Below are 60,948 nucleotides of genomic sequence, written 5' to 3'. Positions count from 1 at the left end.
ACTTTTCAGTGATACCAATTTGAAGTGTGTGCGATTTTTTGATCACTTTTTATAAAAAAATTATTGGGGAGTTGAAGTCACAAAAAATGGCGAATTGGCTGTTTATATATTTTTTCCCCATTACGCCATTTTCCATATACCATTAATATTGTCATATTTTAATAGTATAGGCATTTTTGCACATGGCGATGCCCATGATGTTTTTTTATTGGTTAAGTATTTTTATTTTAAGGAAACGCGGTGATTTGGACATTTATATATATATATATATATAAATATATATATTTTTTTTCTATTTGTAAAATCTTTTTAACTTTTTTTAAGTCACCCTAGGTGACTATAACTGGCAATCATTAGATTGCCCATTGTGTTCATTGATGGCTATATAGCCATGATTGAACACTTCATTTTAAATATAGCAATACAATGCTGCCACCTGGTGGCCTGTATTGTTATATTCCTCTAATAGACTCCGAATCCTGCTTGAGGCTTCCGTCTATTAGATCAATGTAACAGGTTCCCTGATCTCAGTCGCGGAACGCTGTTACCGGAGCAGAAGCGCGTGGTTTCTGCTTCCGAACTGCTCAGATGCCATAGGCACATTTAACCACGGCATCTGAAGGGGAAAATGTATGCGATCAGCCTTATGGCTGATCACATACATGTGCCGCGGGTCTCTGCAGAAACCCGGCAGCTATGGCGCCCGCTGCATGTGCTCGCCGGCGCCATATTTAAAGACCGGACTTCTGCTGTACATGTACGGCGGAGGTCCTGAAGGGGTTACAAAACAAAAATGGGTTAATATTTGCCTAGATTCTAGATTACATTGACGTATATATGGGGATTTCCAAGATCCGTGAAATTATGCACGAGTCAGAATATTCAGTAACCTTTAATAATTATAATAATAATATTAATTATACATCAGAAGCCAAAAAATGAAAAGAAAAAGCTTCACCACCAAAAGGTAGACACGGGACACGTATGTGGAAGAGAAAAGGTGGGAGTGAAAGTAAAGGCTGGGGTGTCTCAGGTGAGAGGCTAGTAGTCATGAGGACAAGTAGAGACGTGTGGGATGAAGAAGTGGAGTTGAATGGTGTGAAGCACAGAGGTGGGACATACACTGAAGCACTGTGACTAGGAAAGAGCATGTACCAAAAAGTCATCATATCACAAAGCACACAGCAGAAGAGAGGGGTAAAAAAACTGCCATATTTTTTTTTTCCGGAGATAAGTGCCCGGTTGTCCTTTGGGCAATGGATGGAGACGGGAACGCGGTAAACTGAAAGCACTCACCCATAAAATACACACACAGCGCTGGGGGTAAGTAGCACCTCCGCCCCTACTCTCTAATCGAATGGTAATATTATACTGACTGCGTCCTACCTTCAGGTTTGGGGCGAATGTCTTACGTATGTAACGTGTGCAGACCCTAGAAGCCATGTCCATACAGAACTATGAATGCCACCTAACACACAAGAGAATTATTCAGAATAGGATCTGCTGGGTAAGAACCTGGCTATATATATATATATAGGAATCTATAGGGGATCTGTTGTGATCTGTTGCGTGTTCAAGTGATCCATCATACAGAGTAGTGTATGACGTTGCATAATTAAGGGGTATCTAAGGTATATCATAATTTGGTCCTATAGGAGTCTGAGGTGTCTTAAGTAATGGAGGGGGGGTCATTCATTGACATTGGATGATTGACGCAAGGTTCTCCAGGCCCCCGTGAGGTCACTCATATCAGACGTGCTGGTCCGGTCCATCTCCTCCAGTCCACCCCATTTACTCTGCTCTTCCCTAGCGGTGCCCTTAGAAGAGAAGCAGTTTTCGTTTGAGCTCATTTCTTCTCCACAGTGGCATCTTTACAAATTCATCCAATGCCATGCCGAAGAGTCGCTGAAATTCCTCAGGGGAGAGGTACTTCTGGAGAGGGAGCAATTCAAAAGTGGTGTTAGCATCCTCCAGATGAGCCGGCACTATGATGTCCATGTATGTTCCAGAGGAGGAACTCCTATATATGTCCTTACCTCTAGCTGAGTCTTATCGACCCCAGGAGGCAGTTTCTGGCGCCCCCTGTTGGTGACTATTAACATTTCATAAGGAAAGACCTGAAAAAGAATTTTAAAGACCCATTTTTTTCTTAAAAAGTAAAGCAGCACATGGAAGGATTCAATCATGTATCAGAAGAATTGGTGGTGGGAAATGTCATCATATACAGCAGCAAGTGGTCTCACCTTTCCCATAGATACAGTCAGCACCAGAAGACATCCCTTGAGTTTAAGGCTAGGTCTACACGACGACATTTGTCGCGCGACAGATAGGGTGCAACATTTGTCGCGCAACATTTTGTTGCACCAATGTCACGCCACAATTTTTATAATGGCAGTCTATGGTGTCGCACTGCGACATGCTGCGACTGCGACACAACAGTCGCAGAAAAAATCCATCTCGAATGGATTTTCTGCGACTGTTGCGTCGCAGTCGCAGCATGTTGCAGTGCGACACCATAAACTGCAATTATAAACATTGTCACGCGACATTGGTGCAACAAAATGTTGCGCGACAAATGTCGTCGTCTAGACCTAGCCTTAGGGATTTGTCAGACTCCTGATATTGATGATAGGTCATGAATACCCAACCAGTAGGGGTCTGACACTCCACTTCCCCACCCATTAGATGTTTCCTGCAGCAGAATTAGCACTCTGAACAGAGCCAAGAGCTCCATTTAAAGTGCTGGGTAACATTCACTTCCATGGGAGTGGAGCTGAGTGACCCTTTAGGGCTCATTCACACGGGCACTATCCGTACGGCTGCCGTGACAGATCCAGACCCGTTCTTGAATGGGTCCATGATCCGTCTATCTTTTTGTGCTACAGAGGCACAGAGAGAAACCCTATAAAAGCAGTATGTAGTGCTTCCGTGCCTCTGTTCCGCACCGACCTTCCGGACTGCGGACCAACTCAAGTGAATGCGGTGAGCTCATGGCCGGGCAACAGCCATGTACATGAAGCCTTAGCGTACTTTCACACTAGCGTTATTCTTTTCCGATATTGAGTTCCGTCCTAGGGGCTCAATACCGGAAAAAAACTGATTAGTTTTATCCTAATGCATTCTGAATGGAGAGCATTCTGTTCGGGATGTCTTCAGTTCAGTCTTTTCACGGTATTTGGACGGAGAAAAAAACGCAGCATGCTGCATTTTTCTCTCCGTCCAAAATTCCAGAACACTTGCTGGAATCCCGGATCTGGCATTAATTTCCATTGAAATGTATTAGTGCTAGATCTGGCATTAAAATTGCCGCATTGACAGATCCGGTCTGCGCATGTGCAAACCTTTAAAAAAGAAAAAAAAATACCGGATCCATTTTTCCGGATAACACCAGAAAGACGGATCCGGTATCTCAATGCATTTGACAGCCGGATCCGAATGCAAATGTGATCCGTTTGCATACGGATTACCGGATCCGGCAGACAGTTTCGGCGACGGAACTGCCTGCCCGAATCCTTCAACGCAAGTGTGAAAGTACCCATAGGCAGCAGGAACAGCTTGACTGCTCCTCAGATAGGTGCATAGCCCTCAATGAGGTCTTTCAACTCTATGGGGAATATTATGTGGCAAGAATATATTTAAGAAATAGAATACCCAAGTAAAAAGATAAAAAAATAAATAAAATACAAATTAAATCAAAAGGAAAAAGTGCAAAATAAAAAAAAATGTCAGTGTCCCCCAGAGGTCTTTTAATAAGCTCTTGTGGGACATTATGTAGAAAAAAAAAATATAAATACGAAATACAAATAAAATAAAAAATACTATGATATTTAATGGTGCACCAGCCCCTCATCATTTTGTGTGACACTCGTAGTTTATAAAGGCTTCGTCCTGATATTTCATCAGTTATGATCAGTCACTATTTCGCACCTTCTGCTCCAGCATGCTGGGGAGGGAGTTCCCTCGGTCCATCCTGATCCTCTGCCCTTCACCGTTCTGTAGGACACAGAAGACATTTCTGGTTGTACCGAGTCATGATGCTGTGAATCCATCTTCCCCCATCCCTTCCCTATGAATGCTTACCTGAAACCCTGCAAAACAGATAAGTACTGGTTAGCAAAAATATGTCATAACCGCTAATATTTGTCATTTATCTTTTTGCAAATAATAACAAAGGTGCAAACTAAGCAAAGCCGCCATCTCCTGGTGTAAGCACTAAAGACCGCCATATTGAGAACTGGAGGAAATAACCGGGGCAAGAATAGGACAAGTTCTATTTTTTTTTTTTTTTTTGCAGTACCAGAAAGAAATGAATGGGTCAGCTTCCGATCCGCAAAAAATGAGGATCGGATATGGACTAACTACGGTCGTGTGCATGAGGCCTAAGACTGTGTATATCATCCTTAAAATCTAATCATTTTGAATCAAAGAAATAAACTCTAGAGGCAAGTAATTGGCTCCAAATGTTTTCCCTTCCCTTGGACCTTTGGGCCCACTATGGTACTGGAGCCTGGGCCCACAGAACGATCCTCTGGTGGGCCAATCCGGATAAATCTGTGGCAAATCCACAACACGTACAGATTTTGACAAGTTGTAACAATTCTGTGCCTAAAGGTCCCATATGTGCAACAATCTTATACACCACAGACTGGCAGATGATCGTTAACGAGTGTTCGTAGTTGTGATCGGCAGCAGTATTACACTGCCAGCATAATCGTTCGCTGAAAGATCGAGATTTGCCGGCGGCAGATTGTGCTGTCTAATCATGATCTGCAGCCAACAGCATGGAGACAAGCTATGGCTTAACGATCGCTGTTCCCCATACTGTGGAGGAGATCGCTGCATGTAATAGCCGCAGTCTCCTCCACTAGTGAGCAGTCGATTGCCGGGAAAGAACGCTTCCTTCCCGACTGCAGAATCGACTGGTGTAATACAGCCTTAAGACTGGATTTTGCTCATGCCTAACAGTTTTTGAAGTCTCTGGAGATTTTATGCCGTGCAGCATCTAGATGTCACACACCATCGCCTTCTCACCTGTACTCTCTCTCTGCCGGTCTGGGTGATGAAACTCTGCAGACTGAAGCTGAAGACAGAACACCATTAGTATTACATAGACCACTCAGTGGCTAACAGTCATCATAAATAGACAAGCATAATAATAAAATATTACATGTGCATTGTTCTATATGTGGATCCATTGTAGTAGATACGTACCCTTGATAAGCTGCTTCTTCCATATCCAGAATGGATGGCTGTGGAGACAGACCACTGACACGTCATATATGGCACAGAGGTGTCGGTTCTTCAGCTTTATTAATTGGTTTTGGAATCATGGAAGACAGGCACTAGGTTCAGAGTTAGGTGGTGCAGAGGTAGCAGTCGCAACCAGGCCCAGGTCCCTGAGGTGGCCCAAAGGCACCTCTGTCACCAGCATAATACATGACACGTAGTAGGTAGGGAGCCCTGTAAAAGTGTCCATACATATTCGAGCAAAGTCTTCCAAACTCACTAATGTCAGCAGGACCAGCAAACTATTTTAGGGTCCATTTATCAAGGGACTAGTCCTAAAAATAGTTGCAAGTCCCCTTTTTGACCGGCCTTGTTACAATATTAGGTCACGCAACTGGTGTCGAAAAGTTTGACAGTGGGGCGGAGTGACCGTGTGGCAGGGGATGTGTCGGGGCCAGCCTAAATCCACTTTAAGGGGGAGTTTGAAAAGAAAACTGTTTTTGTATGAGCATTCAGCTAACTACTATGGATGGTGTATGGCCAGCTTTAAAGATCTGGCCTAGGAGGTTCAGGTTAGGGTCATTCCAGCTGCTTGTTGCCCATTTAATGATCCCCATTGTGATACTGAGTATAATGAGAGCATCATCGTGGAATACAGTAAAGACATTGCCCTGGATGTCACTAATACATAGGTCCTACTAAGGCTCCCACTATGAGCTGCTGAAAGGACTAAACCCCGCTCTGACAGATCTACCACCAACCAAGTGAATTTCACTCATGCGGATGGGTGACGTGTAAATTCTATATGTCTCCTGCAGTTGACCATCGTGATGGACTCATTCTCAGAAGGGATTGCCTGGAGACTCTGGGGCACATTTATTAAGACCAGCGTTTTAGATGCCGGTCTTAATAACCCCTAAACCTGGCGGTGGATTCGCCGAAGTTATGTCTTACATTTAGAACATTTTCTATGCCTAAAATAGGCATAGAAAATGTTGAATAAGACGGGCCTGCCGGCCCGCCCCCTTCCCCTGCGGTATTTTTAGACCTAAGTAGGAAGGATCGGCTATCAACTTATCACCCGCACGGGAAAAGAGCGAACTCCAAATCAACAGCAAAGAAATCCCAGCGGACTACGGCTTCTTCAATTCATATGCTTGATATTTATTCCATCAATATTTACAGTAATGGACGCTTTTAGGCCCGTCCAGCCTTCATCAGCAAACTGACGAAGGCTGGACGGGCCGAAACGCGTCCAATTACTGTAAATATTGATGGAATAAATATCAAGCATATGAATTGAAGAAGCCGTGGGCTTCTGGGATTCCTTTGATATTTTTAGACCTGGCGGCGTGAAAAGTCACAGATTGCGTCGCAAAGGACCTTTGCGCCACAATCTGCACCAGAAATACACCTAATTTAGGCGTATTTTTGTTTGATAAATGACCCCCTCTTTGCCTAGTCATCTTTCAAAATTGCAGGCCTCTCCACTCCCATGCCACAACCACAATTTTAAAACCTGGCGTGAGCAGGGCGAAGTTGCAAATAAAGGCGCAACTAACCATTGCGCCACTATCTGCACCTGAAATATGCCTAATTTAGGTGTATTTCAGATTAGTAAATGACCCCCTGAATTACTTACGTGTGCAGATAGGAGTCCGGTCTGGCAAAGAACGAGTTTTTCTTCGTGGGGTTTCTACCTTCTGCATTTCTTCTTTTAGGATGATTTTTCCCAGATTAGACTGGATCTGTAAAACAAAATGTAGCCAGTGTATATTAGAAGACCTAATCTGAGTGGAGTGCATTTGTTCTTAGGGATCTATACATCAATTGTCTTTTACCTTGTTCAGTTCCACCATTTGCCGGTCTTTCAGTCCTTTCACATCCTCATTTTCTTTAATATCTTCCTCACTTCTGGATTCTCTGCGGTGGCGCCTCTCCGATTCTCAAGACAATAATGAAATTGAACATTGGACCATGTCCTGGTCTTGGGTAAATAGCCCATAAAGAACTGCTCCTCTCTCTTACCTACAACGGCCAAGGAAGGAGGACATGGCCAATAATCGGTTTCGATCTTTGCTGGCTGATTGGGGTCTGGAGGTTTTGCAGCTGGGAATTTTGAGGACTCAACTATGGGGTCATCGGACAGTCTGTGGGAGAGTGCCGATTCTGGAAGCACAGTATTAAAAGCATATGTTATCCAAGGCTGAGAGAAGAAGTGAGTGCCAGACATTTGAATGGTCAGATGGGTCTTCTCACCTCTCTGTCTATAGATTGGTGGCTTCTTGTACAGATTTGGCTCCTCCTGAGAAATCTCTGAAGAAAGAGAGTGGCACGTGGGATTACATGATGGCGTAAATCCATGGTTCTACATATTTAAAGCTTGCTTTTACCTGGGCAGTGGAAATGCTGGACTCCTCCCCTAGGAGAATTGGTTCCTCCGCGGGAGCCTTGTACAGTTGAACTGCTGACTATAGACTTGTTGTCAGCCCAGAGTGCAGAGACCTGTGTAGTAAGAAGGCAGAAGTATTACAAGTCTAAGGCCAGCCATAACAATTAGATAGCTGTCAACAGGCTAGTTTTACACCAGTGCTAAAATCTTTCAGCAGGCTGTTCTGGCAGAGGAACAACCGTGCCAGAGTTCATCGTATCCGGAAAGAGACGGAGCACCGCCAGGCTGCATTGACTAAAATTGGACTCGGTGGGGATATGGCCTGTTTCTGGCATTAGTGCTGGGATTCGGCCTGACAAAAAACAGTCCTTGCAACATTTTTTGTTCATCCAAATCCAAGCACTAATGCTGGAAACAGGCCATATCCCCGCCAGGTCCCATTATAGTCTTTGGGCTCTGGCGGGGAAAGGTAGCATACTGCTATGCTGAATGTGATGAACTCCAGAAGGATGTTCTTCTGCTGGAAGATTACATGTCTCTCAAGAGAGGGAGTACATCGCTGCCAAACACCTCTGGTGGTGGGATATCTCACATTAGAGCAAGAATCATGACTGTTGAAATCCAACATGTCCAACCCTTCTTTCTCCTGACAACAGATGATATGGGAGGCTCCATACACATTAGATTAGACGGTCAGCAGTTCCTGTAAATATCTTCAGGTTCTGCTGAATCTAATCTTCAAAATTCATAGCAGCTCACGCAATATATTGGATGCAGGATAATGAGTGCACCTTTATGCTGGTATCCCCCCAGTTAGGGGGGCATTCACATCAACGTTTCACTTTCCGTGATAGCATACCCTTCAAATGTGATTAAAACATAAAATAACTGCAATAATTGCTATAACGGAAAGGTGCACTCATTATCCTCAATCGAAAGCAATACTGCTGGCTTTCAAGCAGTCCTGCCAAAAATTCAGAAATTGCAAATATAATCAAAAAATATATTTATCAGGTAAACTGAGGACAAATCTGGGAAAAGGGGCTAAGGGAACAGGGATTTGACCAACAGCTCAATGTCAGACAATAGAATATAAAAGTAATCTTAGTCAAAATTTAAAGTGCATCTGTCAGCAGGTTTGTACCTATGACACTGTCTGACCTGTTACATGTGCGCTTGGCAGCTGAAGGCATCTGTGTTGGTCCCATCTTCCTATGTGCCCGCATTTCTGAGAAACATCATGTTTTAATATATGCAAATGAACTTCTAGGAGCAACGGAGGCGGGGCTGTTACACCTAGAGGCTCAGCTCTCTCTGTAACTGCACTTTGATGGACAGGGCTAGGCAGTGCAAAAGTGATCACGCCCGGTCCCGTCAAAGTGCAGAGGGTGCGCCAGTTAGAGAGTGCAGACCCCGCCCCCCCCCCCCCGCCGCTTGTTGCTCCTAGAGGCTCATTTGCATATATTAAAACATAATTTGTCTTAGCAATGCGGACACATATGAACACAGGAATGGGATTATCGGAATTGGTTCAATAAAGCTTGTTCCCAGTAATTTGACCAACTATCTAATAGAGGCTTTTTTATATCCTTATCCAGCTTTAAAGGGGTTCTGCACTTTCAATTAACTGATGATCTATCCTCTGGATAGATCATCAGCTTCTGATCGGCGGGGGTCCGACACCCGGGACCCCCGCCGATCAGCTGTTTGAGAAGGCAGCGGCGCTCCAGCTGACGTCACGACTTGTATCAACTAGAGTGGGCGCGGCTAAGCTCTGTTCACTTGAATAGAGCTTAGCCGCGCCCACTGTAGTTGATACAAGTCGTGAGTCAGTGGGCAGGCGGCCTGGCGGTAAACAGTGAGAAGGCCGCGGCGCTCCTGGAGCGCCGCTGCCTTCTCAAACAGCTGATCGGCGGGGGTCCCGGGTGTCGGACCCCCGCCGATCAGAAGCTGATGATCTATCCAGAGGATAGATCATCAGTTAATTGAAAGTGCAGAACCCCTTTAAGAACTTCATTGCCTACCCCCCAGTGTAACCCCTACATTGTTTAGTGGTTTACCTCAGGTGATGGAGGTGGAGATATTGACTTGGGTGACAGTGATCGCTGCAAAACAAAAGTGCGCACCACTGAATATCATGTACAAGTCTATTGAGATATATATATATAAAATGGATTATAATTTAACTTCAGTACAATGTAACAAAATAAAAGTATTATTAAAGTTTCTTAAAGGAATATTCCCATGTGGGCACTTATGGCACATCGATAGATATGCCATACATTTCTGATAGGAGCCGGTCCCAGAGGTGGGACCTGCACCTATCTAAAAAACATGGCCCTGAAGTGAATGAAGGGAACTCCGTTCATGAGTGGCTACCCCTCCATTCAGTGCTATGGGACTTCCAAAAATAGTTGAAAGTACTCTTTTAGCTATTTTAAGTCCCATAGGAGAGAATGAAGAGATCACAATGGGTCCCCATTCTTGACATTGAAGCGGATCCCTATTGGGCATCTATAGCACATCCTATCGGTATGCCATAAACATCCAGATGTGACAACCCCTTTAAAGGGGCTTCAGATCCTTAGGCAGGATTCAGACAAATGTATTAAAAACCATCCTCGTTGCAGACAATATGCAGAGAGATCTGTATGTCTGTATATCAGGTTTGGCTATTTTCTCTTGTCAAATCCCATGTCTTGTTGGAAAGTCGGATGTTGACTCATAGGGAACCACTTCCACTAGGTGGCGCTGGCGAGTTGGTTCTCTTTTTTGGGGAGATCTTCTTGAGTTCCTTTAAGAAAAGCGAAGCTACAAAGATGTACCAAAACTTGCTTTGCCACTGGTATTACAACATGAAGGACACATAGATGTCAGCAACCGTATCAGTTACATCATTTTTTCCTTTCCAGACCCAGCAGTTACCTCTCGACTCCGAAGAGTCTCCGTATTCTCCAGAAGAGTATACGTGAAATGTGGTTCATAAATCATTAGGTCTGGACGCTCGATATCCAGTATCGCTTTATCACGTGGGAGAGCAGCAAGGTCCTTGTAACCCAGGACACGACTGTCCATCCGAGCCTGAAACACATCGAAAGACAAAGGGCACTAAGAAGCCATAATCAATAGACATGATCTCATTCACTATCATGAAGGTTATTTTCTGTGTGCGTCAGGTACAAACCCTTCTCCATTTTTACCATTTATCTTCTTGTCTTCGGTCCATTAGGAGATGAAAAAATAACATTTAAGAACATGGAAACATGGACGTTTTGGAGAAACGCATGGGGCGTAACTTACAGTGATAGCAGAGGGGGAGCCTGGTACGCTGGGCCCCCTGGACGAGGTGACACTGCCAGGAGACGTAAGAGGGGCCTGTAACACACAGAACAATTATCATACAGCTGAACTGTACAGAAAGGAAATAATTAGGCCGCTGCCGTCCGTACAGTATGACGATATCTGACGTAGAAACCCATTTTCGGATAGTTCTAGTAGTCGTAACACTCATTGTATTTTGCTGTAACCCGTGTATGTTTACCTGGCCGTACACATTACACATACTTGCCAACAATCCCTAAATGTCTGGGAGGATTTCCCCCCCCCCCCCCCCCCCCCAAAAAAAAAGAAGAAGAGACCTCCTGGATGTAGTGTTGGGATGCTGCATCATCAGACAGCTCTGGTGCCTGAACATGCATTGAGGGGACGTGACACATCATGAAAAGGCGTGTGGCCTGTAAAAAAGGTGGGCTTGCTTAGCGGAAAGGGGCATGTTCCTTCCTCTCTTGTCACCAGGATGCTAAAAATTGGCAAGTATAATATTAGGGTTCAATACGCCCCGGATCAGCTGTTCTGCAGTAGCTCTGGTAAGGTAAGTCGGCACCACAACTATATAGCTCCATCCTATATGCGGTGGATGGAGCTGGTTACTGCAGCGCTGCTCCTATTGAAGTGAATGCCTTCTTGGTCTTGATCTTCTGCTTTGTCATTTGTGGGATTGACTTTTACCAGATGCAAGAAATCGACAAAATCACAGAAAAGATTTTTTACATAGGGGCATGGTAATAACTTTTTTTTTTTGGATGTTAATGGTCCCTGCTGCCATGTTAGCAGGGGCGTAGCTAAAGGCTCATGGGCCCTGGTGGAAGAGTTAGACTTGGGCCCCCCTTTCCTCAGTGCTTTGTGTGTCTTCTTATGCAGCACAAGGGTATTTGGGCCCCCTCAGGCTCCTGGGCCCGGTAGCGACTGCTACCTCTGCACCCCCTATAGCTACACCCCTGCATGTTAGTATACGAGCATGTACACACATAGATGTCCTCATGGATGTTACCTTAGGAAACCTTTCCATTCAGCTGTTGTGTTTCAGTGTTCTGTTTGTATACTGGAGATCTAGAGAGGAAAAAGGAAAGAATTCATTCAGTCGTTTGTATAATTAACCTCCGGCACTTCAGCTGTGCTGAAACTACGACTCCCAGCATGCTCGATTTATTTCTATGGAGTTTGGAGAACAGCCAAGCAAGTGCACATCTTGGGAGTCGTAGTTTAACCACAGCTGGAGTGCCGGAGCTTAGCCATCACAGGCCTAGAGTTTGATTCCGTCTGGTCGCCGGGTGTTGGACACAGAAGCCACATGGTGTGTGCCATGTCTGGTTAGATCTATTTTGGTACAACAGAAGGTACGGAAAATGCAGGAGTAATTATTTGGAGGTTACTCTGGATTTAATAGTCATAATCTACATTAATCCTTGGTTCTTAGAACAATTATTTCTAGAACACCTTAGCCGGAGTAATGATCTTCCAGATTGCGTGTCAAGAATGAGGGTGCATTACAAAATTAACAAGGGCATTACAAATTGTACACAATCATTGTCAAAGAGACAAAAGCTCATGTATCTGTAACTAGTACCTTCCTAAACCCGCCATTTCCATCTGGTGCAATAATGATTGGTCACAGCATAGGCCAAAGCCTACGACTGCATTAGAACTCACTTTCCCTAATATTCATAGCATGTTCACAGGTTCTAGTCCTGGGATTGGTATAGACCCAACATCAACAATTTTAGGCTGGTGGTATAGATCCATTTCATCATTTTAGTCTTGAGGTATGGCCCAACAACATTTCAGAGAGGTGGTGTAGACCCAGCATCATCATTTCAGTCTGGAGGTATGGACCCAACCTCATCATTTTGGGTTGGTAGTATGGATCTATCCTCATAATTTTAGTCCTGAGGTGTGGACCAAACATCAGCATTTCACAGTGGTGGTGTGGACCCAACATCAACATTTCAGGCTTGTGATGTAGACCCATCCTCATAATTTCAGGTAGACCATGTGGCCCCATCCTCATGATTTTAGGCCAGTGTTGTGGACCCAACTTCATCATTTCAGGCTGTAGTTGTAAACTTATCCTCATCATTTCAGGCTATGATGGGCACTATCCTTATCATGTCAGTATAATAAACTTTGTTTGAGTGGACTTCAACGTCAGAAGATCTCCCTCCCATTGAACCTTATTGGACCAGCATCACACATATTGTGTCTGTACAAGCGTCTGATTTGTAGCAACTGTGATTATATTTAAAAAAAAAGGATAAACTCCATGCAGCAACAAGGTGGTGCACCCTAAAAAAAAAATTCTCTAACCTACTACCTTTTAGCTTAAAGGGGTTCTGCACTTTGTTTAAACTGATGAGCTATCCTCTGGATAGATCATCAGCATCTGATCGTCGGGGGTCCGACGCCCAGGCCCCCCACCGATCACTTGTTTGAGAAGGCAGCGATGCTATAGCAGCGCCGCTGCCTTCTCACTGTTTACTGCTGGCCCAGTGACGTCACGACTAGTATCAACTTGCCTGGGTGAACGGAGCTTAGCCGCGCGCAGGCCAGTTGATACTAGTCGTGACGTCACTGGGCCGGAGGTAAACAGTGAGAAGGCCGCTGCGCTGCTATAGCGCCGCTGCCTTCTCAAACAGCTGATCGGCGGGGGTCTCGGGTGTCGAAACAAAGTGCAGAACCCCTTTAAGTGAATCCTTCTACAATGAGATGCTGGTTGACAGTGCAATTTAGACCTTGTGCGATGTCATAAGTAATTTTGATAATACTTGCGTTGTTAGACCACGTATTTGCATTAAGAAATTGCACAATATTTCCATTGTTCGGCCACCATGCCAAGTGATAGTTCTTACCAGATTGTGTATTGCTCTGCATCACGTGTCCTCTGGAGTTCTGCACTGGATCTGGTGATAAACAAAAAAAAATTCTAGTAATTAAGAATTTATCTAAATTTGAGCTATATCAGCAACTATAATGTAAAGTATTGGGGTGGCTTTATTGTTTCACCATGAGGACCCACACAAGCATATTATGGATAGATACAACCTCCATGTGATACATAGCCATAACATGGTAAACATTGAGGTCTGTGGGCCCCTACTGTACCTCTGATTTCATTCAAAATCGAGCAGGGGAAAGAAAGCTAGGGTTATGCTCATTACAGAGGTACATGGTGTACCTATTTCTACACAATATGAAGCCCCAGGGTCTGACTCTGTGTACTGTCATACAGACTGCTCCGCCAGTGTGACATCTCTGGTGGCTTCAGATCTTGTAAGTGCTTCATGAATACTGAACACCACCCTTCCCAGTTTACTTAGAAGGTCCTAAACTGGTCCTAAAAGGCCCTAAACTGTTAAGTTCACCACATATGCAGATACAGACAGCAGTCTCTTGTTTCTGCTCAAACGTGGAACATTTTTTATTACTTCTAAGTTCCTGCAGTCAGGGTCAGCCAAAAAGTGGTCAACTGGGTAAATTGCATGACAGCTGCTATCTTATGTCCTATGGACACGGAGACCAAAGTTCTGCCGTGTTTGGATAGTGCATACATGGGAGGCCTTCTACTGAGCAGCTGGGGTACAGTATGAGGACATTCACAGATTTAGGCCTCATGTACAAGGTCATATTCGATTTTCAGTCCACAAAAACTGGATCTTTGAAAAATGGATAGCTTCTGGGGGTATACTCTGTTTTGCATATCATGGCCATCAATAGAAAAAATTATTCTCATTCGCCAAAACAGGCAAGAATGGGAAATGCAATAGGATTCTCGAATGACACATGAATCTGTGAAAGTAACTGATGTATGCTGTGACATACCTTCCATGGAGGGAGACCATGTGATTGCTATGGAGCCCCCAGGAGAACTCGTTCTTCTATTCCCGACATGAAAATACTGAATTGTCATGCAGTCACCACTATGGGCATCTCAGTGTAAAGAGATTATTAAAGCTTCCGTTGCAGACAATGGTATAAATTCCTGTGCATTGAGCTCCCCCTAGTGGTGGCTGCAGGCAGTTTTGTCAAGTATATGAAGGAGGCAGTGGTTTCGAACTGTATGGGGAGATTTATCAATGTAGTTATGTCTGTTGTCTGTTATAACTACATTGGGAAATATCGTGTTCAGATCGAGCGCTATATTTATGAAGCATCTGTGCCACTTTTTCTAAAAACACAAGTCGGAAAACATGTCTGAAGCTGAGGGGGGCTTTTTTACGGCAAATTTTTAAATTAAAACTGTTTCCTCTTAACAAAAAATAAATAAATAAATTTGAAATCAGATGTTTGCCTGGGAGTGATTCATGCGTGCATACTGGGAATCTGGGGGTGGGGAGCTCATACTAAAGGTCCATTCACACGTCCGCAAGTCTTTTGCGGTCCGCAAATTGCGGATCCTCAAAACACGGACACCGGCCATGTGCGTTCCGCATTTTGCGGACTGCACATGGCCGGCACTTTAAATAGAAATGTATTTTCTTGTCCGTGTCTGCGGACAAGAATAGGACGTTCTATTTTTTTTTCCGGAACGGAAGTGCGGATACGGACAGCACACTGTGTGCTGTCCGCATCTTTTGCGGCCCCATTGAAAATGAATGGGTCCGGATCCATTCCGCAATGTTGCGGAACGGATCCCGACCAATTTTGCGGACATGTGCATAGACCCTAAGTTTGGCTACGATGCTGTATGAGATCTGTGTACGCCTATGTCTGTCTGTCCATTTTAAAAACTGACTGCACACTGAAGAAAATAGTGTCCTGTACATGAGGCTTTACATACAATGTATTGAGAAAGTCTTCAGCTCTTTCACTTTTTTTTCTTAAAAAAAAAAAAAAGTTTTCCCCATCATTCTGCACTTTATACCCCATAATGAGAACATTCTGGCCTCAATTCTAAGCGTCATGTCTAGATGAAACCAAGCACTACTCATTACCAGCCGAATACCATCCCTACAGTGAAGCATGGTGGTGGCATGATGTTGTGGTGTTTTTTTTTCAGTGGCTGGGACAGGGAGACTGGTTAGGGTTGAGGGAGAGCTAAATGGGACATAGTACAGAGATACGAAAACCTGATCCAGAGTGCTGTGGACCTCAGACTGGGCTGAAGACAAGACAATAACCCAGAGCACACAGCCCAGACAACACAGGAGCGGCTTAGGGACAACTCTGTGGATGTCCTTAAATGGTCCAGTCAGAGCCCTGACCTGAACCCAATCGAACATCTCTGAAGAGACGACCTGAAAATGATTGTCCATCAAAGGTCCTCATCCAACCTGACAGCGTTTAAGAGGATCTGCAGAGAAGAATGGAGGAAAATCCCCAAATCCAGGTGTGCAAACCTTGTGGCGTCATCCCCAAGAAGACCGGAGGCTGTAATCACTGCCAAAGGGGCTTCAGCAAAGTAAGTAAAGGGTGTGAATACTTATGTCAGTGCAAGATTTTAGCTTTTCCTTTTTAGTAAATTAGCAAAAGGTTTGGAACATTCTGCTCTCACTTTTTCATTATGGGGTATCGAATGCAGAATAACGAGGGACTTTATTTTAGCACCAGGACACAACATAACAAAATGTGAAAAAAGTGAAAGGGTCTAAAGTCTTTCCAAATGCATTTACCACAATACAACAGATTAGGCAGTTTCAGGAAATATTTTTTTAACCCCTTTATGAAGCATGGATTATACAGCATCAAAAGTTTCCAGAATGTCGGAAATTGATGAGTATTTCCAGGGTTTATCGCCCAAGTCTTGTCTTATGGTAAAGCTCACTATAGTCCTTCCTGTATATACAAACTGGTAATAGCCTTTTGTTATAATGCCGTGAATGTGAGGGGAGAGGGTGACAAGTTACAGGAGGAGACTGAGGACCGGCTGTGAGTACACACCACCTGCGCTTCGGTCTGACCTCTTGGTCTTTTTCCATGAGTTGGTCTGGCTCCCCTTCCCTTCCCATACACTCATTTCCCTTCCCAGAGCCCAGATCATTCAGGACACACTGCATTTTCTTTCACACTATATAGGACAATGAGGAGATACACTACGTGCAGAATTATTAGGCAAATGAGTATTTTGACCACATCATCCTCTTTATGCATGTTGTCTTACTCCAAGCTGTATAGGCTCGAAAGCCTACTACCAATTAAGCATATTAGGTGATGTGCATCTCTGTAATGAGAAGGGGTGTGGTCTAATGACATCAACACCCTATATCAGGTGTGCATAATTATTAGGCAACTTCCTTTCCTTTGGCAAAATGGGTCAAAAGAAGGACTTGACAGGCTCAGAAAAGTCAAAAATAGTGAGATATCTTGCAGAGGGATGCAGCACTCTTAAAATTGCAAAGCTTCTGAAGCGTGATCATCGAACAATCAAGCGTTTCATTCAAAATAGTCAACAGGGTCGCAAGAAGCGTGTGGAAAAACCAAGGCGCAAAATAACTGCCCATGAACTGAGAAAAGTCAAGCGTGCAGCTGCCAAGATGCCACTTGCCACCAGTTTGGCCATATTTCAGAGCTGCAACATCACTGGAGTGCCCAAAAGCACAAGGTGTGCAATACTCAGAGACATGGCCAAGGTAACAAAGGCTGAAAGACGACCACCACTGAACAAGACACACAAGCTGAAACGTCAAGACTGGGCCAAGAAATATCTCAAGACTGATTTTTCTAAGGTTTTATGGACTGATGAAATGAGAGTGAGTCTTGATGGGCCAGATGGCTGGATTGGTAAAGGGCAGAGAGCTCCAGTCCGACTCAGATGCCAGCAAGGTGGAGGTGGAGTACTGGTTTGGGCTGGTATCATCAAAGATGAGCTTGTGGGGCCTTTTTGGGTTGAGGATGGAGTCAAGCTCAACTCCCAGTCCTACTGCCAGTTTCTGGAAGACACCTTCTTCAAGCAGTGGTACAGGAAGAAGTCTGCAAGGTAAGAAAAACATGATTTTCATGCAGGACAATGCTCCAAGTACTCCACAACGTGGCTGGCAAGAAAGGGTATAAAAGAAGAAAATCTAATGACATGGCCTCCTTGTTCACCTGATCTGAACCCCATTGAGAACCTGTGGTCCATCATCAAATGTGAGATTCACAAGGAGGGAAAACAGTCCACCTCTCTGAACAGTGTCTGGGAGGCTGTGGTTGCTGCTGCACGCAATGTTGATGGTGAACAGATCAAAACACTGACAGAATCCATGGATGGCAGGCTTTTGAGTGTCCTTGCAAAGAAAGGTGGCTATATTGGTCACTGATTTGTTTTTGTTTTGTTTTTGAATGTCAGAAATGTATATTTGTGAATGTTGAGATGTTATATTGGTTTCACTGGTAAAAATAAATAATTGAAATGGGTATATATTTGTTTTTTGTTAAGTTGCCTAATAATTATGCACAGTAATAGTCACCTGCACACACAGATATCCCCCTAAAATAGCTAAAACTAAAAACAAACTAAAAACTACTTCCAAAAATATTCAGCTTTGATATTAATGAGTTTTTTGGGTTCATTGAGAACATGGTTGTTGTTCAATAATAAAATTAATCCTCAAAAATACAACTTGCCTAATAATTCTGCACTCCCTGTAGTTTAAAGGGAGGGACATAGAAGCAAACATACTGAAGAGGTGACATGAGCGAGACATGGTGCAGTATCCCAGAACAGGGTTACTGCAAAAGGGTAATTGCTATTGTATTTGTTAAGTGATATGTTGTGATTTTTTATTTTTTTTGTATACCCAATAGCATTTTATGGATAGTTTAGGGTTAACACCTTGGCTCATCCCCTTAAGTTGCCAGGAGATGGACCTGAGTTCACCCCCTGGTTAGTCAGTAGAGAATTTACATAGTTCTGCCTGAGGAACAGTGAGGAATTACTGTACATGTTCAAGCTTATCAGAGCTAGGCCCAAGCTCAGAGAATCTTCAAGTGGTTGTCCGCTTTTACATTATTGATGACGTATCAGGATGGGTCATCAATATCAGATTGGCGGGGGCCTGACTCCCAGCTGATCAGGGCAAGCATTGTGTTCTCTTTTTTGTTTACCTGCTTACTGTTGACATTGCAGTGGCGAGCAGGTGTAATTACAGCTCCGCCGTCCCATTCACTTTGGGAAGACTCCCCCCTGTTCACTCCCTCCTTGCATCAAATATTTCCCCCCCCAAAAAAAAACTGAATAAAAAGAGTATCCAAAATGGAATCATCAACTCATCCAACAAAAAAACAAGCCCTCACTCAGCATCTTCAGCGACGTTATAACAGCAATACACCGACTCATACAGCTCTTTAAATGCAGTGATATAAAACAAAGCAAAAATATTGCTGTGTCCGCAAGGCCCAAACACTCGCATCCTTTAGAGGTCACATGTCTGAATTCTTTTTTATTGGTTGCAAACTGCAGGGAACCTGTAAAATAATTAAAAACCTTTCTCACCTTCAACTCTGCTCTTCCCTCGGCTGCAGCAGTGACATTGTTTTGGCTGTAGCAGTGACTTCTCGCATACCGCTGCAGTCAGTTAATGGCTTCAGTGGTGTATGACACAAGAATGGTGGTTCTGGATTGGAGTTAAGTTAAAGGGAACCTGTCACCTGGATTTTGTGTATAGAGCTGAGGACGTGGGCTGCTAGATCGCTGCTAGCACATCCGCAATATCCAGTCCCCATAGCTCTCTGCTTTTATTGTGTGTCAAAAAAACTATTTAATATATATGTAAACGAGGCTACTAACATTTCCTGAGCCCAGCCACGCCCACTGTGAAGGTGCCCAGCACCGCCCCGCATCCTCCGAATCTCCTCCTTGCTCCCCGACATCACGAAGCTAGAGCGCTGTAATCTTGCGATGCGCGAGCTAGCGCATGCGCAGTGTCGGCATAGTGTTCCTTCTCTGTGCTGGCATCAGCCTCAGGGAACGAACTGCGCATGCGCTAGCTCGCGCATCGCGAGATTACGGCACTCTAGCTTCATGACGTTGGGGAGCAAGGAGGAGATTCGGAGGATGCGGGGCGGTGCAGGGCTCCCTCACAGTGGGCGCGGCTGGGCTCAGAGTCAGAGAACGCTGGACTCATCTCTCAAGCGTGGAGGAGACAGGACTCATCTAAGGTTAATTCACATATCTATAAAAAAAAATGTTTACACAATAAAAGCACACAGAGCTATGGGGACTGGGTATTGCGGATGTGCTAGCAGCGATCTAGCAACCCATGTCCTCAGCTCTATACACAAAATTCTGGTGACAGGTTCCCTTTAAATGTGTTTTTATTTTATTTTTTCAACAGGCCCCCTGCATTTTACAATAAAAAAATAATAATTTGGACAACCCTCATGGGGTTAAAAGATTTTTCTGGGAGTTCAATATTAATAGCCTATCCTCAGGATAGATCATCATATGATTGGTAAGGGTCCGACTCTCAGCACCCCTGCTGGTCAGTTATTTGAAGAAGCGGTGGTGCTACGGTCAGTGCTGCGGCCTCCTCACAACATACTAAGCACAGCGCTGCACACTGTATGGCAGCCCAAACCCATTCACTGAGCTGCAAACAGGGACATATGACACATGAATGTGACGTCACCCGAGTGCCACAGACTCTTCAAACAGCTGATCAGCAGGGGGGCTGGGAGTCGGATCCCCGCTAATGTGACATTGATGATCTATCCTGAGTTCAATCGGTACAGAACTGCTGGAAAGACACTGCAAGGATAGGGCTGTTCTATTAGGGGCCAGCTGTACCGTTCCGCAAAACACGGAATGCACACGGACATCATCCGTATTTTTTGCGGATCCGTGTTTTGTGGGCCACAAAATACATACAGTCGTGTGCATGAGCCCTTAAGAGGGAGATTTATCAAACTGGTTTAAAGTAGAACTGGCCTAGTTGCCCATAGCAACAAGATTCCATCTTTCATTTTCCAAAGGAGCTGTGAAAAATGAAAGGTGGAATCTGATTGGTTGCTATGGGCAACTAAGCCGGTTCTCCTTTACACCAGTTTGATTTATCCCCCCCTTAAGAGTAGTGCTCATCAGATGCCCTTGATTAATTTATAATCCGTAAGGGCTCATGCACACGACCGTATGTATTTTGCGGTCCGTAAAAGACAGATCCGCCAAAAATACGGATGACATCCGTGTGCATTCCGTATTTTGCGGAATGGAACAGCTGGTCCTTTATAGAACAGTACTTTCCTTGTCCATAATGCGGACAATAATAGGACATGTTCTATTTTTTTGCAGAACGGAAATACGGACATACGGAAACGGAATGCACACAGAGTAACTTCAGTTTTTTTTGCGGACCCATTGAAGTGAATGGTTCCGCATACGGGCCACAAAAAAAAAACACGGAACGGACACGGAAAGAAAATACGTTCCTGTGCATGAGCCCTAAGAGTGAGCACCTCTACATAAGCAGAAGTTTAGGCAGTTTGCTGGTCTGGAGCATTCAGCCGTGTGTAACACAATGCCACCAGTATGATAACCGGATCAATAGTTTTAATACTGCGAAGAGGGCAAAAACATGTAAACTGAGCCACAAACAAATTGCAACGCCACACTTCGGTGAGAAAGTGGTAAATACAAACTTTATTAAAAGTATTCTAGAGACCAACAAACAGCAAAAGGTTTTCTAAAACCTGTAACAGGACAATGATCCCAAGCACATCAGCAAATCTACAACAGAATGGCTGAAAAAGAACAGTCAAGTTGTTGCAGTGGCCCAGTAATAATCCAGGCCTCCAACCTAACTAAAATACTGTGGTGGGACCTTAAAGGAGTTCTCCGGGAATTATTTAAAATGGCCGTCTGCAACCTGCCTTAGAATGTGAGCAGAACTGGTTGCAACCACTTGCAGAGCTGCCTAGGGAGGTTAAGGGGCAGGGCCTCACTGCATACTACACTCATATACTATATACTGGTGAGGGTGCCCGTCAGGCTGCTCAGCCATAGCATATCATACATAGGCAGGATGACATAACCACCCACTGTAGAGCAGTGTAGTGAGGCCCCGCCCCTCACATCCCCTAGGGCCTAGGCTGTTGCAAGTGGAGGCAACCATTCTAACTCACATTCTAGGACAGGTTGCTGGTGGCCATTTTAAATCATTCCTTTAAGAGAGCTGTGCACAAACCAATGCCCAAAAATGTCAATGAACTGAAGCAACGTTGTAAAGAAGAGTAGTCCTACATTCCTCCAGAACAATGTGAGAGACTGATGAAGTCATAGGGGCACAGTTATTAAGACCAGCATTTTAAACGCCAGTCTTAATAAACCCCCATAAAGTTCAAGTCACTGCTGCTATTTATTCATGGGGTACACTTAGTTTTTCACACATGGCTTTTCCATGTCGGCTTTATTTTTATTAAATAAAAAAATACTTTGCTTTTCTCATGACTAATATATACCTCCAGTCCTTTTCTCAAGAACTAAGAAACATAATATCAGAACAACCTAAACATTATCCATTTTTTTCTTATATATCTCTTATATATATAAAAATGAGTTTCTGTCCGTCTGTCTGTCTATCTGTCTGTCTGTCTAGACGTTCTTTATGCGCGACCAAATGACTGGACCGATCGTCACCAAATTTGGCACACAGGTACATCAGGTGTCCGGAAAGGTTTTAGACTGGGTCTCAGCTCTCTAGGACATACCGTTCCTGAGATATTCCCAAAAAATGAACCCTGTTAAAGGGGCGGTCACTGTGAAAGTCACTGTTAAAGGGGCGGTCACTGTGAAAGTCACTGTTAAAGGGGCGGTCACTGTGAAAGTCACTGTTAAAGGGGCGGTCACTGTAAAAAGTCACTGTTAAAAGGGCGGTCACTGTGAAAGTCACTGTTAAAGGGCACTGTTAAAGGGGTGGGCACTGGTAAAGTCACTGTTAAAGGGGTGGCCACTAAAAAGGTCACTGTTAAATGGGTGGTCAATGATAAAGGGGCGGTCACTGTTAAAGGGGTGGGCACTGTCGAGGTCACTGTTAAAGGGGCAGGCACTGTTAAAGGAGCGGGCACTGTGAAGGTCATTGTTAAAGGGGCAGACACTGTGGAGGTCAATCTTAAGGGGGGAGGCACTGTGGAGGTCATTGTTAAAGGGGTGGGTACTGTAGAGGTCACTGTTATGGGGAAACTATCAATATCTTTTTACGACACACGGAAACATAAAATGAAATAGATGAAATATACCCGTGCGAAGCCGGGTCCTTCTGCTAGTCTCTTATATATATAAAAATGAGTTTCTGTCTGTCTGTCTAGACGTCTGTCTGGACGTTCTTTATGCGTGACCAAACGACTGGACCGATCTTTACCAAATTTGGCACACAGGTACATCAGGTGTGCGTGAAGGTTTTAGACCTCAGTTCTCAGCTCTCTAGGATGTACCGTTCCTGAGATATACGCTCTCTAGGACGTACGGTTCCTGAGATATTCCCCAAAAATTACCCAGATTAGCCAATACAAGCCTGCAAGTCTTTCTCTTACTCTTTTATGAAAATACAAAACTGTACAATTTGCAGAAATAAAACAGTACATAAAACAATACATATAAAAACAATACCCTCACTGGCCCAGCCACATTCATACTCGCATTCATACCACACTAACATACTAAACTTAATGACTAATTTATAACTATATGCCTATATACACCAGGGGAACAAAACTAAACATTACCTGGTCGCCCGGCTGTAAAAACTCCAAACAAAAAGACTTGTCATAAATGGAAAATAACAGAACATAAAAGAACATAAAGGAATATAAACAAATAAACAAATATGAACAGAAAATAAAAGTAAAGAAAATAACATAAATAAAAGGCGACCACTGTCAAGCAAAAAAACTAATAGGCGACCTTGCCACTTTTATATATATATATATATTTTTTTTTCCCGTCACCTTTTTATAGAAAAAAAAAAAAACACAATACCAAAAACTTTACCTATTCTAATCCTCTACCACACTACCTTACCCATCACCCATCACCCATCACCCAGGACTGACCTCCGCCTCATGTCTCTATCATGTCCGCATAGTCCAAGGCCAGCCCTTCCAACACCACCCACATCTAGCCCTTCTCCCCATGTCCTCCCATATCCGCATAGTCCAGGGCTAGATGCATGCCTCCCCACTCAAAGAACACATGAACACATAAACTCCCCCCTCACCCACCCAACCTAACTAATCCCAACTGTCTCTCTTCTAACAATACATAACAACCTACATGACTACATAACTATACACCCTCCCAAAGGCCCAAGTTCGGTCTTTGCAAGCCTTTTTCAAAACCTCAACTTACTACAAAACAAAAATCTAGTGTGAAAGCAATTTTCAGCCCACCAGCAGGGACAGTATGACTAGACTATGGTACGTTAAAAGCAAAGTATGGAGCCGCACTCCTCCCGGAGACAACCCCTTTCATCAGAGTTCCTGTGCTTTAGGTTGTCCCTTACACACAGCCTCCCGTGAAAGCAGCACCAAGCCAAGTCCCAAAACTTCAAGGGGATCCTTGCAGAAATTAGCAACTGTAATTCCTTGTCTAGATCCCGGCTTGGGCAATCCTTGAGGGCCAGAGGCTTCTGAAAGTGGGACAACAAGACCCTCTCGTCAAGGGATCTCCTTGACAGAATCCTGATCTCCCTCACCTCCAAACCCCACCGGCGAATCACCTTCAGAATCGGGGTGACATAAGCCGGAAGATGTCCGTGAGGCGTATGCAAGTCCTTCACCTGCCCTCCTGTCTCCCATTCCTGGAAGAAAGGCCGAAACTACTCCCTGCAGGAGGCTATCCACAGGGGAGCCCTCTCCATCCAGAGGTTTGCCAAATTTATCTTAACAAAGGTGTTCACAAGAAACACCACAGGGTTGACCATAGATAACCCCCCCTAGTCTCCTCGTGCGATAAGTCACCTGTCTCTTGATCAAGTTTAGCCTATTCCCCCATAAAAGCTGGAAGAACAGGCTATAAACCCGAGTCCAGAGAGGCTCTGGCAAGATACACACACTACCCAAATAGATAAGCAAAGGGAGAAGGTAAGTCTTCATCAGATTCACCCTTTCCCTGACAGTCAAGGACCAACCCTTCCACTGGCCAACCTTCTAAGCGGCGATCTTGAGCCTGTCATCCCAATTTTAGGTGGGATAATCCCCATGGCCGAAATGGAATCCTAAAACTTTTGCTGATGACTGGAGATATCCTCGCGGCTACCTCCAGTCAAGACCAGATGCTCGAGTTTCCTCCTCAGGCCCTGGTACAGGCAGTACCTGTCCAGGGACCTGAGGCTCAAGAGCTGGCGGAAGATCTTTGAATATCTCCCACCACCCTGACTTAGTATCACAGAGATCCAGCAAAGCTACCTGGTCACCAGTGTCAGCAGAGCGGATACTGCCATACAGAGTGATTGAGTTAGACAGCCTTCTTCTCAACCCTCCTTCTCCCGGGACTGTCCTCTAAAGCGGAACGACCTCTCTTTAGGGAGACGGTGGTGTCCATCTCATTTGTCACCACCGTCTTACCCTGCGCACCACCCATGGCTTCCTCAGTCTCAGGGCCCGGTTTTGCCACCCCTCCTGAGGACCTAACATCCCACCGGAGGGGGGCGCGGGGCCTCCTGAAGGCCTTCCCTCCTTTGCCCCCGGTCTCCCACTTTCAACCTCCCCCTCAGAAGAAGAGGAGGCAGAGGTCAAGGCAAAGATGTCAGTCTCCTTGAAAAGTATCTCAAGCAGGAGCTCCGCCACCCTCTTTCTTGTAGGGCAAGCTTCGTCGCTACTCCACTTGAGACAGACCACATTCCACCTGACTCCAGGGACGGTTGTAGGTGACAACCAGGCGGTCTCACCCCCATTCTGCTCTCGGAAAGCCCTCACGCATGTCTGTTAAACCAGAATGACAGGTCAACCTTCTTTCCCTCTACAGTGATGGAGCTCTCCCCCTTTTTTGAGGGCCTCCAGCAGTCGCCGCTGCAAGTCACCATCACAGAACTGAGAGTGAGGAAGCCAACGAGGACAGCCCCTCCACAGTCCTCCCCCCCCCCCCCCCACGGCCACAGCTACACTGGCATGACTTCTGCCAGGCGCTACGGACACAGGAGAAGCAGCTGGGCCGGCCGCCCCCTTCCCCACACTACCTATAAGAGGAGCTTCCCCAGACCCCCCTGAAGGGTCTACACAAGGGGCCCCCGCCACTTTTACAGCAGCCGGCCGACCCCCCGCTCTCACCCCCCCATCAGGATCCGGAGCAACATCCACAACATTAATAACATTATTTACATTATTTACATTTGTCTGGCCACCCTGAGTGGCCACCTTCACTACACCATACCCCCCAGACACACAGCTGGGCCAATAGGGACAGTGACAAAACCGGCCTTGACCTACGCAGCCTTTACGGCCGCCTCATTGGCTTCATTGGCCTTTGTGTTACATTCCACATTTGCACTTACAGGACGGGCTTGTGCCTCTGCCACTATCCCCTCCACCCCCCCCCCCCCTTCACGTGGCAGAGTCCACAACCCTCCTGAACTTATACTTCATTGCTAGCTTGGCCAGCTTAGCTGCCTTTACATTCCTATTTTCTTTACTAGTGAGGCTCTTACTGTTCTTATCTTCAGCACTGACAGTGCCTCTTTTCTGCCCGGCAATTATACTGGCCTGGATTGCTGGGGAACCACTGCTCCCAGCACTGACTGCGCCGCACATCGCACCACCGGCCCCGGCCCCGCCCACCAACACACCCCCGGGCATGCCGCCAGACACTCCCACCCACCCACAGTGATGGAGCTCTCCCCCTTTTTTGAGGGCCTCCAGCAGTCGCCGCTGCAAGTCACCATCACAGAACTGAGAGTGAGGAAGCCAACGAGGACAGCCCCTCCCCCCCCCCCCCACGGCCACAGCCACAGCCACACTGGCATAACTTCTGCCAGGCGCTACGGACACGGGAGAAGCAGCCGAGCCGGCTGCCCCCTTCCCCACACTACCTATAAGAGGAGCTTCCCCAGACCCCCCTGAAGGGTCTACACAAGGGGCCCCCGCCACTTTTACAGCAGCCGGCCGACCCCCCGCTCTCACCCCCCCATCAGGATCCGGAGCAACATCCACAACATTAATAACATTATTTACATTATTTACATTTGTCTGGCCACCCTGAGTGGCCACCTTCACTACACCATACCCCCCAGACACACAGCTGGGCCAATAGGGACAGTGACAAAACCTGCCTTGACCTACGCAGCCTTTACGGCCGCCTCATTGGCTTCATTGGCCTTTGTGTTACATTCCACATTTGCACTTACAGGACGGGCTTGTGCCTCTGCCACTATCCCCTCCACCCCCCCCCCCTCCCCCCCCTTCACGAGGCAGAGTCCACAACCCTCCTGAACTTATACTTCATTGCTAGCTTGGCCAGCTTAGCTGCCTTTACATTCCTATTTTCTTTACTAGTGAGGCTCTTACTGTTCTTATCTTCAGCACTGACAGTGCCTCTTTTCTGCCCGGCAATTATACTGGCCTGGATTGCTGGGGAACCACTGCTCCCAGCACTGACTGCGCTGCACATCGCGCCACCGGCCCCGGCCCCGCCCACCAACACACCCCCGAGCATGCCGCCAGACACTCCCACCATCACAGAAGCGCTTCCAGGAGGCGCGCCCGGAGACACACCCACAGCACCGCACCCCCGCCGACCCACTAACACAGGCCGGAGGGGAGACAAGCGCCGCAGGCACAGCAAGACCGGAGGGGACAGCAGAGGCAGACATGACACTTTCAGGGGGAGCGCCGCACTGGCGGCAACCATAGCACACCGCCACAGGCCCACCACACACCTTTCCAGCCGAGCCACTCCCCCTCCTCTCCGCCCTTGCAACCTTCGTGTCGGGCCTTTTGGCCCGCCCCTCTCCCAGGCCGCCCTCGCTACTGCAAGCGAGGACGGCGTCCGCCGCCATCTTTTCCTCAGCACTGCTCTCCCCACTCCCACGCTCCGGTTCCACTACAGAAACCGGGCTAGGACTTTGCAGCCGGTCCAGAGGGCAACGGGTGAGTTACATACACCAATTTCACCTCTTTCAGCTTCTGTTTCTTCTTCTTTTTTTTTTTCTCTCTTTTCCTTGCAGGACCATCCTCCAGCAACTCATCTCCAAACGCAAGACCTTCCACATGGGCCCGGGGGAACTCCAGGTACCTTATCTGTTCCATTAGCTTTCTTCCCACCCCACTACTCTCACTGTCTTTTCCATCCTCCTCATCCGAGCTTGTGGGGGGGGGGGAGACGCACCTGCTCAGGTCGCACACTGGAGTCTACAGACCCCACAGACTCCCCCCCCAGGCCCACTATTTACTCTTCCTCCTCATCTGAGGATTCTACTTCTTGCTGCTGTTGTGCTTTTTCCTCCATTCCTTGGAACCTTTCTTCATTTTTAAGTTTTTCCTCAAAAGGGCCACCATTTTTTAAAATAACCGCTCTCCTGACTTCCAACTCGCTCACTTCTTTCTTAAGCTCCTTGATCCTTGTCGATATCTCCGGCCTTTTCATTTTAGAGGCCTGGTCGACCTTTTGCCTTTCCACCTTGAGCTCATTTCTAAGCTTTTTTAGGGCTTTCCCAGCCTCTTCGTACTCCCGGAGGTAGGCCGCTATACGGGAGCTATACACACTCACTAGCTCCAGGGGCCTCATACTACCCCAGTCTGCATCAACCGGACCCGACCCACCTCCAGGAGCACCCCGCATACCTTCCGGAGGGCTACCATCCACCCTCCTGGACTTGCCGGCGATGTTCCCGGCTTCGCCCCTAAGGGCCACAGGGGCCACTTCAACAGGACCCCTGCTTGATCTTCTGACCCCCGGACGGATGATGGAATAGAGGCCGGTTGTTCGCCTCCCCTACCTCCCGCTGAACGCATACCCCAGGACCCCACCAGCTCCCTAGGGAGAGGCAGGGCCTGGGCTGGGGGAAAGGTGTTACACTCCCCTGCAAGCCTGATTCTCCTCCTGGGGAACAGATGGCAGGAAACTCCCCGAAGCCTCTGGATGTTCAGGAGCACCTGTTCAGGATGTTCAAATCTCAACTGCTATAAACACAGTTTTACTCCAGGTTTCCATTACAACCCAGCCATTTTTCTTTACTGCTTAAAGAGGCGGGCACTGTGGAGGTCACTGTTTTTAAAGGGGTGGGCACAGTGGAGGTCACTGTTTTTAAAGGGGCGGTCACTGTGAAAGTCACTGTTAAAGGGGCGGGCACTGTGAAAGTCACTGTTAAAGGGGCAGGCACTGTGAAAGTCACTGTTAAAGGGGCGGTCATTGTAAAAGTCACTGTTAAAGGGGCGATCACTGTGAAAGTCCCTGTTAAAGAGGCGGTCACTGTGAAAGTCACTGTTGAAGGGGCGGTCACTGTAAAAGTCACTGTTAAAGGGGAGGTCACTGTGAAAGTCACTGTTAAAGGGGCGTTCATTGTGAAAGTCACTGTTAAAGGGGCGGTCACTGTGAAAGTCACTGTTAAGGGGGCGGTCACTGTGAAAGTCACTGTTAAAGGGGCAGTCACTGTGAAAGTCACTGTTAAAGGGGCGGTCACTGTGAAAGTCACTGTTAAATGGGCGGTCACTGTGAAAGTCACTGTTAAAGGGGCGGTCACTGTGAAAGTCACTGTTAAAGGGGCGGTTACTGTTAAAGGGGCAGCCAATGTGAAAGTCACTGTTAAAGGGGCGGACACTTAAAGGGGTGGTCACTGTGAAAGTCACTGTTAAAGGGGCAGTCACTGTGAAAGTCTCTGTTAAAGGGGCAGTCACTGTGAAAGTCACTGTTAAAGGGGCGGTCACTGTGAAAGTCACTGTTAAAGGGGCGGTCACTGTGAAAGTCACTGTTAAAGGGGCAGCCACTGTGAAAGTCACTGTTAAAGGGGCGGTCACTGTAAAATTAACTGTTTAAAGGGCGGTCACTGTGAAAGTCACTTTTAAAGGGGGGGGGGGGTCACTGTGAAAGTTACTTTTAAAGGAGCGGCCACTGTGGAGGTCTCTGTTAAAGAGGCGGCCACTGTGAAGGTCACTGTTAAAGGGGCATTCACTGTGAAAGTCACTGTTAAAGGGGTGGCCACTGTTAAAGGGGCGGTCACTGTGAAAGTCCATTTTAAAGGGTCAGTCACTGTGGAGGTCTCTGTTAAAGGGGCAGGTACTGTTAAAGGGGCAGCACTGTGAAGTTCATTGTTAAAGGGGTGGGCACTGTGGAGGTCACTGTAAAAGGGGCGAACACTGTAAAGGTCACTATTAAAGGGGCAGCCACTATGAAGGTCACTGTTAAAGGAGTCGTTAATGTTAAAATGGCAGGCACTGTGGAGGTCACTTTTAAAGGGACGGGCACTGTTAAAAGGGGGGCACTGTGGAGGTCACTGTTAAAGGGGCGGGCACTGTGGAGGTCATTGTTAAAGGAGCGGCCACTGTGGAGGTCACTGTTAAAGGAGCGGCCACTGTGGAGGTCATTGTTAAAGGGGCGGCCACTGTGGAGGTCATTGTTAAAGGGGCGGCCACTGTGGAGGTCACTGTTAAAGGGGCGGCCACTGTGGAGGTCATTGTTAAAGGGGCTGCCGCTGTGGAGGTCACAGTTAAAGGAGCGGGCACTGTGGAGGTCACTGTTAAGGGGGCAGGGTATTGTGAGGTCACTGTTAAGGAAGCGGGGTACTGTGGAGGTCATTGTTAAAGGGACGGGTGCTGTCGAGGTCTTTGTTAAGGGGGCAGGGAACAGTGGATGTAACAGATAAGGGGACGGTCCCCTATGAAGGTCAGTGTTAAGGGACGGAGTGCTGTATAGGTCACTGTTGAGGGGGGCAGGCCTCTGAGGAGGTCACTGTCAAGGGAGTGTGGTGCTGTAAAACTACTGTTAAAGGGGCGGGCTGCTGTGAAGATCCCATTTTAAGGAGGTGGGGCACTGGGGGGAGCAGTGTTAAGGGGTGGGGGGCTGTGGAGGTTATGTTATGGGGGATACTGTCGATATCTTTTAACGACACACAGACACATTCAATGAAATAGATAAAATATACCCGTGCAAAGCCGGGTCCTTCTGCTTTATATATATACACACACAGAAGACTGTCCTATACACTGATATACAGACCGGAGAACAGTCCTATTATATAAATGATATATATACACCGGAGACTGCGTCCTATACACTGATATACAGACCAGAGAACAGTCCTATTATATAAATGATATATATACACCGGAGACTGTGTCCTATACACTGATATACAGACTGGAGAACAGTCCTATTATATAAATGATATATATATATACACCGGAGACTGCGTCCTATACACTGATATACAGACCAGAGAACAGTCCTATTATATAAATGATATATATACACTGGAGACTGTGTCATATACACTGATATACAGACCGGAGAACAGTCCTATTATATAAATTATATATATCCACCGGAGACTGTGTGCTATACACTGATATACAGACCGGAGAACAGTCCTATTATATAAATGATATATATACATCGGAGACTGGGTCCTATACACTGATATACAGACCGGAGAACAGTCCTATAATATAAATGATATATATACACCGGAGACTGCGTCCTATACACTGATATACAGCAGGAGAACAGTCCTATTATATAAATGGTATATATATATACCAGAGACTGCGTCCTATACACTGATATACAGTCCGGAGAACAGTTCTGTTATATAAATGATATATATACACCAGAGACTGCGTCCTATACACCTAAGGTTGAAAAAAGTGGGTAGTGCCGACATTATGTGCAAAGGAAGAACTCCTGCAGCATCCATTAGTTATTCTTATTTTGCCAGTACAGGGTGACAGCCAGCGTGTGTACATGCTGCAGGCCGATGGGTTACACGTGGTCATAACACATTTCTGTCCCTTATCAATGCACAACACGGCGCGCCCCACCCAGTCACATGTACTGTAGAACTATCAGCTCAGCCCATCTGTGGAATTCTTAGGTGACAACTAAATAATAAAATGAAATGTTAAGTACAGCAAACAATTAACTTGTATTAGAAGTTAATTGTTTGCTGTACTTAACATTTCATTTTATAATTTAGGTGTCACCAGGAATAGGAGCATAAACGGGTTGAAATGAGCTCTGCGTAATACACCAGGGTTACATACTGGGGCTCTGCAGAGCACGGGAATACATTTGTAACATACATGACAAGCTATGGAGCTCGGTTTTTAGGTTTCACAGCCTAGTGTAAGAGAAGGGTTAATAATATATGCAGGAAATCAGAAATGAATAATTAATATGCAGTAGGGTCACAATTTCCACCCCCCAGTATAACTATACAAAAACAGGAAGGTAGATGTAAGAATCTCTTATTTCTGGTGGTGGGTGGTCGTACCCATCTGTATTCTCGGAGATGTTGTCAATGTATCCGCTCCTTTCTCATGCAAAACACACATCGTACATCAGTTACATGCTTATATATACACCTCACTTTTTGCATTGCATTAGTATTAACACCCCATTATTAATATACTGTGCAGTCTACTCATCCCTCTGATCAAGCATTATAACCGCCTATTCCAGTAATCTCATCAACCCTGTACACCCTCCTATTGTATATGTCTACATACCCACCCACAATCCTGTCACTGGTTCCCGTCCATAAATCCCCCCCTCCCCTCCCCCACAGACTCCCCCACATACGACATGATAGTGCACCTTAGTCAAGTGGTTTGATGTCTCTTGCAGGTGCAGTCTCTTTTTAAGGTCTGGTCTGTGTTTGCAGATATCCAAGGCAGTCTATGGGTGCCCCTCCCTGTACTCAGAAGCTGTGAACTGTCTGCAAAGAACTGTCCTGTCCAGGGAGGGGGATTCGCACAGGGTGTCTCTTCAGATTAATGGGACGGATTGACAGACTTCGAGGATGTCATGGAAATGGTGTCGGAGAAAGTGCAACAGATGGAAGAGGGTGAGAAAGGAAAAGAGAAAAAAAAAAGCTGTGGAGGTCAGCGGAGAGAATTAGATGGAGAGGCGAGAGATAACAGGAGGGAGGAGTAGCGAAGAGCAGAGGAAACAACCTTGGCAGTTTTCAAGAGCGGAGTGATGACAGAGCTATATACTGATGGGACACACTGCTTTTCCCAGGGGTCAGACATTGATATTATAAGGTATAAGGCATGTCGCAGCCTTATACTCCTTGTACATAAAGTTTCCTTGTGGCCCATAGCGAGTCATACGTTTTTGAGGCTCATGTGGCTTTTGCCGGCCACAGATGGACACTTCCCCTTCTTTATACCAAATTCAATTTTTCACTTCCTTTAGGGATCGATAGTCAGTAGAAGAAAGAATTGTTGGAACGCCGACTACGCTTTCTTGCCCTATACGTGTAAAATAAAAAGTATACTGCAAGGTGTACCACATTTTTTTTAAATATGGGAGACGTACTGGATCATCTAAAGCATTAAAGGGGTATTCCACTAGACTAAAAGAGACCTTGGATGGCCATGAAATAGTCAGAGGGGTTTTCCAATTTTTTTTTTACTGATGACCTATCCTCCCGGGTGTCAGACCCCCACTGATCATCTGTTTGAGAAGTCCATGGCATTCACAGGAGCGCCATGAACTTCTCACAGCTTAGTCTAGGCCAGTTTATCGTTCTGGTGGTCTATGTGCAGCTCAGTCCCTTTCAAGTGAATGGGGCTGAGCTGCAATACCAAGCACAGCCACTATACAATGTATGGCGCTGTGCTTAGTAAGCTGTGAGGAGAACGCATCGCTCACCGGACCTCTGTTGAGTGCGGCTGCTTCCTCAGACGGCTGATTGGTAGGTGTCATGGGCGTAGCTATAGGGGGTGCAGAGGTAGCAGTCGCTACCGGGCCCAGGAGCCTGAGGGGGCCCAAAGACCCTTGTGCCACATAAGAAGACACACAGTGCACTGAGGGAAGGGGGGCCCAAGCTGAACTCTTGCACCAGGGCCCATGAGCCGTTAGCTACGCCCCTGGTAGGGGTCCCCGTGTTAGACCCCCTCATCGATCAGATTATCTATCCTGAAGGTGGGTCATGAGTTAAAAAAAATTATAATAATCAGAAAACCCCTTAAAAAAATAATAATTACTAGCTTCTCTTGACTTCACAGAACCCTACGATTGAGGCTCAGGTCCCCACCTCACTGCACTTCCTGCTCCTGTCTCCACATGGCAGGAAATGACTGAGAATGCTGCTCAGCCAATCACTAGCTGAAGCGGGTCATTGCAGCCTGTGATTGGCCAGGAGCATTCCCAGCCATGTCAGGACAGGAGGGGGCGGAAGTGGAGCACAGTGGGAACCGAACACCATCAGAACAGAAGTATCAGGGAGATGAGCAGAAGATTGTTAATATTTTTTAACTAATGGCCATCAAAATTTTTTCTACTATAATACCCCTTTAATGTGATAAATAGCCGTACCTGCACATGCCCAGCCAGGGCTGGTTTTATGATGGATGATGCCCTGTGCAGTACTTTGTTTTAGCACCTATTCCTCTATAAAAAGTTCCCAGTGTTAAATGCCATACAGTATGGTGCTCCAAAAACATTCAAGTAATATAATTGCTAAATAACACTTCCTTACAACTGTCTAAAAAACAATACCATACAAGTGCCGCCACCATCATACACTGCAAAAATAATATACTGTACAATGCCTATGTAGCAGCACCACAGAATACCAGCTATAGGGCCCAAATAAGACTAACATGCAGTAACCAAATGTCTCCAAACAGAGTAATCTAATAATTGTGCTATACATGGTCTAAATAGTACCGCTAAACAATTCACTGTGTGACTGCCCTAACCATACACCCCTATAAGGCTGGCCCTGTGTGCAGCCATTTTCCAAAGAAATTAATAGAAGATTAGCTGCCATTGGATAACCTTTTTAACTGCCAGATGATTCACAATTGTAAAGATGTAAAGGGGGGGGGGGCGTGACCAACTTCCGGTATGAGCGCACGCTTATGAGCGCCGCTCCGAGACCCGATCACAATCCTTATCCATCCTGATTTCTAAATAGCCGCAATCATAGAGTGGCAAGTGCAGAAACGGAGGGGGACCACCAGGAGAAGCAAAATGAGCCCAAGCAAGGCACAGGCAGCGGCGGACCGGCTCCGTGAATTTGCTAGAGCCAAGAATCCACATGGCGCTGCGTCTCCATCTACCCAGCGCGCGCATGTGACACGCGGCAATCCGGCCCTGCAGCAGGATCCTCAAAGTGAGGAAGAAGCTGAGCTTTCACCTAAAGAAGCCCATGAGCAGCTGATGACAGCGATCTCTATGTGCCAGACCTCCCTTACCAGCAAAATTGAGGAGGTAAAGGTGGATGTGGGGCTCCTGAGGCATGATGTGCAGCAGCTGCGGGAAAGAGCGAGACAGACTGAGCACAGGGTGTCAGAGCTGGAAGACATCACCCGGCCAATGCAGGTCAAGCTGTCTGATTTGGAGCAGAAAGTACAGCTGTGGCAGCAAAAATGCGATGATCTGGAGAATAGATCCAGACGAAATAACATCCGAATCTTAGGCCTTCCGGAACGGGCTGAAGGAATGGATCCTGCATCTTTTATAGAAAATTGGTTCAAGACCACATTTCCGGGGGCCGCGTTCTCAGCAACATACGCTGTGGAGAGGGCTCATAGGGTCCCGGCGAGACCTCCCCCACCGGGGGCTCCCTCCAGACCCTTGCTGGCCAGACTCTTGAACTGGAAGGACAGAGATCTGCTGCTTACCTTGGCTAGGACCGCGCAGAACTTATCGTATAACAACTCCAGGATTTCGCTATTCCCTGATTTTTCGGCGGAGTTACAGAAGAAAAGATCCACCTTTGTGGCGGTCAAGAGGAAGCTACGCGAGCTGAATATCCAGTATTCCATGTCATATCCAGCACGGCTCCGGGTTGTAGACGGCGGGAAATCCTTATTTTTCACGGATCCGAGGGAAGCCGATGAATGGATTGCCAGCAGACCGAGATAGGGATCTGAGGAACTTTGGGATCCTTACTACACTAACCTACTCCGAGCGGATTTGTGCAGAACGTTAATTCTTGTTGGACTTCGCTCGCAGGAACACTTCATTGGTATCGTATGATCATCATGGTTCTCTTCTTAGGATATACGGAGTGTTATGTACTCTGAAATGTTTTTTTTTTTTTCTGCACTTGGGTTAGTTGATATTATGCTATTTAGTTTTCTATAGCCACGGGTCTCACCCGGCGATTACCTGCATTGGGATAACATCTAGGTACACCATGCAGGTCCCCGTATACACGGTCACGAATGTTGTGGGCCTTGTGCCTGCTTTACACTTGATGTTACTGACATCTGGTTGTTACGTTATTTTTATGTGTTTGTTCTGGTGGTATGCTATTATTCCCTGGGAATGTATGACGCAGATGTATAGAGTGAATGGCAGTGAGTGGGGCCCCGAGATTCTGTTTAGGGACACATTACTTATGAAATCCATGGGATTCCAGATAGCATGGCGGGACTAACAGTTATGTCATGGAATGTGAGGGGTTTGGGTGGGCCCAGGAAGAGATTAGCGGTGTTTTCACATGTGCGTCGGCTAGCCCCACATATTCTAGGTTTGCAGGAGACCCACTTAACTTCGGAGACGGGCAACAGAGTAAAGAAGTCGTGGGTCCAGTGGAGCGCCAATGCATATGGAAACTCATACTCAAGAGGGGTGGCGGTTTTAGTACACAGTAGTCTACGATGGGAGATGCAGAGGCTCGTGGAGGATCCAGACGGCCGGTACATATTTGTGCATGCGTATGTTAATTGTACTCCGTATGTCATCATTAATGTGTATAATCCTCCACCGGCCAGTATATCTGTCCTGCAGGCTGTGGTAAGCTTTGTGGTGCAGTATCCGAATGTCAGACTGATCTGTATGGGGGACTTTAATATGCTAATGAATCCGGAGCTGGACCGTTTTCGGGGTCAGGCGGGAAGTATGGGACACGTTAGCTCAACTTCGGCACTCCTGAAGGTGGCCACTGAAATGGGCTGGCTGGACCTCTGGCGGGAGAGGCATCCCCTAGCGGTGCAGTACTCTTGCTTCACCCCTTCTAGAGGTGCCTTATCTAGGATAGATTACATCATGGGTAATGCACTAACCCTTACTGAACTGGAGAGCATTGAGTACTGTCCGCAGGGTCCCTCTGACCACGCCCCGCTGTTAGCAAAGTTCTTACTGTTAGATGGTCGGGAGGGTGGGAACAAGATGCGCATTCATCCCTTCTGGCTCACCCTGATGGGGCCCAATGATCGGATCCCGGATCAACTCCATATGTTTTTTGAGGTGCAGGGTGACACAACAGATGAACTACTAATCTGGGAAACGTTAAAAGCTTACTTACGGGGTTGTATTAAATCATCCATAGCTTATATTAAAAGGGAGGCCCACCGCAGGGAGGTAGAACTGCAGGAGACTTGTAAAGTAGCAGAGACTGCCTTTATCGGAGACCCCTCTGAGGCTAACAGGGTAGACTGGCTTCTTAAAGGGAGACAGTATATGCAACACCTGCAGGAGAAAAGTGACCGGAAACTTTTCTTTCTTAAACAGCAGTCTTTTGAACAGGGAGGCCAGGCAGGTAAGCTTTTGGCACATATTGCTCGGAATAATTCATCAGCCCCCCCAGTCCTACGTATAAGAGGATTGGACGGTGAGATAAGGGAAAGGTCGCCAGACATCCTTGCTAGATTTCAGGAATTCTATCAAGAATTATATAGTTCGGTGTCACGATATTCACCCCAGGAACTCACGACATATTTACAGGAAGTGACGCATCCCCAATTGAGTGCTGAGGATAGAGACTCGCTTGAGAGAGACTTTACTTTGGAAGAAATACAGGATGCCATGCGAGGTCTAAATACTGGGAAAGCTCCTGGGCCGGACGGCATACCGATCGAGGTGTACAATAGGTATGGTGACATTTTGGCCCCTAGAATGAGGAGTATGCTGCAGGCAGCTATGTCTCAACAGAAACTGCCGGACTCCTTTTATGACGCCACCATTGTAATCATCTTGAAGCCGGATAAGGACCCCTTAGAGTGTGGCTCATACAGGCCCATATCCTTGCTAAACCTAGATTATAAGGTTCTTACAAAAATGATTGCCAATAGATTGAATAGGGTTGTCGCCTCTATTGTACACCAGGATCAATCTGGTTTTATACCTGGGAGGTCCACATCCAGTAACATCAGGAGGGCGCAAGTAATAACGCAAATTGGGAGAGCTTTAGAAAAGCCATGGGTCCTTGCTTCTTTGGACACGGCCAAAGCCTTTGATTCGGTGGAATGGCCGTATCTACTGGAAGCGCTGAAATGCTTTGGATTTGGCCCAGTATTTGCCCAGTGGGTGCGAATGTTATATAGGCAGCCTAAAGCGAATATACTGGTGAACGGCTCGCACTCAGGCTGTTTTGATTTGGGTAGAGGCACAAGACAGGGTTGCCCTCTGTCACCCCTCCTATTTGCAGTCGCAATAGAACACTTGGCACTTCGACTGAGGCAGGATGGAGTCTACAGAGGAATATCCTTGGGGGATAGAGAGGACAGAGTCGGGTTATACGCTGACGACCTGATCCTTTTCATGGATAAGGCGGAGCAGTCGTTACCCAGGGCGATTGAGTTAATTGAAACTTTTGGCCGGTTCTCTGGATTGCATATTAATTGGACCAAGTCGGCCCTGATGCCCCTTCAGCCTGAGGGATGGCCCGTGACATATCACAATCTGCCTGTTGTGGATAGGTTTAAGTACTTAGGTATTATAATAACTAGGGATCCCCCCTCAGCTTACGCTTTGAACATAGAGCCCTTAACTTTGTTTTTCACGAAGAAATTTGCAGCGTGGCGGTCGCTCCCTATTTCCCTGATGGGACGTCTGAACCTCATAAAGATGGTCCTTCTACCCAAAGCCTTATATGTACTGGAACATGCTAGTACGACTATCCCGAGACGGTTCTTTGACCGCCTCCACTCTATGATGTCCGCTTTTATTTGGGGTAGGGCTAGAAGGAAACTGGCGCTGCGCACTCTTCAGAGACCCAAGTTGCAGGGGGGTGCGGCACTCCCGGACCTGTTCATGTACTTCCTAGCGGGTCAACTACGTTATCTAACCTCCTGGGTGTCTTTGCAGTCCCTCCCCAATGCGGAATTCTATTTGCAGGACTTCCTCCAGCTACATTCCTTATGGCCGGTGCTGGAAGATATTAACCTTTTCCACGGTAAAACCCTCTTATTACATAGGTTGGCCCATCAGGTATGGGAGGCAGCTAAATTGAAGGTATACTCTGACCTACCGGACGCAATACCCCTATGGGGAAACCCTATGTTTCCGCATTTGAGTAGTCATGACGGTGCTGCGACGTGGAGGGATCATGGGGTACTGGCCCTGGGAGACTTGTATGAGGGAGGATCCCTGAGATCCTTTACTCAAATACAGGATAAATATGGAGTCCCGAGACACATGTTTTTTAGGTTTCTGCAGATTAGACACGCTCTCGCCGCACAGTTCGGAAGAGGATCTAGAAAGATTTCCAATTACCCGCTGATTGGAGTGCTATCCACACAAGGTCCCAGAGGACTCATATCGGCTATCTATACACACCTCATAACCACGAAGATGATTGCCTCCCCCCTGGGTGTAGAGGACAAATGGAGGCTTTGCATTCCGTCCCTCTCTGAGACTGAATGGGCCGAAGCGCTGGCAGCTCCCACAAGAGTTTCCCCCTCGGTTAACAATAAGATAATACAGTTACATATACTTCATAGGAGCTACCTCACACCGAGCAGGCTATTCCGAATGGGTAGGATGCAGAATGACAATTGCTTAAGATGTCAACAGCCCAATGCTAACTTCTGGCATATGATGTGGGAATGTAGAGCGATACAATGCTTTTGGAGGGATGTGACGGCCTTATTGTCTAACTTAGTGCCAGGTACTGTTCCTCTATGTCCCAAGGTGTGCCTGTTGGGAGTTATCGATGAGGAGATGTGGTCTCATCACCATAGGATATTCCTGGAGGAAACTCTATTTCTGGCTAGGAAGGCGATAGCTCTTAGGTGGATGGCCGATAGGATGACTAATGTTAACCACTGGAAGCGGGTGGTGAACCAGATTATTCCTCTGGAGAAAGTGGTATACATTCATAGGGGATGCCCCCAGAAATTTGAGAAAGTGTGGGGGGAATGGTGCGCGTCCGCTAGTACGCTGAATTCTCGATAGCCTCTTATTTCAATTTAGCTATGCAGGCCTTGCTGGGAAATGTTGGGCTTTTCTGTTTTTGCTTTATTATGTATATATACCTTTTTTCTCCTTTGTTCTCAATTGCCATATATGTTGATGTCCCTGTCATGAATGGTGGGAAATCATTTTCGGATTGGGAATGGTGTCTGCCACGTAACCCTGCTGCGTCCAGGGGAAATTATTTTTGGGATTATGTACCACGGAATGTTTGTTTCCTTTGTTTGTTTATTGTCAACTTGCATGTTGACTCTGTATACTCGCAATATTGACTTTATGGTCATGTCAAACTGTCATGTATGATAATATTGCAACTTTATACTTCAATAAAACGAGTTTAAAAAAAAAAAAAAGATGTAAAGGGGTTCTCCGGGCTTTTAATATTGATGACCTATCATCAGGATAGCTCATCAATATCATATCGGCTCACTGCTGCTTTGCCATAGACATACAGCAGCGGACAGGAAGGTGGGGGTGTCAGGTGTTGGACCCCGGCCGATTTGATATTGATGACTTATCATGAGGATAGGTCATCAATATTAAAAGCCCGGAGAACCCCTTTAATTCAGGAGTGGCAAAACTTTTTTCCATATGGGATTTAAAGAGGTTGTCCCATCTTGGGACTAAGTGCCGTCCCCAGGTGGGCCAGAACTCCTCTCTTTCAGTAACTCCCATTGTAGTGAATGAGATCTATGCAAACAGCATAGCTTCTTTCCTCAGCAAGATGGGACAACCCCTTAAAGTTTTGTGGAGCCTGACTGCTAAGGAACCAGGTATAGGTGCATGAGGCTGCAGAGGGCACTTATTTTCCATACCCATTTTGCAGATGCCCCAATTATAATCTAGACAGAACGGAGCATCAGGGAGTAGGTAAGTATAGCTCTCTTCACAAGTCCTGCTCGGGAGGTGCGGTCGAGAGGGGGGGGGGGGGGGCATGGAAAGGGGATAGCTTTAACCAACCAGAATACCCCTTTAAGGGTATGTGTAAAAAGCTAATCTCACTGATTTCTTTGACTATGTCACAGGGGAGATGTTATCAATAGGCTCGAAGGGGTCTGAAGTGAGAGAGGAGAGGACCAAATTTAAATTCCAGGGAGGAATTCTATTTTTACAGATCGGAGATAAATTTAGACACTGCTGTTACAAACCTCTTAACCCAAGGATATTCTGCTAACAAACTCAAATAAGGCGCTTAAAGTGCTAGGTCTAAGTTTTTTCTTCCATCCCTCTTGTAGGAAATCCAATACGAGTGGGATTTCAGGAACTTCTAGCACATCCACAGGTTTTTAGCGAATCTGAAAAAGGTCCTCCAAATTCTACCTAAGGTAGATATCAGAAGTGACCTTCTTCCGACTTGCCAAAAGAGTGTTCAGTACATCCTCAGAGAGACCTCTTTTTCTTAAAATCTCCCTGTCAACAACCAGGCAGTCAGGTGCAGATTTCTCACCTCTGGGTGAAAAACTGGATCCTGAGACAGAAGCTCCTGAGACTCTGGAAGCACCCATGGGGTCGCTATTGACATCTTGCAGAGCCAGGAAAAACCACACCCGTCTCGGCCAAAAGGGAGCTATAACTATTACCGTGGCTTCCTCCTCTTATTTTTCTGAGGAACCTTGTTAACAACTTTGGGTGGGGGGAGGCATAAAGAAGGCCCTGCCGCCAAGACTGGGCCAATGCGTCCACTGCTCCCCTGGAGATAGGGAAAAGAAGACCTCTACCTTCCTGTTTGACCTGGTGGCAAAGAGATCTATCTCCGGAATCCCCCACAACACTGCAACCTGATTGAAAACCTCCTGATCTAGAGACCACTTTCCCTGGTATAATTGATGATGACTGAGGAAGTCCGCTTTCACATTGTCTGAACCCCTTAGATGTACTGCAGAAAGATAATGGAGAAGCTTCTGCTAGGCTGAAAATCCGATGAGTGAGAGACATTAGGCCCTGAGCCCTTGTACTTCCCTAGGGATTGATATAGGCCACTGCTGTCGTGTTGTCCGAATAGACTCTAATATTTCTGCCCCTGATAACTGGGAGAATCTGTACTAAGGCTATCCTGATTGCATTCAATTCCTTGAAATTGTGAGACTGGGATAGAGATTTGCTGTGCCAATTCCCCTGCAACAGCAGGGACCCCACATGAGCTCCCCAACCTAATGGGCTTGCATCTGTGGTTAAGGGGAGAACCGCCTTCCTGGTCCAAGTAACTCCTTTTTCTACGTTTTTTAGATCCATCCACCACCCCAAGTAATCTAGAGTCTGGGGAGAGAGATTTCTGTGTCCAGAGAGGGGAGACCTCTGTCCCAATACCACAGGATCTGAAGAAGCCTTGAATGATACTGGGCCCATTCCACTCCCGGAATAGCGGCTGTCATGAGACCCAGCACCGACATGGCCTCTCTTAGGGTGGCTGACAGATGCGAGTGAAGCAGCTGAACTCTTGATCTGATTAGTAAGGCTTTTTGAAGGGGTAGCACGCACCTTTAGGATCTGGAGTCCAAAATCATTCCTAGGAAGCTGCATCTCTGGCTTGGGCACAAACTGGATTTTTCTAGGTGTATCTCCCATCCTAGCTTCTCTAGAACCTCCCTCAACCAGGCAATCTGCCCCTGAAGAATCTGACTTGACCGGGCCACAAGCAGAAAATCATCCAGGTATGGTATAATGATGATCTCCTTCTCCCTCACGTGGGCCATCATCTCTGAAACAATCTTTGTGAAAACCCTCAGAGCTTGAGAGAGAGCAAAGGGTAAATCCCGGAATTGAAGATGCAGAACCTCTCTCTCTAACTGGACTGCAACCCTCAGAAACATCTGGTGGCTGGGATGGATGGGGACATGATAGTACGCATCCCTCAGGTCTACTGTGGCCATAAAGCAGTCCGGGAAAAGATTGTTCACCGCTCCGAAACGAGCCATTTGGTTTTCTGACAAGAAAAAGGGTCGAATAAAACCCCTTTGTCACTTCCTGCTCTGGGACTCTTACGAACACCCTTTTCTCCATTAGGGAAAAAACCTCTGAGGTGATGACTTTTGAGGGATCTGAACGGTAATCTGTAATTACAAATCTCTCTTCTGGATGGTCTGAAAATTTTGTTTTAGGCCCTCCCATATCAAGGAATGTATCCACGGACTGTTGGAGATCTTCTGCCATTGAAGAGCAAAAAGAGACAGACGACCTCCGACAGGTGCCCTGGCGTCATAGGGACTGCTTCTTTGAGGCATCTGACCCGTAAAAAAGAAATCCCTTACTTTTCCTACCCGAAAACTGCTTTGTTCTTTCCTTCCCCTTAAAGCTCCCCTTATTAAATATGGGACTGAAAGACCTCCTGGGGGGCTGACTAACAGAGTTAAAGCCTTTCTTCTTGTCCAAGGCCTTTTCTAGTAAATCGTCCAGGACCGGCCCAAACAAAAACTCTCCCTGACAAGGAATAGCACACAAAGTTTTGCCTTGGAACTAGCATCCCCATTCCAGCCTTTTAACCAAATTGCCATACAGGCAGCATTAGATAAGGCGAAAGCCCTAGCGGAAAATCTTAAGGAGTCCGCAGAAGCGTCAGCTAAGAAATCTAAGGCTTTATGTATAGTAGGAAAGGAAGAAAGTAACTGCTCCCTAGGGGTACCAACTTTAATGTAAACCTCTGCTCTCTTGTCCATCGGGTCCTTAAGCGAACCCTTATCTTCAAAGGGGAGTGCGGCTTTTCTAGACATTTTCGCCACCGGAGCATCAAACTTTGGGGCCCTATCCAAAGGATCAGATGTCTCTTCATCAAACGGATACTTTCGCTTCACCGAAGGAGGAACAAAAAACTTACTATCAGGTCTTTTCCATTCTCTGGCAATCACTGCTTGAATGTTTTTATGCACGTCAAACACCTTTCTCTTCTTGGGGCCTAAACCTTCAAACAGAGTCCTGGACTGATTGCTGTGGCTTCTGATCGTCCAACCCCATGGTAGCCCTAACCGCCCTGACTAGGGAGTTAGTGTTTTCCACATGAAACAGTGGTTTCCCTGCGGCCTCAGCCTCAGAAGACTCATCTGATGGCACCATTCTCTTTCTTCCAGACCAGAAAGTCTGTCACTGGAGGGGGAGTCCTTAGCTGCAGCTGAAATACTGGGACTTTTTTTTATCAAACCGCTAACCGACTCTCTGACCTTTTCACGGATCATCTGCTTAACGCTGCCCATTAAAGACGGAGCCTTCTCCTCCATTAACTTGCTAATACACACTTGACATAGGGGTTTTGCCCAAGCAGAAGGAAGTTTCTTCCCACACCCCACACATCCCCTCTTTTACTCTGGAGGTCTTCCGAGAAGACTCAGATACCGATGTATCATTGGTGGTTTCAGTGCGCTGAGCCTGCTCCATGTTTTACAGCAAGCCAGAATAGAGGAATTGCCACGTTTTCCCACTTGGCATGGAAGTGAGCAGGCCGAACATGCGAACACGGCCGCAGAGGTTCGCAGGAGCCCAGGAAGGCCGAAAACCTCTCAGGAATCGGGAAGGAAGGGGTAGGGAGAGAGAAGGGAGCCCAGACTTCTGCAGCGGCTCCTAGAGGAGTCTTATGCCGCACGGGTTAACCCTCCTCACACTATCACAATAGCCGGGGCCCCGCAGCTCTATCTTCATTTGATCTTCCAACGGATCCGATTCCCTCCTGCCCCTTAGGACAGGAAACAGAACTGAAGTCAGAGGGGATGATCCCTCTTTTAAAAGGCGGTTCTGGTTCCTGTTTCCTGTTCTGAGGAGGTGGAGGCGGTCCAGGGGTGCTGTCATAAGCGAAAGAAAAGATTTTGCTTCTCTGGATAAATGGTCTAAACAAAAGAAACTGCAGCTCACTGTGTCCAAATGTAAAATAATGTTGGCAGTTCTGTGATATTTGAGATTTCAGAAGAGAAGGAGCTAGGGGTCCTGATATCAGACGGCTTTAAAATGAGTGCCCAGTGCGGGCAGGCGGCTGGGAAAGCAAGTAGGATGCTTGACTGTGTAGATGGTGGTAGGACCAGTAGGAAGAGAGAGATTGTGATCCCACTGTATAGAGAGCTATTGAGACCACATCTAGAATACTGTGCCCAGTTCTGGAGACCTCACCTAAAAAAGTTATAGATAAAATGCAATGGGCAGGCTACAAAAATGGTGGAGGGTCTGAAGTATAAAACATATCAGAAGAGACTTAAATAACTGAATCTGGATAGCCTTGAGGAAACAAGGGAGAGGGGCGACATGATCAAAACCGAAAAGTATGTTAAAGGCATAAATAAGGTTCAGGAGGGAAGTGTTTTTAATAAAAAAAAAAAAAAAAACAGAAAATTTGTTGGGGGAAGATCAGAACTAGGGATGAGCGAATCAACTTCGGATGAAACATCCGAAGTCAATTCGCATAAAACTTTGTTTCAACACTGTACAGAGCAAGCGCTCAGTACATCATTAGAATGTATTGGCTCCGATGAGCCGAAGTTATTACTTTGCGAAGTCTCGAGAGACTTCACATAATAACTTTAGAGATTGATTTATACTGTAAAAAAACAGTTCCCGAACTCTTGGAACCACTTGGAACTGTACCCGAGTTCGGGAAATGTTTTTTTACAGTACAGATTAAATTATGAAGTTATTGCGCGATGTCTCCCTAGATTTCGCAAAGCAATAACTTCGGCTCATCGGAGCCAATACATTCTAATACTGTACTGAGCGCTTGCACCGTACAGTATTAGAACAAAGTTTTATACAAATCAACTTCGGATGTTTCATCCAAAGTCGATTCGCTCGTCCCTAATCAGAACCAATGTTAGGAAATATTTTTACACCAAAAGAGTAGTTGAGGCTTGGAATAAACTTCCAGCAGATGTGGTTGGAAAATCAATAGTAAGAATTTAAAGGCAGTGGACATCTTCGGGGCAATTTTATATGATTGCATTTTTCTCATTTTGGGCTAAATAGTCTTTATTAAAATTTTGTTAGCAGTTTTTGAGATACAGGGATTAAAAATCTGTGCCACCTAGCTGCAGCAACAATCTTTTTTTGTTATTGCATATGACTGCATTTTGCTCATTTTAGGCTAAAAAAGATTTTGAATTGGTCTGAATTAAAACATTTTCAGCAGTTTTTGAGCTACAGGGTTTAGAAATCAGTCTGTTTGCAGGCTATCGCTTCTGAGTACCTTCAGTTGACGGCTCATGTGAAGCATTACCTCTGACCTTCTGATCCCATAAACACTCATTTAAGCCATATTCATATCAGTTTGATAAGAGTTTAGTTATAATGAGTGTTTATGAGGTCAGAAGATCAGAGAGAAGGCTAAAGAAACTCAGGAGGCATAGCCTGAAAACAGACTGATTTCTAAACCCTGTAGCTCAAAAACTGCTGAAAATGTTTTAATTCAGACCAATTCAAAATCTTTTTTAGCCTAAAATGAGCAAAATGCAATCATATGCAATAACAAAAAAAAGATTGTTGCTGCAGCTAGGTGGCATCCAAATTGTATTACACTTTCAACCATTTTGTCAGAAAATGACTTTTATCCGAGGGGAGACACTTTGTAAGGTCTCTGGCTCGTCAATGGGGGTCCCAACGTCCATATGTCCTATGGCAACAAATTGTCATATCCCACAATGCCATTTCATCTCTGATGACATCATGGAGTTCCCGGCCATGGTCATGTGACATCACAAAAATGTCATGCCTTCATAATCATAGAGGACCTTGGAGTGTTGACCTTGAAGCTGCTTTAATTTTCATAAGTACTGCTATACTATGAATCTATGGTGGCATCTAAAATTGATGGCCTACCCTGTTGACTAGTTTCAAGTGAATGTGAGAAAGCTGCAATACCTTGCACCGTCACTACCATAAAGTTCAGAGTTTGGCAGTAGGAACCAGTGTCAGACCAATGTAAAGAAGCTGCTGCACTCGCCCGAGCCACCTTCAAACAGCTCATTAGGGTAGGTGCCAAAAGTTTGTCTCCCACGCATTGACTTTCAATTGCCTAGCCTAAGGACAGGCCTTTGGTTTTAATAGTCTGGATAATCCCTTTAAATATTTTATATTCTAGATCATGAGACAGATAGAAATCAGCAATAAAAGGAAAAAAACGAAAATTTTCTAGGATTCTTATACAAGTCCACACGGGTCGTATTTTAGTCTTCCCACCATTCCTAGATCTTCACACAGTCTCCTTCCTGTCTCCACATAAATTAAACTGTTCTTTGGGACTACGTTCAACAGATCTCAGACTATTGGGACTATTTGTGGACTATTGAGTGCTTTCCTAATGGAATGTAAAGTACAAAGAACCGGTCAATTTCTTCATGACTGGGGAGGATGATTGCTGTGTTCTTTAATGAGATCATATTCAAATGACCATGGGAGACTGGAAGACGATGGCAGCAGACCGGGAAAGTAATCAAGTAATTATATTAGAACGTTTTCTTAAAGGGGTTGTCCAATTTTGGGACCTTTTCAACAGTGTATTGGGTACAATACACTGCTGCCTGTAGTTGAAAAGGTCCCAAAATTGGACAACCCCTTTAAGAAAACTTTCTAATATAATATATATCATACTCACCCACTCGCCTCCACTCCGTTCCGGCTCCCATCTTTGGTCTTCTGGTTTGCATCCTGTAAACTCCTGGATGGATGGAGTCATGTGTGCCGCTAGAGCCAAATGACTGGCCTCAGCAGTGATGAATCCCCAATAGGCACATCAATGCTGGGGCATCCGCCGCTTGGGGACACATCACAGCTGAGGCCAGTCATTGGCTGCAGTGGTGCACGTGCCACTGCCCGTCCAGAGGTTTACAGGATGAAAACTGAAAGACAAAAGGAGGGAGCCAGAACGGAGCTGCGGGGAGCGGGTGAGTATGACTTTTTTTTAACAGGTACAACACACTGCTGCCCACAAGTAAATTGGTCCCAAAGCTGGACAACCCCTTTAAGTGTGTATTTTCAGGTTTTCAGAATACCCCTTTAATGCCTTATCATGGTCAAGGCTTTGTTTTTGTGATACAGGGCTCCAGATCCACTCTATAGACTTCTTTTCAAAATATTCTCCTGTCCCCCAAACAGCAATGTACTAATATACCTACACTACCGAAAGTGTCCCCGTTTTGAGCGTTCCACAGCAGTCATATGAGAGATGTCTCTGCATATGGACCCCTTACTCCCTCTACAAATCCCATCTTCAGACTTGTCTCAGTGACATGCCAGAATTTGAGAAATACTCAGAATGTTTGTTACTGCGCATCAGTTCAGTTATGGGATGTTTTTCTCATGTTCAGTTCAGTCTGGAATAATGAGCAGTGAATTCCAGCAAAGGGCGAGGAACCTGCTGCCCTACCCAGGATACAAAGAGTCAGCTCAGTGGGTCAGCACCTTCCACACAGCTGAGACTGTGCTACACGAATAGGTGTTAAATATCCTTAGTGTAGATACAAGAAGCTGCATATCAGGACGTTTGATGTGCTTGTGCTGAGAAACACAGCTTCCACAGGATATGCCATAAATGTCTGATAGATCAATCATCTACTGTTTCTCCAGAATGGGAGGTCCCCTGATCTGTGTCCCGCCAGAGTGAGTTGCATACATATGCCACCACTTCTTCATTAATTCTCTAACAGTAGGACTTGCATCAGAAGTTTATTGCATATCCTTTAAACACAAAGAAAAAAATACAATGCAACAGCACTCTGCAAACCAAATAAAGTACAATAATGCCATAGTAATAGAAAACATTCTGGTGCTAATGCTGCGCTTATTTTGTAAATTTGAGATTCTTGGCAAATACATTTCGTTCAAAATTATTTGGGCCCGTCTGCCAAACGTCAAGGCGATCTCTGTAAGATGGGAACCTAACACTAAATGCTAACTATTATGTGCCATAATGGCCACCATAAAATTCAGGGAGTGCAGGTTCCGCATGCAAGCTGGGTCAACTCTGCTTTTTATCATTTTTGGTGCCAAAATGGCCTCCTTTAAAATTCAGGGAATGCAGTTACCAAAATGCATGCTGAGTCCACTCTATACCCCTCCTGGTGCCAAAAGGCTTCCAGTGAGTGCAGGCTACAGCTTTGATCCACATTGTATGTTTTTCTTTGTGTTTCTAGCCATGGCAGCGTACAACTGGGATGTGCTGCATATCCTTTGAATAGGACATACACTATATGGAGAAGAGCATTGGGACACAGCTCTTAATCACTGGAATCAGGTGTTTCATTTACTCCTATTGCCACAGGTGTATAAAATCCAGCCCCTAGCAATGCAGTCTGCCTTTACAGATGCGGGGGAGGAATCTGCAAATGGATATTATGTATTGTTCTGTCATGTTATGCAATGTTTTAGGGTGTGTATTCCAGCAGAAGAGGTATAGTTGGCAGGAACAGGGCTAACCACCCTGTTCCTCCCCTCTTGGTAGCAGTAATTTTTTTTCTGCCAGGAGGGGGAGTTCCAGTTCAGACAGCAAAGGAAGAGGAAGGACATTCCTTTACTCCTACCCCTCGCAACCTTATCCAGTACTCATGTGAGGCCATCACTCCAGAGAGATCATCAAAATTAGGAACACAGCTTCCAGAAAGCATCAGTGTATCAAGATAGCGGATAGATCAGCAAAATCACAGCTTTCCAGACACGGCTGGAGGTGAAAGAAAACAGGTCATATACCCATCACTTACAATAACCACCAGACCATACTAACTTCAAGCCTGAATCACACAGTATCCACAAGTGCCTGAAAGTGCTATTAAATTGACATCCAACCAGCCACCATACCTCCTCATTTGGTGCCAGAAACTGCACCGTGTACCTTCTACTGCTGGATGTGCACAGTAAAGAGAGACTGTTATACATTTACTTCTGACCTGATTCTTCAAACTACCTTTCCACTGCACCAATCCCCAGGGAGCAACGTCCTGAGGGAGTGCACCATGACACAACATCTCATCAGGGCCACCACCACTTTCATCTTTTGTACCGGCTCCTCAGCAGCTCGCTGCACAGACATTTGTGAAAGAAGCTTGTTCTAAAAGGGCTCACTGAAGTCCTGTAATAGGAAGTCACCGCTGCAACAAGTCCGTTCCTGAAGTTTCCTCCATTCTTGATATTCCACCATCACCTGTGAGTGGTATTATTGTAAAATGGAAGCGTTTTTGAAGCACAGAAACTCGGCCAAGAAAGTGGAGACCATGTAAACACTCTTGACTCCATAACCGCAGAGTCTAAACCTCCTCTGTCATTAACATCAGAACAAAAACTGTGCTGGGTCTGGAGCTTCATGACATGGGATTCCATGTCTGAGGAGCTGCATGCAAGTCTTACATCACCAAGCACAATGCCAGGCTTCGGATGGAGGGGTGTAGAGCACGTCGTCACTGGACTATGGAGCAGTGGAAACGTGTTCTGTGGAGTCATAGATCACAGTTCTCTATCTGCCGGTCTGATGGGCGAGTCTGGGTGGAGAACGTTACCTGTCTGACTGCATTGTGCCAGCTGTAAGATTTGGTAGAAGAGGGATAATGCTATGGTGATGTTTTATCAGGGGTCGCCTTTGGCCCCTCGATTTCAGTGAAGGGAAATCTTAATGCTTCAGCATAACAAGACATTTTGGACAATTGTTGCTTCCACCTTTGTGGAAACACTTTGGGGAAGGCCCTTTTCTGTTCTAGCATGACTGCGCCCCAGTACACAGAGCAAGGTTTTTAAAGGCATGATTGGGTGAGTTTGGCGTGGAAGAACTTGTCCAGAGCCCTGACCTCAACCCCATCCAACACAGAGATTGTCAGCCCGGCCTTCTCCTCCAACATCAGTGTCTCACCTCACAAATGCTCTTTTGGATAAATGGGCAAAAATTCCCATGGACAAAATCTCCAAAGTCTTGTAGAAAGCCTTCCTAGAAGAGTAGAAGCTGTTTATCTGCAAAGGGGAGACCAACGCCATATCATTGCCTATGGATTTAGAATGGGATGTCATAAAAGATCCTGTAGGTGTAATGTGTAGGTGTCCTAATACTTTTGTCCATATAATGTATGTTATAGAAGTTTTTATTGGTTGGGTGTAGACGCTGAGACATCTTCTGATCACCGAAATGAGGGAGCAGAAGTGCTTGAATGAGCACTAGGTCCTTTGGTTTCCTCTTGGCTCTACAAATGATCAGTGTACAGATTCATAGAAAGTGCATAGTTATTCTATGGATCCGCACACCGAGCAGAGATGAACGGGTACAGCACTTTGTAAAGCCCAGATGCCCCCTAGAGGGTGACTGTGAAGGCACAACTGCCGAGCCTTGTGGCATATTTATGGCCTTTTACGGGAACTACTTACAAACCACACAGTAAGCATTCAGCGCATGGCAGAAAATGGGTTGGGGGAGGGAATGTACCTTCAGCTGGCTAATAAATCAGTGTAAAGGGCAAATACAATAAATGCTTTAGACTAAGGACTGTGATGGCTGTCCCCTCAATCTGAGAGCATTTTGACATATTTTGTGAAGCTAAAGGACTATCGAAATAGAAATATATTGTACATTTGCACCTGCTGTGTGCAACTGTATAGATTATATATAATCAGTATAATGAATTAAAGGGGTACTCCGGGAATTAAGAAAATAAAAATACTTAAATATTACTTTTTAATATTATATTCCCAAATACATTTCATTAGTTATAATGGCTCGTTTTGTCTACAGAGCAATCACTAGGAGAAATTAAATGGCCGCCGTCCTACCAGTACACACAAAACCTGTCCTAATTATACAGGAGGACAAGTTACTTCACAACATTGTGCTGAAGAGCTGCCTCGTCCTCCTCTCTGCTCTGTGGGAATGGAAATGATGAGGAGACATGAAGTACATAGAGGAGGGTGGGGGCAATGAGCAGCAGCTCTTGTATGCAGTCTCCATTACCACAGCCTGTCCTGTCCATCCTCTCTGTACTTCATGTCTCCTCTGAACTAAATTCCCCAGAGATTCAGCTGGAGATCTTATCAGCTGTATCATAATCCCTGACAAGCAGAGCAGAGAGGAGGATGAGGCAGCTCTTTCCCTCAGTGCTGTGAAGTAACTTGTCTGCTGTGTGATTAGGACAGGTTCCGTGTGTACTGGTGGGACGGTGGCCATCTTGTTTCCCCTGATGATTGCTCCCCCGACAAAACGAATAATAAATAATGAAAGGTATTTGGAAACATATTTATTATAAAGTAATATTTAAGTATTTTAATTTTCTTAATTCCCGGAGAACCCCTTTAAGTAACCTTAGGTTCTTAGAAAATACATTGCTTTGCTCATTTCATACTGATTCCAAGCCTGTATTATACTCCAGAGCTGTATTCACAATTCTGCTGGCTAGTACTAGAAGCAGTCAGCAAGTTTGTCTATATACATTTACATAACAATTTATATAAGCTCTTATAATGCATTGGACATTTATTTTTATTTTTTCAGATTAATGCACAGTAGTGTGTGAAAACTGTAAATTTATGCTCTATGTTGGGAGATTTCAGCTCTAACACATGCAATCTGAATGCAGCTATAAACTATAATATAGAACCGAACAAGATAGGTAATATAATATATGTGACCCTGCCAGAAAAGTGAGTGCAGCTCTAGAGCATAGTACAAACTGTAACAGAGGAGTAATACAAAAGAAGCTATTTGTGTAAACGGTGTCTCTATCAACAGAATAGGGAGTGCAGCTCTGGAGTATAATACAGGATGAAACTAAGGATCAGTACAGGATATGTAATGTATGTACAGTGACTCCACTAGCAGAATAGTGAGTGCAGCTCTGGAGTATAAGACAGGATGTAACTCAGGATCAGTACAGGTTAAGTAATGTAATGTATGTACACAGTGAATGCACCAGCAGAATATTGAGTGCAGCTCTGGAGTATAATACAGGATGGAATTCAGGATCAGTAAAATAATGTATATACACAGTGACTCCACCAGCAGAATAGTGAGTGCAGCTCTATAGTATTATGCAGGATGTAACTCAGGATCAGTACAGGATACGTAATGTATGTGTACAGTGACTTCACCAGCAGAATAGTGAGTGAAGGTCTGGAGTATAATACAGGATGTAACTCAGGATCAGTACAGGATAAGTCATGTAATGTATGTACAGTGACTTCACCAGCAGAATAGTGAGTGAAGGTCTGGAGTATAATACAGGATGTAACTCAGGATCAGTACAGGTTAAGTAATGTAATGTATGTACACAGTGACTGCACCAGCAGAATAGTGAGTGCAGCTCTGGAGTATAATACAGTATGTAACTCAGGATCAGTACAGGATAAGCAATGTAATGTATGTACACAGTGACTCCACCAGCAGAATAGTGAGTGCAGCTGTGGAGTATAATACAGGATGTAACTCAGGATCAGTACAGGATACGTAATGTATGTACACAGTGACTGCACCAGCAGAATAGTGAGTGCAGCTCTATAGTATGATACAGGATGCAACTCAGGATCAGTACAGGATACGTAATGTATGTACACAGTGACTGCACCAGCAGAATAGTGAGTGCAGCTCTATAGTATGATACAGGATGTAACTCAGGATCAGTACAGGATACGTAATGTATGTACACAGTGACTGCACCAGCAGAATAGTGAGTGCAGCTCTATAGTATGATACAGGATGTAATTCAAGATCAGTACAGGATACGTAATGTAATGTATGTGCACAGTGACTCCACCAGCAGAATAGTGAGTGCAGCTCTGGACCAGCTGTTCCTGAGCTGCGATTACCTGTGGGTGTGGTCGCCTGTGGCTGTGTGTAGCTGCTGCTGCTGCTGCTGCTCCTGAGCGTTTGGAGGAAAATCTATCCACCTGAGGCCGGCTCTCTCCTCCCCAGGGGGAGAGTGGGTTCTCAGGCATGAGCGAGGGAAGCAAGCCCCAGGCTCCTGTTCCCAGCGGCAGGCCTTCAGGGGACAGGAGAAGCCAGCGTTTGGCCTGCATGGAGGACTCAGGGGTAAGAAGATCTGGCAGGAGTCGCAGTAATGTGGCTTCTGTCTCCCCTGAGTCTGAGGGTAGTAGGAAGAGCCGCAAGGCTGGATCCGCTAAGGAGGACCCGAATGCCAGCATGGGTGAGAGTGGCCCTTCCGGGGCCCAGCAAAAGCCGAGTGTTCACGGAGGTGAAGCAGATCTTGAGGAGGAAGGCTGGGGCGTACTGAGGGCCCGGGAGTCCATTTCCACCTACGGATCCCGGGTCATGAGCCACCTCCGTGAGTACGAAGACGCGACTAAGACCCTGAGGAGGCTCCGGGAGGAGCTGCGCGGCTTGAGGTCTTGTGTTGGAGTGGCCCCAAAGAGGAAGAAGCAGGGGCTGGAGAACCAAATAAAGCAGCTACAAGCTGACATTGGCGAGATTGAGCAAAGGCGGACTGTACTCCGAGATAAAAGCGGCCCGTTTAAGGAAAAACTCCTAAACGAGGAACGTTTTCGGAAGATGGCGGAGGAGAAGGGGCAGATGGGGCAGCAGCCTGACAGCCAGGTGGAGAAGGAACCAGTCGTGCAGGAGGAGGATGATGATGATGACCAGCAAGATCCACCTGGCAGCCTGCAGGAGCAGATTCCGTACAGTGGGCCCCCTGCACGCCAAATAGCAAGGTCACCCAGCTGCGGCTCGGGGGATGAGTATGAGACCTGCAGCCCGGGAGGGGCCCTAGTGGAGGAGATCCAGCTCCTGGAGTCCCCAGTGCGTTTCCAGGACTTATGCTTTGGTGATGAGTTGCCACCGGAGACGCCTGGGGAAGGAAAGAAAAAGGCTAAGAAGACCAAGCTCCAGGAGCAGGTAAGATATGTATACACCCCCCTCCCTGGGACCCCCGGGTCGACCGCAGGGCCGGCTCACTGTATTAGCCCCTCTTCTCAGCCCAGCCCGTGTCCTGCAGTGGACTCGGTGCAGGAGAGAGGGGAGAGCGAGGTATCCGATATGGTGGTGAGCTCCGTCTCTGTTTGCAGTAACGGGGATGGAGCTGGTGCGACACCGGCTGAAAAGCCGGACAGGAAGGTTACTGCGGAGGATGAGAGAAAAATCTCTGGCGCTGGAGTTTGCTCCCTGATGGGAGGAGGGGGTGGCTCCACGCCACAGATGGCTGCAGGAGCTCCGATGGCTCCAACCGCTGATGACGCTGTTCCCTCGGGCCAGCAGAGGCATGAAGGAGCTGTCGGAGCTATGACGGTTACGCCTCCCAATGAAGGTCAAGAACTGATGCCAAAGCCTTTGTTTTGTATTGGCGCTGCTGGTCCAGATGAGCGGCGCCATGAAAGAACAGATCAGCAGCGTTTGGATCAGCGGCGCCCGGTAATGGATCAGCGGCGCCCAAAAGTTGTAAATGGTAGTACTGAGGAAGCGGAGGGCAATGATAAAAGTGGGGTTGGGGCTGTGGCCTGTCTTTTGGGGGCAGCTCCGACCCCAGGGCCCAGTGATGCTGAGGTACCAATAATTACACCAAAACACACCGGTTCAGCCAGTATGAGTGAGGGAGCAGGTGGGGGGCAGAAAATTATTTTAATAAAAATATGTCTGGGGGTTTGGATGGTGGAGTGAATGGTGTTAGGAGGGAAGGAAGGGAGGTCGCAGAATCTGTTGTAAGTAAGGCTGGTTTGGGGATGGAAGATATGGAAGTGGGTGGTGGAGGGTCTTTGGTAAGCGGGGAGGGTGTGGAACCTGGTCCGGTTGCCCCCCCGGCTGTGGCAGCCCCTGTGCGCAGTTTTGCTACTGTCACAGCCGGGGTGAGTAGGGGACCCTCCTTGTCCTCTGGCTCTGGGGACGGCGTTTTGCAGCGGCGTCTTCTGGAGGCTCTAAAGAGAGGGGAGAGCACAATCAATGTAGAGGGGAGGGAGGTTGATCTATCCTTTTGGATAGATAGGCATGGCCTCTCAGCCTTCCGAGAGCAAAGGAGCGGGGAGACCACGTGGTCCCTCCCGACAGCTGGGCAGGGTGCTCTCCGTAGGAATGTGGTCCGTCTGAGGTGGAGGGGCAGTGATACATGTCCTTCAAGATCAGAAGTTGTTGAGCTCCTTCTAAAGATGGGCTTCAAGGCGACAGACATCTACGCCTTGATACATCCCTATGGGACCCCTGAGTTCGATGTCAGCTTTGTTCGGCCGGAGGGACTTGAGCTCTTCTGGTCGAACTATGAGATGGCAAAGGACGAGCCCAGCTGGCGAGATTTTGCCGTCCAGGCAGTGTCTCGTCAGAACAATGTGAAGAGGGTGACCGTTCTAACCCGTAACGAGTCACTCTCGTGTATTGACATCATGACGTGGCTCGGCCGATATGGGGAGGTGGTGGAGGTTCCCAAGAAGAACAGGGATGAACATGGCATCTGGTCTGGGGCCTGGACGTTCATGGTAAAACTTAGGCTTTTAGGAAACACAGTTACTCACATACCATCTGCCACCTTCCTTGGAAGGGATCGCATCCAGATTTTCTACCAGGGTCAGCCGAAGCTCTGTCACAGATGCGGCAGCCCCACACACTTCAGTGCTAACTGCACTGTACAGAAGTGCGCGCTGTGTGGGGAGATTGGCCACCTCGCTGCATCATGTGCAGAGATTAGGTGTCACCTGTGTGGTGACTTAGGTCACCCATTCAGTCGCTGCCCTCATTCCTTTGCCAATGCGGTCAATGCCCCGGCGGGAGGAAGCCGTGAGGCCAATTCTACTGGGGCAGGGGCTGGCAGAAGTGAAGGAACAGAGGGGCCAGGGAAGAAAAGTAAGCAAAAGACGCCTGCCCAACTGAGGCGTCAGGAAAATCGCCGAAGGGAGAGGGAGATGGGTGAATCCCGGGAACCTCAGGCAACTGGGGAAGCTGGGATGACCCCTGATCTCACCCCTGAGACTGCTGCTACTGCTGAGGCCCAAAGGGACAGTGAGCTGGATGAGGAAATTAGGAGGATCCAGGAAGAGGAAGGTGCCATCTCCTCATTATCCCCCCATGACGGGGGAAGTGGGGGATGGCAAAAGCAGGGTAATAAACGTACAGGGAAAAAGGGAGATTTAAGATCTTCTCCCACCCGCCAGATGCCAAAGGAAGGTACAACCAACCCCCCTCTGATTAGTCTCTCAAACCGGTTCCAAGCCATTGGTGACACCTCCCCCTCCTCAGGGGAGGGAGCCGGTGGGGAGGTTTCGGGAGTCGCGGTGACACCTGGGCCTGCGGGGGACGCCGAGCCTCCTTCTACTGGGGAAAACATGTCCTCAGGGGTGGGGGCTGGCTTGGAGTCAGAGCACAAGGGCAGAGGTGAAATGGACACATCTGTTTGTTTGAAGAGGGGTAAGCCATCATCTGATGAAAAAGTTGGTGGGGGCAGTGGGAAAAGAAAGCCATCTAATTCAATCACCCATGATGGCGGCACTCACTCCGTTGACGCTGGCGTCCATTAATGTCGCCAGCATTAAGTCAGATACGGCTAGATTTGCGGCCTTTGATTTTTTCAGCCGGGTTGAAGCTGACATTTTGTTTTTGCAGGAGACCAGGCTGCCAGATTTGGCATCTGTATTTAAAGCTAAAAGGGAGTGGCGACGCGGATCCTCCTACTGGTCTCTTGCGGCCGAGCCGTATAGCGGGGTGGCAGTCCTTTTTACTGCACCGGTAGAATGCCGACGGGTTATTGAATTAGAAATGGGGAGGTGCCTGATCCTGGATGTCCTCATGAGGGGACAAGAACTTCGTCTAATTAACATCTATGGTCCCCAGTCCAAGTGGGACCGTAAGTGTCTCTTCATGAGGATCAAGCCCTATCTTTTTACAAGTCGGCAGGTGGTCTTTGGAGGGGACTTCAATACTGTCACGAGGCCCCAGGATAGGGGAGGTTCCAGGGACAAGCTGACTTACGACAGCATTGCGCTTAATAAAATAGCTAGTGAGGCTCGTCTGGTGGATGTCCACATCCGGCACACCCCAGGCCACCCGGGGTTCACCTATCATAGGGCTAGTTGTAGGTCTAGAATAGACAGGTTTTATTTAAAGGAGGAAGCCGTCTCTTCAGCCGTGTCCGCTGTGGAGGTAGAGTTCTCCGACCACTGTATGATTTTGTTTTCTCTGAATGTTGCAGAGACCCCCCGAATGGGAAGGGGCTACTGGAGGCTCAATTCGTCTCTCTTGGAAGAAGCGGAGATAAGACAGTCCTTTGAGGATTTCGTTCAGAGCCAGGTACCATTGCTGGATCTCTGCGGCAGTAAGTCTGAGTGGTGGGAGATCTTCAAGGAAAGGGTGGGGAGATTCTTCCGCCAGCTCTCGAGCCTTAGGAGTCTGAGTAAGTATCGCCTGTATCAGGGCCTGAGGAGGAAACTCGAACGTCTTGTCTCGACTGGGGGTAGCCGTGAGGAGATCTCCAGAGTGAAGTCTTTGCTTATGAGGTGTCAGTACGATAGGCACGCATCTTTGGTTTTTGAGAGGGATTACGGGAAATACCGCTCGCCCGACCCTTACAAAAACTGCAGGATGTCAGTGAGTAGTAAGATTGTGTCAGGACTGATTGATAGTACGGGTTCTCTGAGAAGGTCCAGATCAGGGATTCTGGAGGTTGTCAGATCCTTTTACTCACATCTCATGGCAAGGAGGGATCTTGATCGTGATAAGATATCGGCTTTCCTGACTGAAACTGTCCCTGAACCAGGGGTAGACCCCTCTCTTGACGGTTTGACGGAAATGATCAGTGAAGAGGAAGTCAGTCTGGTGATTGAGGGGCTTGCTCCCAAAAAATCACCTGGTCCGGATGGCTTAACATCTGAGTTTTACAAGACCTTTAAGGACACCTTAGTTCCCCTCTTGACTGAGGTATTAAATGAGTGTCTCTCCTCGGGTACTCTACCAAAGTCAATGAGGAGGTCGGCCCTGATCATCCTGTCAAAGGGTAAAGATCCTTTCCACATTGAGAATTGGCGTCCCATAGCGCTCCTCGGTGTGGACAGAAAGATTTTGGCAAAGGTGCTATTTAATCGGCTGGTGAAGTTTGCACCCCAGCTCCTTTCTGGGGCCCAGCATTGCTCTGTTCCCGGCCACAGTACTTTTAGTGCTGTGCTCAGTGTCCGGGAGGCCGTGGAGCAGGGCAGGGCAGGTCACTGGAAGGGGTACATGCTGTCCTTGGATCAGGCAAAAGCATTTGATCGTGTTAACCACGAGTACCTCTGGTCTGTCCTTCTGAGATATGGCCTGCCCGGGGGGTTTGTTGATTGGCTTAAGACCTTGTATGCAGGGGCAGAGAGTTTCCCGCTTGTGAATGGTTGGATTGGGCGTCCTTTTGGGGTGGGATCTGGGGTTCGCCAGGGTTGTCCTCTGAGCCCGCTTTTGTACGTGTTCGCGATCGATCCCTTCCTTAGAGGGGTTGATCGTGGGCCGTTGGCGGGCATCGGGATGGACCGGGCGGCTCCGGAGACTACACTGAGGGTGGTGGCGTATGCTGATGACGTAACTATCTTTGTGTCTTCGAGAGGGGAGGCAGAGTGGGTACTGTCTGAGGTAGAGCGCTACTCAGAGTCATCTGGGTCCAAGATCAACCGAGATAAGTGTGAGAGTCTCTGGCTGGGAGGTGGAGATCCTGGTTTTGATCTCCCGGACACCCTTCCAGAGCCCCAGGAATCTACAAAAGTCCTCGGCATTGAATTTGGCCAGGGGGATTACCCCCATCAAAACTGGGATAGCAGGCTTAAGATTGCCGCTCAGAAGGTGGACCAGTGGAAGGGTTGGTCTTTAACCCTCAGGGAAAGGGTGAACATTATCAAAACCTACCTGATCCCTTTGCTGTTATATCTGGGCAGTGTGTGCGTCTTGCCGGAACCTTTCTGGACTCGGGTCTACAGTCTGTTCTTCCAGATGTTATGGGGAAACAGACTGAACCTTGTCAAGAGGGAGGTTACTTACCGTACGAGGAGACTAGGAGGGTTGGGTATGGTCAACCCTGTGGTGTTCCTGGTGAACACCTTTATTAAGATTAATCTCTCGAACCTCTGGCAAGAGAGGGCTCCTCTGTGGGTAGCCTCCTGTCGGGGATGGTTTCGGCCTTTCTTCCAGGAATGGGAGACAGGGGGGCAAGTGAAGGATCTCCGCACACCACATGGGCATCTCCCGGCTTATGCTGCCCTGGTTCTGAAGGTATTACGTCGGTGGGGTCTGGGGATGTGGGAAATCAGGACTCAGTCAAGGAGATTCCTTGACCAGAGGGTTCTGTTGACCCATTTCCAGAAACCTCTGGCCCTCAGGGACTGCCCAGGTCGGGATCTGAGGGTTGGGTTACGGCTTTTAAATTCCAATAGGATCCCCTTGAAGTTCTTTGACTTGACTTGGCGCTGCTTCCATGGGAAACTGTGTGTGAGGGACAATCTGAAGTGTAGGAGCTCTGAGGACAGGGGGTGTCCCCGTGAGGAGTGCGGTGGTGTGCTGGAAAGCATGGACCACTTCCTGCTTCATTGTCCCTTTAACACAGAGGTTTACACCAGGGTGGGGACCTCCATTGGCTGGCCTAGGCTGGTCACTCTCTCCTATGCGGAATGGGCCTATGGAGCATTCAGACACCTGGGTGGTAGGGACCTTTGCACTTTATTCCTAGTCAGCTCAGTGGTCAGGTACTACACGTGGCATGCACGGTGTTTAGTTTCGACGCAACGCAAAATCCTCCCCGAGGATGAGGTGGTTAGGAACATTCTCGGAGACCTGGTGAAGGTGCGCTCTCTGGAGTACGAGAGGTTGGGGGCGGGTAGAGCCTCTCTCCTCTGGAGGGGTTTTGCCTTTAGGGTACCCTAGCCTGTTGTCTCCCCTCCCGGTGGTGGGCTGAAGCTGACACTGTAGATTTTT

General features: G+C 46.7%; 1 protein-coding gene across 1 annotated transcript; it reads right to left on the bottom strand.

The window, feature by feature from the left end:
• Window positions 1–876: 876 nt before the first annotated feature.
• DMTN (dematin actin binding protein) lies at window positions 877–32,939 on the bottom strand. Its single transcript, XM_044278984.1, has 17 exons — window positions 32,604–32,939; window positions 13,804–13,854; window positions 11,949–12,007; window positions 10,919–10,993; window positions 10,544–10,699; window positions 9,679–9,723; window positions 7,620–7,731; window positions 7,486–7,542; window positions 7,255–7,395; window positions 7,068–7,171; window positions 6,869–6,974; window positions 5,212–5,249; window positions 5,032–5,080; window positions 4,081–4,088; window positions 3,928–3,993; window positions 2,037–2,117; window positions 877–1,932 (listed from the first exon to the last, which is right to left on the bottom strand). Exons 3-17 carry the CDS (start codon window positions 11,964–11,966, stop codon window positions 1,819–1,821), a joined length of 1,170 nt encoding a protein of 389 aa, XP_044134919.1. The 5' UTR covers window positions 11,967–12,007; window positions 13,804–13,854; window positions 32,604–32,939; the 3' UTR covers window positions 877–1,818.
• Between the last annotated feature and the right edge of the window lie 28,009 nt (window positions 32,940–60,948).

The sequence above is a fragment of the Bufo gargarizans genome, chromosome 2 (genome assembly GCF_014858855.1).
Source record: "Bufo gargarizans isolate SCDJY-AF-19 chromosome 2, ASM1485885v1, whole genome shotgun sequence".
In the NCBI taxonomy this organism is placed as follows: Eukaryota; Metazoa; Chordata; class Amphibia; order Anura; family Bufonidae; genus Bufo; species Bufo gargarizans.
The sequence above is the reverse complement of the archived record's forward strand: the minus strand, read 5'-3'. Positions and strand labels throughout refer to the sequence as shown.

Bases quoted from the DNA above. Each gene is read 5' to 3' on its own strand.
- DMTN (XM_044278984.1), bottom strand. The intron at 7,396-7,485 runs GTGAGAAGACCC...CTGTGCTTCCAG, and splicing joins ACCAATCTATAGACAGAGAG to AATCGGCACTCTCCCACAGA. The intron at 5,250-6,868 runs GTAAGTAATTCA...CTGTCTCCACAG, and splicing joins CCGGACTCCTATCTGCACAC to CCATCCATTCTGGATATGGA.